Source organism: Notolepis coatsorum, assembly GCF_963971535.1.
Source record: "Notolepis coatsorum genome assembly, chromosome: 2".
Taxonomy (NCBI): domain Eukaryota; kingdom Metazoa; phylum Chordata; class Actinopteri; order Aulopiformes; family Paralepididae; genus Notolepis; species Notolepis coatsorum.
In genome coordinates this window covers 72303129-72375217 of record NC_140166.1, presented here as the reverse complement: position 1 = coordinate 72375217, position 72089 = coordinate 72303129, and the positions used below count along the sequence as shown (strand labels likewise).

The 72089-nt window shown below is 39.5% G+C and overlaps 2 protein-coding genes across 2 annotated transcripts in view; both read right to left on the bottom strand.

Annotated features, from left to right (window-relative positions):
* LOC311222913 (isocitrate dehydrogenase [NADP], mitochondrial) overlaps window positions 1-15119 on the bottom strand; it is a gene marked incomplete at its 5' end in the record, with an annotated part of 21224 nt that extends 6105 nt beyond the window's left edge. Inside the window, 7 exons of the mRNA XM_084307575.1 lie at window positions 1302-1453; window positions 2138-2274; window positions 2771-2914; window positions 5076-5236; window positions 5521-5686; window positions 6652-6743; window positions 15011-15119. Of these exons, the coding sequence (XP_084163701.1) occupies window positions 1302-1453; window positions 2138-2274; window positions 2771-2914; window positions 5076-5236; window positions 5521-5686; window positions 6652-6743; window positions 15011-15119 (961 nt within the window). The remainder of the gene's footprint in view (window positions 1-1301; window positions 1454-2137; window positions 2275-2770; window positions 2915-5075; window positions 5237-5520; window positions 5687-6651; window positions 6744-15010) is intronic.
* An 18164-nt stretch (window positions 15120-33283) lies between these two features.
* On the bottom strand, window positions 33284-54643 carry tmed3 (transmembrane p24 trafficking protein 3). Its single transcript, XM_084307991.1, has 3 exons — window positions 54416-54643; window positions 34697-34942; window positions 33284-33872 (listed from the first exon to the last, which is right to left on the bottom strand). The coding sequence occupies exons 1-3, from the start codon at window positions 54557-54559 to the stop codon at window positions 33645-33647; spliced, it is 618 nt and encodes a 205-aa protein (XP_084164117.1). The 5' UTR covers window positions 54560-54643; the 3' UTR covers window positions 33284-33644.
* Between the last annotated feature and the right edge of the window lie 17446 nt (window positions 54644-72089).

Here is a 72089-nt window from a genome sequence, read left to right as displayed (position 1 = left end):
AAGTCAAGAAGAAACACAATAAATCAAGAACAAAAACCACCATAAAATCCAAAATAAATGCAACACTCCCAGCGAAGGAAAGGAAAGACTCACTAAAAACCTAGCAATAGGAAAAAGCACCACAGGCGACATGGAGGAGAGAAACCCTAGAAGGGCCGTTCAAAGGGGGATGCCCCAACTTGGATGTCGGTGATAATATAGTGTTGCTATGGATGATCGATGGGTGGAGAATAAAACAGGCGAATAGTTGGTATGTATGTACACATACGTGTAATAAGTAAGATGGACTTTGATCAGCAACGAAGGTGTTAGATCCACTGAAGTCAGAAGGAACTAGACAGAAATGCTTACACCTGGCTGCCTCCTCGTGGCTGTTGAATACGACCGCATGATCGTAAACAAGGACACAGTGTCATGTAGTCTAAGCACATTTCCTGTGAGCCACCACTAGGGGCAGAGCAGCTAAACATGAGTGAGTTACTGAAGTTACTGAGTGAGTTAGTGACATTGCCAGTCATATGCACTTTGCATCTAAGAACAGCTTTGCTTATATACACAGACTGTATATCTTAGCCGTTTAGCAGTTGCAATTGTCTGGATATATGTTCATTAAGCCTTTTTTTGTAGCTACATAAATTCTCATGCTAAAATAGCCTGTTAGCGTTCTAAGCGCTGGCAGGGCTAGTTGAAAGAGTTCTTGACAGCATGGTAAAGTTGTGTGATGTCACAGCCTGTGATGGTAGATGTCAAACTGCAGAGGTTTGACAATCACGACAAGTTTACTTAGTAGTTTACGGTTTACTGAAACTGCAATTGTACAGTAGTAGCGATAGAAGCCACAGTGACGATGCTAATGAGCTAACATTATGCTAGGAAGCCTGTCTATCAGGTTGACAAACATAGTGAATATGATCTGACGGTATGTTTCACAACACGGTATAGGTTAGCTATCTACACACAAACCTCATTCATCGTGTGAACGTGCCGCCATCTCTAAGTGTCAATCAAAGATAGATTTCCATCATCATGGCAACTGTGCGTATTAGTTTCCTAAGAAGCTATGGTGTGGGTCATGTGTTTCTTGTTTGTTTAGCTCAATTAAGTATCCGCTATTCAACAAAGCAGACTCATCCTACATTGTTTTTATGGAATAGCATCTAAGTTATAATTGAAAATATTAAAAGAAAATTCATTTTTGATACTGTATCACACTTCCCCTCATCCTGCAGTCCAATATGACAACCATCAATTCCATACCTTTCTTGACATTTATCATTATTGAATAATGTCCGATCTCTCACCCTGAGCCAGAATGTCAGACTGCACGTCTCCATCGTAGTTCTTGCAGGCCCAGACGAAAGCTCCGGAAGACTTCAGCACCTGGGCGACCATGTCATCGATCAGGCGGTGCTCGTACCAGATCTTTAGCCGGTCATACTCTGGCTTGTAGTGCCTGGGGAAGTTAAGCGTACAATGAATGTGTCAATGTCAACTTTGTGGTGAACAGACAGCTATATAGCACAGTGTAACAAACAAGTATGTCTTTTGCAGGGCTGTCCTGCTCACTATAGCACTTAGGGCCCCGCCTTCCTTAATAGGGCCCAAGAATTATTTTGAAAGATGAGACCAAGTAAAATCTCTGCAGAATTAGTAGTGGAATTATTAACTAAGGCCCTCTTAGTTATGTAATTGGTTGTAGGGAGGACAGTCAGCCAATCAGAGCGCCCCTCCAAACATCAATCACCATGTCAAATATAATTTTAACCGAACGGCAACATTTCTAAATGGCTCTGTTTCGGATATCTCATTTAAGCAGAGATGCACCTGTAGAGCATTATCTCCTGTCCTGTGGTGTTGCATGTAATTCTTATATATTTGTAATCAAACAATCACCACTGCGTATTAGACAAACATTGGTATTAACCCACATAGACCAATTTTCTTCATTTTTAGGGGGACAGGGAGAGATACCAGGAGATAGTAGATGCCACATAGAAGTGGTCTACATCATCTGGAGGCTGCGAACCTGAAGATTCATGTGTGTCAAGTACTTCTAGTCATAAATCTGTAATAGACATTGTGTTTTGGTTAAGCTCTTTTTTTAAGTAGTCTCTTTCTGCGTTCAGAGTTCCCTTACTTCTCAAAGACGTCCTGGAAGATGTCCTTGAAGCGCCCGTCGTAGGCCTTGAGGATGGTGTTCTTGGTGCTCATGTACAGAGGCCACTTCTTCTGGATGGCATACTGGAAGCAGCTGTGAGCAAACCCAGTGATGGACTGTTGAAAAAACATAAAAGAGCACATTCTGATTTGCGGATTTGATGTTGTGAACAAGCAATTGTGTTGTAATTTTAGGCACAATCAGTGATTGCAGTTTGGCACCCTCTATTGAAACACTATCACCCACACTATTGGTAATCTATTGGATTGGAGGTTATTGATTTTTGGTGTCAATTTGAAATTCAGTTTTTGAGCCTTTGATACAAGGACTGACTTACTTTGATAAAAGGAATTTGTGTGTGACAGCAGAACATGAATTGTATATGACTTTCGAGGCTATAAACGCTGTAAATGCTAGTGTATAAAAACACAATAGTATTTTGAGTTATGATGGGCTAAGAAGAACGTTTTTAAAAGCTTGTTCTCCCATCTCCGAGTCAAACTCCACAAGGTAATTTGTGAATAATACCCAATGTTTGGATGGTCAAATAAAGCCTGCATTGTGACGTTCAAACTCAAGTAAATAAATACAATCCCAGTGCCTGGCTCTCACCTCGTCAGTATTGTACATGCCCATCCCGCAGCCGCCAGAGGGGAAGTCGTACACCTCCCACTCCTTGCCCTGGCTTCCATCGGTGGGGGAAAACACCATCTTGAATTTGCCGGGTTGGTCAATGACAAAGTCTGTTGCCCGGTACTGTGAGGTGAAGGAGGACACATTTACATGTTACACATCTAGCTAGGGTTGGGTACCGTTCACATTTGAACCGATACTGGTACCTAGTACCAGTTCCTGGAATTCGCTATCGATACTTAACTCTCTCTGTAATAACGAAAACATTCAACTTCAACATTGTTATTTATTTAGAACATTTTGTTATTTATTGTAACACACCACACAAAAAGAAATCACATTATCATGTATTGTGTTTGTAAATGTTTGAATATCAACATTCCGTTCCCCGTACCTGGCTAACTGAGTTAGCCGGATAATTTCCAGCATAGCCTGACTTAAGCCGGACCTTTCTGTTCCCCGACGCTCGATTGTCTAAATCACCATGACAACAGATCAAAAAGTTTGAGCCTGGTCGAGAGCAGGGTTAAATTCAGTTAGCTGGATGAACCATGGCCACGCCCCCGCAAAGAAATGCCAGCTCGCTTCCTGAAATGATTCTCACAGTCTAGATCTGCATTATACCATTCTGAATTATGTTTCTGTGCTTCGTTTTCCTAGAGGGGGCTTTTGAAATGTATAATAATAGAACTAAATGCTGATAATAAATCATATTCAGCCTATAGATTTACTTTGTCCTAAATAAAATAATGCACGTCATATACGGCGCTCGGAGTGCGATACACGCTGCATGTGGTTATTTTAATAATTGCAAATGTGAATCCCGCGGGGATATTTTTAATGAATGAAACCGGCCGTTTGGCTCTGATTAGTTTCATATATTCTCCGCTGTTGATGGATACACAATGGATATATCCCGTCTGGCACAGTGGTGCAACGGCCAGTGTTCGCTCCTGGCAAGCGGGCGACCCGAGTTCGAGACCCCGCGTTTCCAATATAATTTTTTTGGAATATAATATTAATGATTATACGCAAAAGTAGCCTAGTTTTAAGTTAAAATATTATAAATCTACATGCATTGAGGATGTCATTCTTTATATAGCTCTCAACGTGCACCAAATTGAATTATTCCTACATTGCAAAAAGAAGAAAAAGACTAGAAGAAGTGGGATTCGAACGCGGGTCGTCTGCGTGAAAGTCAAAACAACCAACCGTCACACCACAGTGCAGATAAGTAAAACATCCACCATACATCAATCAATGGGTAAGAGAGCCGTATCCTTATTCTGAAACAGTTGAACTAATTATTTTCGCTAGCAAGATCTCATTTGATTATCCATTCCATAAACCTACTGCCAGCAGGCAAGTTTAAAGAAATATAATCTGATTGATTGGGGTAATGAGGGACTTAAAATTAGCCTATAGATTATGCATTTAACTTGTCGGCGAGGCTATTGAGCCGTACTGCAATCTGTTAATAAAGTTTTAAATCAATTAATCAATCAATGCCGTTAGAAAATCAGGATTTCTGCTATCGATACTTGCTGGCTTTTCAACTGAAGCGGCCGCGCGCACTTATCCTGGGTCTCAAGTCTGGTTCGAGTTAACGAGACTGAATCCACCTTCGAGGAACAGGAAAATCCCGGCTTCAAACATCGGGTTAATTGAATCTGGATAATGGGACTCTTGATCGACTTAGTTGAACCAGATACGGGGAATAGGGCCCTGGCCATCCTCAGTAAATATTATCAAACTCCTCTGACCTTGTCTGGACGTTCGAAAGACCCAAGAGACGGGACAGTAATATATATATGTATATATATATAGAGCATGGATCAATTCTAGGGATGTCCGATATTATCGGCTGATATCTGCATTAAAATGTGATATCGGAAGATATCGGTATCGGGTTTTCATTTTAATTTTTTTTTAACATTTCTATAACCTTTATTTACCCAGGCAAGCAAGTAAGAACAAATTTTGATTTTATTTATTGTCAAAAGTATGCATAATGTTGTGTTAATTCCACAACAAGAGATATGTAACGTTAATTACCTGAAATTATTCAATTTTGGGGGGGGGGGGGGGGGGAACCCTGCATATATCGGTATCGGTTGATATCGGTATCGGAAATTAAGAGTTGGACAATATCGGTATATCGGTATCGGTAAAAAAGCCAATATCGAGCATCCCTAATCAATTCTAACAAGTTTTTGGGAATTTCATGCACATCCCACATCTATTGTCAGCATGACAGTAGAAGCATATTCAGCAGCATCTATACCTGATCACCAAAGGCATGTCTGCCAATGGTTATGGGCTGCGTCCAACCAGGGACAAGACGGGGAATGTTCTTGCAGATGATTGGCTCACGGAACACTGTCCCACCCAGGATGTTCCTGATGGTGCCGTTGGGACTCCTCCACATCTTCTTCAGCTTAAACTCTGGAGGACATTATTGCGTTTATTATACTATATTATTATTTCTCCAGACCTCTCTTAGCAAAGCCTGTGGTGTGGCCAGCAATAGCAACCCATAGCAATAGCATAGAGGTCGCTGTTTGACAGCATTTAAAATACCTTTAAAATAATAATAATAATAAACATTTTCTTCATTTCAGTTTTGTTAAGAAATATTGAATAGCGATTGAATAGCGAAGCCAGTATCATGTATGGAATAGAGTTCTGAGTGTATCGTTGGCAGTTGAGGTCAAATAAGTCAACTATACCTTCCACTCTGTCCTCGTCGGGGGTGATGGTGGCACACTTGACGGCCACGTTGTATTTCAAGGTGGCATGGGCGGAGTCGATGGTGACCTGGTCGTCCGTCTGGTCTCGGTAGGGCAGGCCCAGGTCGTAGTACTTCAGCTCCACGTCCACGTTGGTCAGGATAAGCTGTTACAACGGGTCACATTGATTTGTGTTTATTGAGTTTATGTGCATTATGTATAAGGATTGTTGTACACAATGTAATGCTTGAGTATGTTCATAGTTTATCATTATATTGTATAGTATTTTATGTTTCTCTTTTATTACTTGTGTGATTTTATACTTGCTTCCACTCTACTGCACCTTAAGTTTGAGTCCCACATCTCGTTGTATGCAAATATAATGACAATAAAGTACAATCTAATCTAATCTCATTTAAGTAATGTTATGCTACCGTATGTTGTTATGTTATGTTGGGTGGGGTTATGTTGTGTTATGTTATGTGTAATTCTATCTTACGTTTCTTAAGGTGTTGCATGGCGTCTGAACTATAATACACATATAAATCATTTTAATGCAAACACCATGAATTTATTAGTTGAGCTTTTGGTACAAGACCTTATTCAGAACATGTGGAGTGAATGAAATTAATGAAAATCCAAATACACTCCAGAGTGGAGGTGTTTCATGGTTTCATGTCATGACTTGTTTGATATTCCCATTTGTAGCCTATGCAAGTATATTTGGATCGCGTCATTCCATGGGCCGAAAGCGCAACTAATAAATGTATGTTGTTTGCATTATACGGTGTTGCACGGAGTCTCTACTGTAATACGTTCATATGTTTTCTCCTTTTGCACCCGTTCTACAAATCTTTGGTGTGGGGATTTCCTTTTTTGTTACTAACCATGGCCATGGTAAATAAGATCTGCATTTATTTGAGTATTATAGATATGCATGTTACTATATACAGTATGTGAAACAACAAATGATAAATCTATCTGCTTCATAATAAGTACCTCAGGGGGCTCTCCATTTTCCCTGACCCAAGGCTAAAACAGGCAAGCACTCTTGTCATGAGGGGACCCACACAGCACGTTCCCATGACCCACTTTGGGTCCGAAGCCATACTTTAAGAAGTATCGGAGTACCTTCTCTTTGATGAACTCCCAGATGATGCGGGTCATCTCATCTCCATCCATCTCCACCACAGGATTGGCCACCTTGATACGTCTGGTAGCATCTGCAGCAAGGTAAATCATGAAGTCAATTGTTATCCCCGAAGACGACAGTGTCAGGGATATCATGGCCACAGACTTTGGGTAGGAATGTGATAACTCCAATAGCTTTCATTCAAACCTTTTTAAATTTGCAGTGCACATTCATGAGAAATAACCTTTTTTCGTCTCACACCATAAGGCCAAACTCTTGATCCCTCTATTGTAGGCTACAGTCCTGATGTACACTTCACAATAAGGAACTATGAAGCCCACCATATTTAGCTTTAATAACTTTGAGTATGGAATAAAGTCTTCATCATCATCATCATCATCATCAATGTACCAATACTGGAATATGATATCAGTATACCAATACCAGGCTAATGCAGGGTTGGGGTCAGGGGTTATCTATGAATTAACTCAATACTGGAATCTGATCCCAAGAGCCATGTGGAGAACAATTTATGTTTTTCCATCAAGGAAAAATGGTATCACTGCATCCCTATTTTTAAACAATGGTTATTATTACTGAATGTATGGTGTTATCCAGTGGTCAACATGTTCATATTTAATGTTATGGTGGGGAGGTGGTTTCAGATATAGCCTACCTCATTTCTACAGGTAATACGGGGGGGGCATTTGTTCTACCAACATCACCCCTCAAATAGACCCCTGGTGTAAAAAAGAATAGTGCTGTCAGGCGATTAAAAAAATTAATCAAATTAATTACAGGATTTGTAATTCATTAATCTAATAAATTGCATTTTAATCGCATAACACTTTTTTTACTACGATCTTGTCAGTCAAGCATCTGACTTCTGGATTTACTTTTTTATTTATTTTTATTTAATTTCCCCCCCCCCCCCGTTTTTCTCCCATCCCAATGTCGTTATGCCAATTCCCAATCCCCTTCCTGGTCGTTGCGCACTCTACCCCCTACCGTCGGTCCGGGAGGGCGGAGACTATCACATGCTTCCTCCGACACATGTGTACCCAGCCCATCGCTTCTTTTCACCTGGCAGCGCGGACTCTCACACTCTCACTGGGAGAGTGTAATGTGTGGAAGGTCACACTACCTCTCCTAGATCCTTCCCTTGTGTGCAGGCGCCCCGACCGAACTGTAGGAGTCGCTGTTTACAACGACCCGGACCCACCCTCGCCGGGTTTCCCACCCGCTAACACTGCCAATTGTGTTAGTATGGACGGTCGGCCAACCCGGAAGCACCACAGCTGGATTCGATCCCACTGTCTCTGTGGTGGTAGACAGACGCTTAGTCCGCTGCGCTACCCGGCCGCCCTGGATTTACTTTTTTTATTTCTCTTATTTTTCAGGATTATCTCCCACAAACCTGAACGTTATTGCCATAAAACAGAACACAGTTAGTTGATCTACCTTTCTGTGAACGTCTAGCAAAAAGCGGCGTTGCAATCTGATGAAAAATGGTGGAGAAATCTACATTATAAGAAAGTGTACTTACAGTAGATTTCATTCACGGTTCGTGAATCACGCCTGGTGATACTAAATCCAGATTGAACTCTGCCATTGGAAAGGGGAGATTTGGCCCGATTCATAGATGTGCGACTCAGCCATAATAAGGTAATTTATAGGCCTGATATTCTATATTCTATAATCATATTTCAAATTGCATGTGTCCGGATGGCAGAATTCAGTACTGTATCTACAAAACCTTCTGTTTAATCATCTTCCCTTTATTCATTTGCTTAGATTTTTCAGGTCTGGTCAATTTTAGCATGGTGTTATTCACAGTCAAAGATAAAAAAAAAAATAAACAAATATTTAAAATAATATAACAAATGTAAAAAACTTATTTGGTTCATTACAATTTACTCAAGCCTAGTAACAGACACAGTATTTCTGACACTGGGAATACATTCCCTGAGATCCATAGATGTCCCTAGAATCAGATACCAAGAACATGCAAATGGACCATTTTAAAAAGAAGTCTGTAAATGTTTATTCTACGTTCTTATGGAATGAATGAGATAAAAAAAATTATAATAATAATACTTTTTTTTTTATTAATTTTGTGTTAATTTTCATAACACTGTAATTTGCTAGTTAATTAATTAATTTAACGCGATAAACTGACAGCCCTAAAAAAAACACTAACCTTCTTACTGTCCTATACTACCATTAACCACCGTTAATTATGCACAGCCCACTACCTACATACAGTATGTTACATTTTGGCCCTTGGCCATCCATGTCAAAAGGTTTTCCCATTTCCATTTAGGTGTGCCCAAACTGCCCATGCCCATGCCAGGGTCCTGGTATCATGTATGCTGGCTCACGGGAATAGCTTGGACTTAATGGAACCATAATTAATGTTAATAGTTACACCTGTGTTGACCCTAGGTTTGATCCCACAGGTTCAATCCCCTGATAAAGCTAAGTTGGTTAGAGGGTTATGTGAAAACACATTGTAATAATGGTGACAGGATCTAAATCTAAATTGATCTCTAAAATCAATAATGCCCATATAGTGGGGCGGTTAAGCAAACTAATTGTGCATTTTATGAAAGAAGCATGAAACTTTCAGCATATCATCTACATACCACACGGTTTGATTTCAGACGTGGAAAACACTTTCAGACTGACCTCTGGTGACCTTGAGGGGTCATTGACCTCAGCATTGCATTTTTCCACTTTTCGTCCCATTATTCTCCTTTATAATAATATATATGTTTGTTAAAATGGCAGTTCTGTTCTAATAAAGACATTATAGCTCAGCCATGGCCTTGTGTCCATGTGTCAGTTTGTTGCATGATTTTACTGCAGTAGACCAGCAGAGGGCAGTAGCCTGAAAAGAGTGCACATGAGAGAAGAGATTTTGATCATGTTCTTATTGATCAAATACTATTTCTAGCTGTTGATGATGAATGAAATGTTGATGATGATGAATAAAATGAAATGAAATACAGTTAGCTATCTAGCTAGCAACTAGCTAGCTAGCTAGCCATTGTGTAATGTTAGCCAATCCACCTCCAACCTCTTCACCATTAATTCCTCCAAAGAGGGTGTTAATGAAATTTTTCTCACTAAATATGTACAAAAATAAATACGTAAAATAATACCAATATATAATTACATCTACAATATGGTATGTTAATGTTCACTACAGGATTTTTGTATGTGTCAGCTAGCTACTGGCAAGGCAGCCTACGACACTCTTCAGCAATTTGATGCAACACTGTGCCTGCATCATGTCAAAACGCCATATCCTGATTGATCCAGCCCAGCCTTCTACATCTAAGAAGCTGGATTGCCCCACTAACTGGGAACTCTGTGCTCTCTGCCAAGTGGAAACAAGGGAAGCTTTGCAATGCCCTGCCCGCTCAAGCAAGCCACCACTAGGCAGTGGTTATGTGTCATTGGCCAGGCATCTTCTTGAATTTCAAGAATTTGGACAGATACCCGCTGAGCTGGACCTAAACAGGCCCACCAAGTTACTGCTGCTAGCCTGTACAAGCTACTGCCCCTGGCCTACAATCAGCACTGCATACCTGAAGCGGCCCCTGCAACATTTGAAGAATGGTGCCTACAGTGAGTCAGGGAAAGTGCGCATTTCGACTACTGGTTGAAAACCTTATCACTTGAGGTCCTCATGCTCATATACGTCAGATCACTGCGGGAGGGCAACTTTCAGCTCTATGTGGAAACCCTCACACAGCTACTACCCTGGATGTTTGCTCTGGACCACACTCACTACTCCAGGTGGCTATCAGTGCATGTCCGTGACATGATGGTCCTCTCTGATAAACATCCAGCCATTGGGGCGGCTAAGTGGCGCAGTGGGTAAGGCGCTCGCCACTAACGCAGGGGATGCTGGGTTCGAGCCCAGCTCTCGACGTTGCTACCAGCTTGGCTGGTCGTTCATACTAACACAATTGGCAGTGTTAAGGGTGGGAAATCTGGTGGGTGGGGATCGGACGTTGTGGACAGCGACTCCTACAGGTCGGTTGGTGCGCCTGTACAGCAGAATCAGGAAGCAACGGGGGCAACGGGGGCAGCGTGAGCCTCCCACGCGTTACTCCTCACCACTGAGAGATCGCGCTGTACAGGTGAAAAGATGCGACGGCTGCCTCCTCGTGTACCGGAGGGGACACGTGATACAAGGCTTCGTCCACATTGCAGCCGACCAGTGGGAGGCATGGTCTAGCAACGTTCGAGACAGGGGAGGGGAGAATTGAAGGGGGAATTGGCGAGGCGAAATTGGGATGGGAGAAAAAATAGAAAAGGGAGGAGAAAAAGTGGATAAAAAAAAAAAACATCCAGCCATCCTGGAGGAGTTCCGTGTTGGAAAGTTTGTTGTGCATAAAACAAGTCACAAATTCTCTGATATTGCAATTGACCACTGCCACAAACAGAACAACGCACTCATCAAAGGATCTGGTGGAGAAGTTGGCCTGACAGAGAATCCTGGGGCACTGCATCGCTGGATGGTGGCAGGTCCAGAAATTGCCAGAATGACTACAGATTTCGAGAATGAAAGTGAAAATCGAGCAGCAGCCAGCAGTGCAAGAAACCTTCATAAAACATGTTAGGTCCCTCACAGCAGTGATCGAAGAGATGGGGAACCCATTTCTTGAAGAGAGTCAGGATCTCCTGGTGCTTGACTCTAAAGACATCATGAGTTCATCAGTTGCAGACACAGTAAGGAAAGTGGAGTCCCTTGGTGCAAGACCTTTGTGGAAGAACGCCTGGAGCAGCAAACAAAGCCACTCTCCAACCCATTCTGTCCCCACTTCTTCTCTCCAACTCTGTGACTCCGCCTCTCACTCCGCTCTAATCACAGACGTCATCTACCCAGCCTCTTCTTGGTCTTCCACTTCCTCTCTTTCCATCCACCTTCCCCATCACCACCTTCTTGAACATCTCCCCGCTGGATCCTCTCAGAACATGCCCGCACAACTCCATCTTTCTCTTTTTCTTTTTTTTTAAAACTTTTACCAGTCAGCTGGTTCTTTTAGCGTTTATCGCTTTTTCTGGTCAAGCATGACCGACAGAAACAGGTTGAATGGGGTATAGATCGGGGGAAAGACACTCTGAGAAAATACGGCGAGTCCGGGAGTCGAACTCGTGTACCCCAGATCCGTGACGCGCACGGTTGTCCCTGACGCCGAAATAGCGTCCGAGGTACGCGGTGAGCTACTGGAGCTCCCCATCTTTCTCTTTTTCAACCTCTCCAGCAGCTGTCCTCCTTGCAATCTGTTATCCTTCCATGTTATCTTCAGCATCTTCCTCAGCGTCCACACAGGACAAGCGAAACCACAGAGGTCAATTAAGCTAGAAAACAGCTCTTCACTCAGAAATCCAGCGCTCTGGAGAACATGCCCCCAACGAAGGATGCGCTAGAGCAGGGGTCAGCAACCTTTTTGACATGGAGTGCCTGTTTGAAATATAGTTGTAACTAGTGTGCCTCAACAATATTCCATGCATCGTAATTTTTTTTTCTCATAATCAGGTATTTTTAATGATAATTTTTACATTATTACATCATTATTGTTATTGTTATTATTAACAATATTATTATGATGGTTGTATCAACCCTAAATCTGAGTTGGGGGGGGGGGGGAATGCAATGCAGACAAACAGCTGCATACAGTGCGACCATTTCACTCACATTTGCCCATTCATTTTTGGACACATCACACACCATCGGTGTGTGTACTGTACGTGTGCTGTCATAGCTCCACCTACAGGCCTAATGAAGAACACCAGGAGAACACCAGGATGTGAATGGAGGGTGAATGTGAGGTATATCGTGTAAATAAGTTTTGATTGATCGCAAGACTACACTGTAAAAAAAAGATTATTAGTTACCAGAACTTAAAAATATTGAGTTCAGTTACTGTGCATTAAGGTTTTCAGTTTTCAATCCATAATAAGTTAACAGAAAAATAAGTACACAACCACATTATTTCGACCTAATAAAACTATGTTTATTGTCATTGTTTTAAGAACACAAGTTGACTTGGTAATACTCACATTTTGAGTAAAAAAATGGCTTTTAACATGTGCAATGTTCAATGAAATAGAAAAATAAATAATACAATTTGTTGATTAATCCCACTGGTCACAATGGTGACCGTAATAATGTTTTTGTTATAAGGCTCTGCAAATGTTACTGAATGATGTAGCAATGTATTTCCAGCTAAATTGAAATAATAAACAAATAAAGGGTCTCAATTAAATATGTGGAAGTAAAAAGAACCTGTGGGAGGATTTCAACAAGATAAATGCGACAACAGTGCAAAATAGTTCACTATAATATTTCAAAAAAAAAAAAAAAATTAAAAAAAAAATTAAATAATTTTTTTTTTTTTTTTTTTTTTTTTTTAGTGCTGCCCCCTGTGCCTATGCAAATGCCCCCGCGTGCCTATGCAGGCACGCGTGCCTAGGGTTGCCTACCCCTGCGCTAGAGCAACACATGAAGCGTGCCATCTATCAGGCCAATGTTTGGAGCAACGCCTTGGAACCTGACCCTCAGCTGCCAAGCCCTGCTGATTGGGGCTGGGTGAAAGAAGAAATGGGATGGCAGCCACTGTGGTCCACCCTTCCAGAAGCATCACAGAGCTGCTATGAACTGATCCATTGTGGTTGCAAGAAAGGGTGTACAACATGCTGCAAGTGCAAAAAGGCTGCCCTCAAGTGTACTGCCCTTTGCTCATGCTCAGGAGACTGTTGGGCCTCACTAATAATGTCATTGTAGGGCAGGTACTACTTACTACAACTAGGGTAGGTTAAAAGATGTCAACTGTTCAATCAAATTTAACACGCATATTGTTGAAAGTCCTTTTTTGAGTCTTTGTGTTTGTGTGAGGTGTGTTTGTATGACATGAAACCCAATTGCCATATCCTATACAGCTGCTTTTATCTATTAAAGCACTTTTATGATGACCAGTGGGTTCCACAACTCTTCTTTTTGATATAATACCTTTGTGCCTGGAAAAAAAAGTTTAAAATAACATGTTTTTGAGAGCCGAAAATGTGTACAGCCTCTGACAAGTTCCAGAGGTCAATTCAGAAGTGTTTCCACGTCTGAAAACAAACGTCATGGTAGAAACACTGTATAAAGTTTCATGCTTCTTTCATAAAATGCACAATACCTTCCATATATGAGCTTATCTGCCCCAATAATGTCTCAAAACCACATTGAACTGAACAAGCTGACACCTTTCCATAGATTACATGTTCATAAATCCCTTTTCAAAATGAATACAGTATAGGCCTTGTAATTAAGTATTTATTACGATTGCCACGTCCATATTAAGCCAGACATCGTAAACAACACCTCGGCCCAACTGCTTGTCGACAGTCTGTCCTCGGGATTATAGTTCAACTGTCCTGGATAAGAGCCAGACCTGTCCAACCCATGCTGCCCTTTCGGGAATGACTGGCATGATCGAGAGACTGAATGATATCAAGATAGTGTTCTTATTTTCACGGTATAAGGATATTTAATTATCCGTATTTTTTATTTTTTTTTCAGTGCAAATTACAGATTTTCTTTTTATTAGCAATATATCTATTATATAAATGGCGGTATATAGTTAAAATCCACACCTTTGCATGGATCCATGATGGTATACTTTATCTCAATATGTATATACCTTGCAGCGATAACATCATCTTTGGAATGATTGATACACACAGCCAAACTTCAAAGGCTTTTATACAAAAACGACCAACATATGGGCAAATAAATACCCAAGCAAAGAACAGCATCATTAGACCATATAATTCACTATAGTTTACCCAATTTTAAAAACCGAATTTATATTTCTCACATCATATTGCCCACCATAGTGTTGCTCATCATCATCACAGACGCAACTTTTGTTTTTAAAACAAGGAATCTTCAGAAAATCGATGGAATAGTTATAGTACTTAAGTTCAGCCTGTGTCAGTGTATTGAGAAGCCGAGCGCTCACTGTACAGCCGGTACAGCCAGGTACTGTAACTGTAGTCCCTGTGTCCCGTGATCCCGTTTCGATTCACTGTAGTAGCCTACCGTTACGTCGTCAGCCACTCTCCCGTTCATACATCATACAGTCATCAAACACCTGCAGTCACACTGTTGTTGCTGTTGTTGTTACATTGTCGGTAGGTACATCATTTAGTATTCACTGAACATTTTAGTATTTCGAACCTCCAAATTGCATAACCATGTGACTCGATTAGAACAAATACACGCCGTTGAATCGTAAATATATGACGGCGGTAAAAAAAGACATTACTAGGATGATTTTTTATTCGACGACTTACAGTTTCTCTGTTGAACTTGCGAGCTGCGGTGATGACAGCAGACGGCGGCCGGCGCGACAGCAGCGCCCCTGGAGATGGAAGACGTGAGAGCCCTCAAGTAACCTGCCATGATGTTGACGGTGGTGGTGGGCTTCAGTACAGCGTGTCCACGGGAACGAGGCTACAGGGAGCGCTTATTTATGAATGAATGGCAGATGAGATAATAACGCCCACGTCAGTGTCGAAATAAACGGAAACTGAGCACGACCAATCAGAGTGAAGTGCGCTCATAATAATAATAATAAGTGCCGTTTGTGAGGGGACAGAGGGCACAACAATACAACAGGCCCCTGGCTGAAAGTTAATACAAAGGGACCCTAATTGGGATTATTGTTGTGGCAACAATGATCAAAGGACAGAACGTGGAAAAAGTCAACGCCCAACAGTTATTCACATACTGCCTGATTGGTAAGCTTTGGCTTTTACAACAATAATAAGGCTTGATTGATTGAATCAAGGCCCACTAAACACATTGTTGTAGGTCTAATCTGGATGGTAAACCCGCTAAATTCAGTATACCCACCTTTTTCATTTGTGAAATAGTTTACCCGCCTTCTTAACAACTTAAAACAGCTGACACTCAACAAACTAAACTGTGGGGGAGCAGTGCTCAGCTCTCCAGAGACTATGACCAGAGGACATGCAAAGAAAGCAGATAAAATCACAAGAGGGACTCAACTCATAACCCCATCACCTGCTTTCAGATTCTGCCCTCTGGTAGGATATTCTGCTCCTATATTCAAAACAAACAGAGGCAGGACCAGTTTCATCCCCTCTGCTTTTAGGCTCCTTAACAAATAGAACCCCCTTGCTCCTCAGCCTGGAAGAACTGGACCATGGTTTGCACATTCCCAAAATGAGTAGAGGGCATGTTATTTCATTTTTTTAAATATTTTATTTTAGAAGTGCACCTCCTGATTTTTTTGTACTGTGTTTTACTGTGGCCTTTCGTTTTACAGTGGTGTTGACTTAATTTATTGTCTATCTATTGATATCTATCTATCTATCTATCTATCTATCTATCTATCTATCTATCTATCTATCTATCTATCTATCTATCTATCTATCTATCTATCTATCTATCTATCTATCTATCTATCTATCTATCTATCTATCTATCTATCTATCTATCTATCTATCTATCTATCTATCTATCTATCTATCTATCTATCTATCTATCTATCTATCTATCTATCTATCTATCTATCTATCTATCTATCTATCTATCTATCTACCTGTATCTATCTATCTATCTCTCTCTCTATATATATATCTTCACTCAAGTAGTGTACTTAGGAAGAGTTTTGAGGTACTTGTACGCATTTGCCAACCAGTTTTGATACAACCTTGTTCCAATAACCATACCGTCCGCATGGTCATGCGTTTCAAAAGATTAGCAGCCATGAGCTGCAGTAACAGGCTGATGGATTACTGTAACACAGTAAATCACGTTTTGATAGAGATGTACACCTCCATAATGTCAGCATGGTCTGGTAATCACAGTGCATGGTAACCACTCAGTACTCCCAATAACAAACACGTAAGACAAACTGATTTGAAGACAAGTAATAGTATATAATAGTATATAGATAAGGTAAAACACAGCCAGACCATTGTGTTACAATACAAATTCTTCACAAATGTATCTTTCTAGTCTACTGCAGACTTCCCTGACCTATAATAGACTTCCTCCCCCCCAAATGTATATTGTTCTCTTTTATAAACTCTGTCTGTAAATAAACAGTCCTAAATGTTATGAATTGAAAATGGGGGACCCTGATGTAAACAAGACGAAAGTCTTTCTCTGGTCTGCATCCCCTTAACAATTGTGTGTATTGAGCCGTACTGTATTGTACCCATTCTGCAATCTGTTAATAAAATGTTCAATCAATCAATCAATAAATGATCAACTGTCTCTATAAAACGTGTCTTTCAATGGAATGTGAAACGTTTCCCATAGATCAATGGAGGCATAGGCAACATTGTGAATACATTTGGCCAGCAAGAACCATATTACAGTATGGAAAAAACATTCAACATTTAAACTGATGCACTGTGGATATAAAATAATAATAGAATCACGTCATCACTCTATGGCAGTATTTACATCTCTTTTCACATTCCTTCCAAAATACTTTTCAATGCTGAAAAGTCAAAGACGCTTTGTAATGTTTTTCGATAGCCCAAAATATGAATACAATGGAAATAGAGTATGATGTGCTGACATTTGGTTGTACTTCTGTAAGGCATTCAGTGCAACAAACTGTACAAAATAAACAATATAAATTAATTGTACATCATGGTGGAACTTCATGAACATTCATTCATTCATTCATCCATTCATTCATTCAGAGTCACAAACCGATGCAAAGTCAATGGGGTCAAGTTTCCATCTGTACAAGCAGACTGAAGCTCTGTAATTAATGTATGTGGAGTAACTTTCAGTGAGCTTCAGTCTGCTTGTACAGACCATAGGTATAGTCTTATAGGGATGCTAGGGACATATCCCGACCAAAGCCACAGTAACTAATTGTCCCTACCAAATAAATGCAGAATGAAAACTAGATTTCATGATGGTTTTTTTGTTCTTGATTTATTGTGATGTTTCTTCTTGACCTGTTAAAGAAGATTTGTCAAGCCCATGGGGACATTAACGTGTGATTGCAGGCTTTAGAAATACATTTGATTTGATTTAGTTTTAGTATTATAATTCACAACATTGTGGTCTTGCTAAACAAAGCCTTTTATCTGGTGTTCAACAGCAGGCCTTGCTCACACCTCACCTTCCCTCCCTGCTAAACCAGGTGTGTTATTTTTACGCAGATGTAGACTAATTATGTAGGCTGCCCATAAGATGTTGTTATTCTCCGACAATAAAGTTTTATCTAATCTAATATCTGTGTGATCTGAAAACAAAATCAGCTTTATAGAGCAGAAAACGTTTATGCATGATACTTATTATGGGTGTCGGAAACACACACACACACACACACACACACACACACACACACACACACACACACACACACACACACACACACACACACACACACACACACACACACACACACACACACACACACACGCACACACACAAAAATGCATCTGTCCTACAAATGCAAATTGGCCCAAGATTTTGTTTCTAAAGTCAGTCAAAAAGTACTCATAAGGATGATAAATAGCCTAACTATGATATTCGTGGGCTGTTTAGCATATAGCAGAGAAATGAGGAACAGATACCGCTCCGGTTCCAATGACATACGTTATCATATCTGATCCTTAAACTGACACAACCATCATGTCCACCGTCAAAAGATACATGTAGTCATTCATTTTCTTCTTGATTTGGTGTGAAAATATTCTAAATAATTTTTGGAACAGTGTGTCTAGAGAACAAAAGCATCGCAATGAACGTTTTTATTCAACATCTCCGTTACAACTGTATTTCTATTCTTGCTTAACCATCTCACATCTCATAAGCACACCAAACTTGTTGCAAATCTCACATCCTAATGTGTCAGTGACCATATAGAAAAGTCATAGACACACTTGTAGGCTAGTTTAATCTATTTTTTCTTTTGGAAATGTTTTTTAGACCCAATTTACTATCAATTCGTATGCAGCACGTTCACTTGTAAACCAAATGCATCCCTTCAGGAAGTGACTTTACAGTATTCACACTTGAATTTGTGCAAAATAGATTTGAGTGTTTAAATGTCCCTACCACCATAGCTCAAATCAAACCTATGCCCCAGATACAGACTAATAATGCTCCACTGGGTATCATTGTTATAATCTAACAGTAGTGGGTGATAGGAGAGTTGTATTGCTGTACTGACCTCTTCTGTCAGGTCACTGTGACTGCTACCCTCCCCCTCCTCACTGCCATGTTGCACACGTTCATAACCCTGAGGGGAAGGACTCCAACACAATGGACTGGTACATTATAATCAGAGAGCACACACATTTAGAGATATACACACCTACTGTAAAACTTCAATTAACAGCCCCGGCTTTTATTTGCTTCAATCATTGAACACAACCGGCTTATATTTGGGACAAGCATCTATATGGGACAGGCCTTTAATTCCTTTAGCACAAAACTGGCTATCAAATTACATTGATTGATTGATTGATTGAAAACTTTATGAATGGGTACAATACAGTACAGCTCAATACACACAATTGTTAAGGGAATGCAGACCAGAGAAAGACTTTCGTCTTGTTTACATCAGGGTCCCCCATTTTCAATTCATCATAACATATATGACATACATGACATACAGATATACAGTACAGAGAGAGAGAGAGAGAGAGAGAGAGAGAGAGAGAGAGAGAGAGAGAGAGAGAGAGAGAGAGAGAGAGAGAGAGAGAGAGAGAGAGAGAGAGAGAGAGAGAGAGAGAGAGAGAGAGAGAGAGAGAGAGAGAGAGAGAGAGAGAGAGAGAGAGAGAGAACATTCAGGTACCATCACTGTCACATTCTAAAAAATATATAATCTACTCAGTTGGGAAAACCTGACTCTTTATCAAAACGTCTGTCTAGTTTTTAAAATAAAGTGTGGATTGGCTCCTCCTCCTTTGTCCGGTTTCATCAACCTCAAGTCTGCCTCAACCAGGAACACTAGAGGTGTGGCAAGGGGGGGGGGGGGGCTGTACGATCCCTTTAAAAAAAAAAGTGTATTTGGCCAGGCCGTCTTTTCATATGGAGCATCCCACCAATGGAACTCAATACCTCAAACAATTAGAGTGTCCACATCATATCATCAGAGAGAGGGGGGGGGGGCAAACAAAATCCAAACCATAACAAGAAACATGTTTTCTTTATTTGCCCATAATGGTCAATTGCAGGGACATAACAACTGTATACAATACGTTACGCTTCATTTGGGGGTTTGGCTCATTTCTTTACTTTGATTTAAGACTTGAAAATATCTCTTCACTTTGTAGGCTTGATTTTCAAATAGTAATTGAATTATAAAAAATTGAATAGTTTATGCCAGTGTTTCTCAACTGGTGGGTCGCGACTCGCGACCCAAAAGTGGGTCGCGGGGCCATTTTGAGTGGGTCGCGGATGTGTGTGAAAACCCCCCCTCCCCCTTTTTTTTTTTTTTTTTTTACTACCTATCTTTGTGAAAGTGGCTTCTCAGCTCTGGTCCAGCTGAAGACAGAGCAGAGGAACAGATTGGACATTGAGCATGACCTCAGAGTTGCTTTGTCTACCAGACTCTTGTCAGGAGCAAACAACATATCCAGTTATCCCATTAGTTCCCTGGGATGTTAAGCTAAGAAGTCTGCTAAGAAGCATATATTATTTATTATTATTATTATTATTATTATTATTATTATTATTATTATTATTATTATTATTATTATTATTATTATTATTATTATTATTATTATTATTATTATTATTATTATTATTATTATTATTATTATTATTATTATTATTATTATTATTATTATTATTATTATTATTATTATTATTATTATTATTATTATTATTATTATTATTATTTTATTTCATTGTGTTTTTAGCCCTAGTTGCACTTTTTTGCAACCCCAGTTATCCCATTAGTTTCCCCAAACTTAGGTCTGTTATGTTAAGCTAAGAAATCTGCTAAGAAGCATATATTATCTATTATTATTTAATTGCATTGGGTTTTTAGCCCTAGTTGCACTTTTGTTGCACTGTTTATTTCATGTTTTAACAGTACATGAAAGATTGTGTATCACTGCAATTTTTGTTGTTGAAATAAATCATAGTGGTTCAAAAATTCTGGTCGCGACTTAATGACTAAGGAAAATGTTGGGTCCCGAGGCTAGACCAGTTGAGAACCACTGGTTTATGCAACTATTGTTTTGTCTTCAAGAATATATATATTTCCGGTTTAGCTGCAATATGTAGCGCACGCAATTGGTTACAGCTCCGCTCCCGTTATCGTTAATTTCATTTAAAAACCTTATTTGGACAATACCTAAAGAGATTAGACCACATCGTATGTATTGATAAGACCCTCTACTAACTATATCAAAAAGACAACATGGATAAGGATAAGAGAAAGGGTGGAAGGAAACAAGACACAGCAATTCTAACGGCGCCGATTGAAACACGCTCAAGGAAAATAACAGGCGACGCTGTGGCAGATCCGTTGGGGACAAGCCCCGACGCGGGGAATATAGAGGAGAATACACAGGGACCAAGGACAACTGGCCCCGAGATGGAGACAATAGATGACAACATAACAGGAACATCAGAAAAAAGTACTGTGAAGGAAAAAGCAGGCGATTTTGAGAAGATAATAGCAAAAACATCCATCGGATCCCTCACTGCTCCAATAACATCAACTGACACAAGCAGTTCAGTTGCACAGCCCGACTTCAACTCTCTGACTATCCTGATCAAAGAACAGATGGTCGCTTTCAAAGCACACGTAGAAGAACAGATGGTCGCTTTCAAAGCACACGTAGAAGAACACTTGGTCGCACACGCTAAACACATCGATACTAAATTCGAAGAGGTTATGAGAGCGGTCGTTTTGCAGTCCGTGCGAATCACGACAGTGGAGATTTCGGTGACAGAAAACACAAAAGCAGTCAAAGCGAACGAAGGTGGCTTGACAGAGATGGGAGAAGAGATGGAAAGAGCTAAAGAGGAATATCGGAGGGAAATAAAATTGCTTAAAAACGAAGTGATGGAGAGGCAACTAGAAACCCATCGTTACCACAGGCGGAATAACATCCGCATTGTGGGGCTTGATGAAGCAGTGAACTGCGAAGACATCAACTTTCCAAAAGAGTTATCAACGATTTTGGAAAACTCCGATCCAAACAAAGTGCCAGAAGTGGAACAAGTTTACAGAATTGGTTCCCAGGGGCAAAGTATCAACGGGCCGAGAGTCATCATTGTCACTCTGCGGAAAACTACAACAAGGGATGACATCATCAAATATGCTCGCAACCAACGTGGGAAGCTGAAGTATGGTGATAAACCAATATTTATCTACGAAGATTTGAGCAGAGAGGCCATCATCCGACGTCAACCATACAAAGATGTGATGCAAAAGCTGTACAAAGCCGGCTACAAGCCAAGGCTAGCATATCCGGCGCTGTTATCATTCTTGGGCAATAACGGCCGCAGGTCAGGTCCATTTACACCCTTTGAAGCTGAGGATTTCCTGAATCAAAATGCAGCAAATAACCCAAAGCATGACGAAAATGCCGGAATCAGTTAAGCCTCTCTCTAAATATATACCAGTGTTGGAATGACTTTATTGTGTTCATCAATGAGGTCATTCCACCAGTGTTGGAATGACATTGTTGTGTTCATCAAAGTAGCAAACGATATGCAAGTCGTCTATAACAAAGTGTACTGTGTATAATACGATTCATAATACATTATAATTTCAGTCTCTGGTCTCTGAGGGGACAAATAAATATCAATGCAAAAAGATCTATCTGGAATATTCTGGGTTTATCGCTCAAATGCCCTGGGTCTCTTAGATCATTCTGGAATGTAAAATAGTCTAGGCACTAGTATATTCTACAACCTTCTAGAATATAAGGCACCATGACAACGAAGCATACAACTATAACAATAACATTCGGTGTGCATACACATAGCAGATAATAAATTAAATGAAGTGCAATCAGTCCTTAATAATACTTTAAAATTAACCACACATAAACGTATGAGCACAGCAAGGTTATTCTAACAATTTAAGTAATCACTCCATTAAAGGCACATTGAAGCGCTAAAAGGCGCTGCTTTTCTATCTTATCTAATCAGTTAAATCGGTTCTAGTGGCTTCTCCACGTTGATAATTATTTATCTCTTATTCCTTATCTATATCTTTCCATTGATTTTTATTTTATTTAATTTTTTCTTCTCATTACTCTATATTCTTTAAATATATTTTAACTTACATTGTTCTTTTCCAATGTTCTTCACATTAAGGTGTCAATATTACTCTATATTTTTTAAATATATTTTAACTTACATTATTCTTTTCCAATGTTCTTCACATTAAGGTGTCAATATTGCTCTACAATCTTTTCCTTTTTTTTCCCCCCACACGTTGGTGGAGGGTTCAAAGGAATATGTCGATAAAGGTTTATTCTCTTTTTTTTATTTTATTTTTTATTTTTATCTTTAGGTTATTTATCACAATACTTCATTACAGTAAGGGAAGGTGCAAGACCAAAAGCGACATTCTATTGCAATAGAATGGAAATGTTAGATCCTATGGCAATGAGCATAGGAAAATTAGGATTACAATGCTCAGTTTGGGCAATCCGGTGGACCATGGGAGAAAGTCAATCGCGGAGGATGTGTTCTTGGAACACAGGCATGTTCGACTTTCTGGGTGAGGGGAAAATAGGGGATTTTTATTTGTATATATATATGTTTTTAAGCTCAGCTCTCAACGGGACCTCATTAATTGGATGTGCATCTATTGTAGCTTCATACTCCAGAAACATTACCAAAAACTACACGAAAACATGCATAGACTATGGCTAGTTTGAATATAATGGTATGGAACACCGGTGGGATAAACAAACAACACAAGCGCAAAAGCGTGCTTACACTGATGAAAAAAGAACATGTGGACGTGGCTCTATTAAGCGAAACGCACATTTTAGAGGGAGACATAAATACGTTAGCGGATAACATATACCATAATATTAGTCACTCTTCTTTTGCTACGAGAACTAGAGGGGTAGCCATAGTCGTCAGACGCAAATTAAATATCGAATTGAAAGGGGTATGGTCGGATGCTGAGGGGCGCATAACTATAGCTAGGATTATACACAATAACAGGAAAATTGCATTGGCAGCGGTATATGCCCCGAATTTGTACGAAGTGGGTTTCTTCACTTCACTAACAGGAGAAATGTTAAACCATCCCGAGTACTCATATATAATAGGTGCGGATTTTAATGCCATTTGGAACCCAAGGATGGACAAAACTTACCTTTCCTTCTCCAGCGAACAAAAGAATTCATCTAAAGCATTAAAAGATTGGTCGAAATCAACAGGAGTAACTGATTTATGGCGTTCACTTAACCCCATGACCCGCAAGTACTCCTGTCGTTCGGCGAGACACAACACACTATCCAGAATTGATTACGTCTTTGCATCCCCGAGAATATTTGATAAATATGAAGTGGAAATGACACCCAATGCGCTATCAGATCACTGCTACTTAATCCTGAAAGCAACATTTGGTACACTATCTACCCGGGCCCCAAGATGGCGTTTTAATTCGATGCTGCTTAACAACAAGGAATTCATTACACAAATTAAAGAAGCTCTCACAGTATTCCTACAAGATAATGCTAACTCGGTGCAAGATCCCAGAATATTATGGATGTCGGTAAAGAATATGATCAAGGATTTCTCGGATAGATTTACCTCCATATTGCGCAAAAATCAAAACACAAAACTGTCTGAAATGGAAACGCTTTACTCAACGCTTTTTAATTCTTTAAAATACAACAACTCTACTAGACTAGATAACCAAGTTAACATTCTAAAGACAGAGATCAAAGCAATGTACAGACAAAAATCGGAATTGCAAATACGCAGCACTAGACAACAGCAGTACTTCCAAGGTTCTAAACCTAGTCACCTATTAGCCATGCGACTAAGAATTAATGCAAAATTTGCAGATATAACTGCCATTAGGAAACAACAAGCTCTAGTAACAGAACCCAAAATAATAAACGATACATTCAAAGAATTCTACTCCGATTTATATAACTCAGAAACGACCTTTGATCAAGACAAATTAGACACATATCTTAATCAAATTACTCTCCCTAAACTTACGGATGAAGACGCTAAACAGTTAGAAGTACCGATCACATTAGAAGAACTCAAGAAGGCCATATCCGGAATGAAAAACGGCAAAGCTCCGGGAATTGACGGTATCCCATCAGAAATGTACATTTCTTGCTGGGACATATTTGGACCCTTATTACTAAATATGATCTTATACTCAGTCAAAGAGGGAAGCTTCATTGAACACCAAAATACCGCACTCATTTCAGTTCTTCACAAAAAAGACAAAGACCCCACTGAATGCGGTAGTTACCGTCCTTTAAGCCTCCTCGGAACCGATGTCAAACTGTACTCTAAGATATTAGCCATCAGATTGCAAAAGCATATGACGTCTTTAGTTCATCCGGACCAAACAGGCTTCATAAAAGGTCGCCTGATCAATGATAACATAAGGCGAATACTGCACGTACTAGATACAGACAAAGAGGACATCACACCTAAGGCGATACTATCCCTGGATGCTATGAAAGCATTTGACAGGTTGGAATGGCCGTTTCTATGGGCAGTATTGGAAAGGATGGGGTTAGGAAAAGGTTTCATTGATATGATTAAAGTACTATACAAGGACCCATCGGCCAGGATTACAACAGGCACATTCATCTCCGATATCTTTCCGGTATCACGCTCAGCCAGACAAGGTTGCCCTCTTAGTCCCGGACTATTCGATCTATCATTAGAACCTTTAGCACAATTTATAAGACAATCCCAACACATAGAACCAATAGTAATCAAGGGCACACATCATAAAATTAGTTTATATGCGGACGACGTAATATTGTTCATGCAAAACCCCAACAACACATTGCCGCTTATACTCAAGTTGATAGAGAACTTTGGTGATTTATCGGGATTTAAAATAAATTGGCCTAAGTCGGCTTTTCTTCCTCTTAACACCAGTGCAAAAAAAGAGACAACCCTCCCAGGTGCGATACCCATGGTCAAACATTTCAGATGCTTGGGTGTGGAAATATTTCCCACCATAAGACAAACGGTGAAGCACAATTACACAAAAATACAGAACAAAATCAAGGACGACCTGGACAGGTGGGCAAAACTTAAAAACTCAGTACAGGCAAGGGTATCAATAGTTAAGATGGATGTATTACCAAGAATCAATTTCTTCAGCTCAATGCTTCCGTTACCTCCTCCAGAGGGCTACTGGAAAAGATTACAAACCTCCACATACAAATTTATTTGGAATAACAAACCACCTCGCATAAAAAGATCCACCGCACAGAGAAATAAAGCAGACGGTGGCATGGCAGTCCCAGATTTTTTACAATATTTTAATGCCTACTCCAGGGAATGTGCACCATCAAGACCCCTACGCTCTGCATCTTCTGGCCGTCTCAGACCCACTCCTATCCGAGCTCCGGGAGGGTCATCAAGGAGAAGCCGCCTATTCTCAGTCCTTGCCCCACAATGGTGGAACGAACTGCCCGTGCCCACCACAGTTAGGACAGCCGAAACCCGTCCAATCTTTCGCCGTCAACTAAAGACGCACTTCTTCAACCATTATCTGAAATGAAAAAATTTCAAATAAAAAAATTCGAACCCTAACTAACCTTACTGTCATGCACTTGTCCTAATATACTAACACTGTGCACTCAACACTTTGATGAACATTGTTACTCAGCTGATAGAGTTGTGCCCTTCCTGATGACTTGTTGTACAGAACTTGTAAGTCGCTTTGGATAAAAGCGTCAGCTAAATGACTAAATGTAAATGTAAATGTGCATAGATGAAGCTTCCTCACCTAGAGGGTTCTAAACCCTAGGTTTGGGTGGCTGGCTGCTGGGAGAAGTAGCTGACTGTGCCCTCCCTGCCTAGTGCTCTTGGGTCCCTTCTTGGTTTGGCTCCGATATTTAAGGTTAAAGGAACACGCCAACATTTTGGGAAATTAGCTTGAAGCTTACCGTCTTCTCCAGAGAGAGACAAGAAGATAGATACCAGTTTCCTCTCTGTGCGTTCAGTAGAAAGCTATCTGGCTGCATGTTAGCCTATAGCTTAGCACAATGAATGGAAGTGGACATGGCCAGTTGGACAATGCCTAGGCTAACCGGCCATGTCCGCTTCCATTCATTGTGCTAAGCTAGGCTAATGTGCAGCCAGATAGCTTTCTACTGAACCAGTATTGAGGGAGATCGCTTCAGCCGGCAGCCACAAAATGGGCTGCAATGTAATCCCACAGGCAGGGTTTGAGTTATGGGGGGCCAATGGGGGCTCGGCCCTCATAGATAGAGTCTGGGCCCCCATAGTCAACAACACCTGTGGGGGTCTCTTTCTATTTAAAAAAATATATAATGTTTTGAATATATATATTATTTTTTCAATGTACGAATTAGTATTATTTATGTTACCTAAATAAATTGTTAATAGATCATATTTTTCTTTTCAGTTTTTAGGTTTAGGGTTTGTCAAATTAAATTGTTGTATTTTATCGGATGCAAAATGCAAATAAGTAAATATGGCATTATATATCAGAGGTGAGTAAGAAAATGAACAAATATTGATGGTTAAGAATGAGACTGAATAATGACATCACACAATAGTCTAATGATTAGACTGTTCTGTGATGTCATTACTCATTAGTATTAGACTCTAATCCTAAAGAGATATTCCCCTAAATATGACTTTTTAAAATGGCCACAATTTCAGGAAAAAAATAGTTTTTGGTTTCGGAGGGGCCCCCATAGCTCTCAGGTGATACCTCGAACCCTGCCACAGGGCAAATATGAACGTCAAATAATGTCCACTAAAAGAGCTTGTGTTTTGCCACTGGCTCAGATTGTCATTATATGTGTCTGACTGACAACATTATGTAAAGTATCCCTACAGCGATAGAACTTTGTGTTTACGCTTTCTCCGTTTATCCATCCACTATGTGTGGCCATGGGCGTGTTTTCTGATGTTTACAAAATAAGTTTATAATATAGATATTTTATTTTGTACATACTACTAGCTTATTGAGTGATTGTCTTTGCCGTTATCCTGTCAAGCTTTCGTGTGTACTGATGCCGGGTCTTTTGAAAAAGCCCTCATGAGTCTGTGAATTAGTTGACCTGATGTTCTCCGCGCTCCAGTTGAATCAGTTCATCACTCCGGGCTCTAATTTAAAGACCACGGCCACCGGGTATCACTACAGATCATAAGAAAACCTTTGGTGATGCTGCGTTGCTCTGACTGTTACATAATGGACGCCTAGTAGTTGTGCCCCTGTGGGGGAGCCCTCTGAAGAGTCTGTGTAGCTGCTCTCACAACATGAAATGTCTCCACCTAGTGTGTAACTACCTTTCTGCATTCACCTTGACACACATTCATTACTGGACATCACTACATTGTGAGTCAACAGTGTACATTAGATGGCCTAGAGCAGGGGTCAGCAACCTGTTTGATTCAAAGTGCCATTTTAAAATGTTCTTGTTAATCAGTGTGCCATATCAACATTAAAGGAACACGCCAACTTTTTGGGAAATTAGATTATTTGCCATCTACCCTGGAGTTAGACAAGCAGAGATACATACCCTTTTCTTCTCTGTGCATGCATTAGGCTTAGGGAACAGCCACACCGTTAGCCTAGCTTAGCATCATTCACTGGAAGTAGGTGTGCCAGTGTAGCCTAGTTCCCAACAGTCACGAAATGCACTCCATACATTTCCTGTAAACATTTTGTGACCTGTGTATTTACCACGTGGAGAAATAAAATAAATAATTAGACATTTTCGTTTTCTAAGCAGATATATACTTGGAACAATTTTTTGCCGAACCACTGCTGCCTGGGCGCAGTGATATCATCACCTCAAAAGCCCTGTTGTTTTTTGAAAAATGGTATGCCAGGAAATGTCAGACAGGCAGGCCGAGATCCACTCAGAGACTTGGATAATTTTACTAAACTAAAGGAACTTTGTCTACTACTTCTTCCACCATCAGATTGGGAGCGTGCCTATGTTCCCACAGCCCTATGTTCCCACATTTCCTTTTTTCATACATTTGTATCTGATTTGATCCCCCTTTCTCTTAATTTGGTAGCCAATTACACCCAACCTATTATCCAATATTCCTCTGGTAGTAGAGGGTTCGGCCGGGAACATAGGGCTGTGGGACCATTGGGCTGGCTGTGGGAACATAGAGCCTTTTGAGAAGAATCTTAGAAATGTGGGAACATAGGGCCTAATTTTTGGGAAAATCTTAGAAATGTGGGGAACATAGGGCTGTGGGAACAGTAGGGCCTAACTATTTTTTTAATCTTAGAAATGTGGGAACATAGGGCTGTGGGACCATTGGGCTGTGGGAACATAGGGCCAAATTTTTGGGGAAATCTTAGAGATGTGGGGAACATAGCTGTGGGAACAGTAGGGCCTAATAATTTTTTTAATCTTAGAAATGTGGGAACATAGGGCTGTGGGAACATAGGGCCTAATTTTGAGAAAAATCTTAGAAATGTGGGAACATAGGGCCTACTTTTTTGTGAAGAAAACATCTTAGAAATGTGGGAATATAGGGCTGTGGGAACATATGGCTGAACTGAACCCATCAGATTGATTGTTTACATGAATGGTGTTTTGGGGGAGATAAAAAAAAAATTATATTTTGGAGGAAAGGATGGCGACATCCTTGAACAATGTCTCTCACCTCTCTGTAGGCCGAACTGCACAGATGGAGAGCAACTCCAGCCACCAGCTCAAACCGACTGCAGCTTACGAAGGAGGAGTTTAGGTGTTCCTCTGTGCCAATTACCATGTATTAGGCTATTCATAGTATTCCATCGCAGACATCTTGGTCGCCAACAACAGGTGGTTGTAATCAAATAGCAGGTGATTCATCATTAAATGACAAACATGGCCAATGAGCTGTGCCATATTGTATGGCAAAACATGTCACGAGAATACTATGAATACCTCCACCTATGATTGATTGATTTATTGATTGATTGAAAACTTTATTAACAGATTGCAGAATGGGTACAATACAGTACGGCTCAATACATACATACAGATATACAGTACTGTTACATCCAGACATTTATGACATACAAGATATACAAATATACAGTACTGTTTAAGAGACAGACATGATATGGGACAACATAGTCAGCCTCACGACTGGAAGGGCGCTAGGAGCTGACTACTGTCTGCCATCTGTGTTGACAACGCAGTCAGCTTCAGGCCTGGAAGGCTGCTAGGAGCTGACTACTGTCTGCCATCTGTGTTGACAATGCAGTCAGCTTCAGGACTGGAAGGCTGCTAGGAGCTGACTACTGTCTGCCATCTGTGTTGACAACGCAGTCAGCTTCAGGCCTGGAAGGCTGCTAGGAGCTGACTACTGTCTGCCATCTGTGTTGACAACGCAGTCAGCTTCAGGCCTGGAAGGCTGCTAGGAGCTGACTACTGTCTGCCATCTGTGTCGACGCCGCCGTCAGCTTCAGGTTTCTGTCGTCTCTCTATGGTAACAAAACACACCACCAAGCTCCAGACTGTTTGTGTTTATTTCTGTCAATCTTTCCTCTGTCCTCCATGTATAAACATGTTAGCTGTAATTAAAACCTTTCCTCTGTCCTCCATGTATAAACATGTTAGCTGTAATTAAAACCTTTCCTCTGTCCTCCATGTATAAACATGTTAGCTGTAATTAAAACCTTTCCTCTGTCCTCCATGTATAAACATGTTAGCTGTAATTAAAACCTTTCCTCTGTCTTCCATGTATAAACATGTTAGCTATGAATAAAACGTTGAAGCTTGTAAAGGCAGGATGACAAGCCGACAGAACTAATTAACGCGCACTCTGCACTGGGCTGTTTCTCCCCTCCTCCTCTCCCTCTTACTACAGGTGTCACTGAAACAAAACCATGAATGAATGCTTATGTTTGTAACACAGCAGGGTCATTACAATAGGCTGAAAATGGTAATCGTTTTCTTGTTCGCCTAATAATGTTAACCAATGGAAAGACACACACACACCAACTTTCTTCCGCACTACTTTCCCCTCACAGCTGATCCGAGAAAAAAACTAAACACGCACATGGAACAAACTTCCCACCAGTTAGGACAGCCAAATTTATAAAATAACCTTCTTACCGTCCTATACTATGCACTCCTACTACTATACTATGTTTTATGTCTATACTCAATACTGCAACACCCAAGTTTCAGCACTGTTTGATAAACATTGTTACTGAAAGAGTTGTGCCCTTCCTGCTGACTTGTCGTACAGAAATTGTAAGTCGCTTTGGATAAAAGCGTCAGCTAAATGACAAAATGTAAAAGTGATGATGTCACACTCATCATATAAAGGCAGAGAGACAGGTTTCACTGAACAGATACTTTTATGCAGTGTCATTATTGACCTTTCATTACATTTCCAAAATTTGACCAGAATTTTGACCAAAACAAAGTTTATTTTGAACACAAAACTTTCTAGACTGGGAAATCAAACGATCCAGTCATATTTGTCATGAACTATAACAACAAATAAAAGTAAACTTTTCAAGTTGAATTTGAAAAAGAATATCTGAGTTAAACGTTCCACTAATGCAAAAGGCACATGTGTTTTTGAGAGATGGCGAGAAAGAAAGAAAGAAGGAAGGAAAGAAAGAGGGGATGGGACAAGGCTTGTGAATACATTTAAATTAACGTAACAACAAAATTAATATACACTAATAAGACAGACAAATAAAACTAACAACAACCATACCTCTTTGGTTGCTTCTCATAATGTGCCACAACAATGTTCACTGGAATTACTCTAAAAGTCACACAACTTTGTCAAGGCAGCAGAATGGAACTCAGCAACTTAATCTGTGTGATGAGAATCTAGAAGAATCCTAAATGCAAACAGTTTTTATTGACATATAGGTCTATATGTATTAAACCCATTCACTCAAGTACTTTAATAAAAATATATATTCTATCTAGACAGTGTTGCGATGTGACCGTCTTCTTTTACAAGGTCCTTTACATGCACAATAATATTCCCATGTAATTTAGGACAGTTGAGAATACGGTCTTTGTGTAAATGTATTGTAAGATCATATCCATACAATGAGAACCCAGAATATGATCACTGGGATAAGATCATATCCTGACAATGGGAAACCAGAATATGATCACTGGGATAAGATCGTATCCTGATTCCTGACAATGAGAAACAACAATATGATCACTGGGATATTCCCATATTAACACTTTCTTTGCCACGCTTATGTACATCCTTATACCATCCTCTGCCAGCTCTATTTGTCTATGGAGAAGTTCCCCTTCTTTGCAGGGCTATAACTTTTTAAATTGTATTGCTAAATTGACATTACTATGGCCCATTCAACGTCAATTATCTATCGTTCAGGATGTAGGAACGTTATACTTTTTCATTCACATATTCATACTAAAATACGGTCTAAAGTATAAATATGTTTTTATCGTTTTCTGCAGCATTCTGCAGAACGTGATTTATAGCCCTAAATGCATTATATTGATGATCAAATACAGTTTGATAGCGATCGGCGCCAGATAAAAAATTTCAAATGGACGTGCTTCTAGAAGTTACTACTTATCATCTGATGTTGACTGGATGGGGGGGGGGGGGGGGGGGGTCGTTTATAATTCCGTGGCCAACGTTAGATGATTCATGTAATGTGGGTGATATGATCATTAGAGCAGTTTGTATCGAACACGGTAAAAATAAACGCTGAAACTTACCCCAGTCTCCTCGGGCCGTTGGGCGATGAGCGTGGAGCAAAAATATTCCTATTATGGGATGTTGAAATATGCGATCCATCTCCAGGTTGTATAATAGTATATACGTCCAAATCATGTTGTTTATAGAGTTATTGGTAACGGATCGCTATCCATTGTGTCGAGCTCGAGTCCCGGGACCTATAGCGAGTGATCGGACCGAATTTGGATGAGCACCAGTTTCCGTTTCCGGTTTGGGCGATCCGCCGATCGGCCACCAGATGGCGCTCTTGAACCGTTGGAGAGTTGAGAGGGGATCAACAGTAGATCTCAAGTCTCCGCGGGAGAAATATGATTGCGATCACAGATTTTTGAAATATTGATCTCAATGACGTGTTACGGCGTCATTGGCAGAATTAGCATGGCGGGGAATGACGAGTTAAGGCGTGCTTGGCGATTAAAGTGTTAACAGGGACACCTTACCTTGTTTACGGTTTGGTTTTGTGTACGTTTTGATTCCATGGTAAAAACAGACCATAACATATACAGTTTCAACATACAGTTCTGTAGGGCTGAGCCGAATGCTTCAAAGCTGCCAATCGTTGCCATGGTAACCAACAACAGCAAAATCAGTATTTGAATGCTTTGGAAATGTTTTTCTTTTTACCACACCAAAGAATCAGCATAAGATCTTTTTTTTTTTTTTTTAGAAATTATAATCCAACACAAATCAAGGACATTTAATCATGAGACCTTTCGGAAAAATCTTCTCCATAGCTCTCATCTACCTTCTGCATTGAAACGTACAGTGTGTGGAAAGAAGAGGCTTTGGTTACAGCTAGGTTAGATATTACATTTATCATAGCTGCATACTCCTTACAGTGCCATTTTCATAATAATATACTTGCAATATTCCATTTACTTGCGCATGAGAGCTTATTCGCACACTGAATATAAACATCTTACCCCGTCTGACAACTGACCCAGGATACCGGCTGTTACCGTGTATCCAGGATTATTAATGTCCATGTAAACGCACTCAGTGATGTATTTAAAACGACACATCCTGCCTTCCTCCAGTGTCTCTCTAAGTCGCCACGGTGCCCTTCTTGTCGCTGAAGAAGCTCCTGAGCATGACGACCTGGCCCACGCTGACGACGAAGAGGATGATGGTCTCTCCCACGGACCAGTAGGACACGCGGTCGTGGAGGTCCTCCGCCCGAATGCGGTCGTGCGCCTCCCGCAGCCTGTACCATGTCTGGGACTCCGACACCACCTTCAGGATCTCATGCATGGAGAGGCACGACGACTCGATCTGAGAGTAGGGAAAGAGACGGGAGGCGTATAGGAATCAATTGAATGTTTTGGGTGATATATATTAGGGCAGCCTTGCGGTTAGAGAGTAGGACTAAAAGGTCTCTCGAAGGGTAACAGGGAAAGCGGACCAAATTATATATTTTTTCAATGAAATAGAAAAGAGACAGATGATACATCACAGAGGTATGGGAAATAATTAAAACACACATCCAACAAACAACTGACATTATGAATCTCTTATCGACCTAATTTTGCCTATGTGGGTATGTTAGGTCAATACATTCATTCTGTGCCCTTTTAATTAAACTGGATGAACAACCAATCACATGTTAAAAGACAAACATGTTGACAGAAAAACATTACTAACATGTTGACAGAGGGCCAATATGATGGAGAATGTGGTATACTGTATACTGTACTGTGCACTGGTGTTAATTATCCTTTAGTTTATCTGTAAATGTAATATATACCATGTATATACCAATATACAAGAAAGAAGCGGACATGACCGGTTAGCCTAGGCATTGTCCAACTAACACCCGAAGGCTAACCGGTCATGTCCGCTTCCATTCATTGTGCTAAGCTAGGCTAATGTGCAGCCAGATAGCTTTCTACTGAACGCACAGAGAGGAAACTGGTATCCATCTTCTCGTCTCGCTCTGGAGAAGACGATAAGCTGTTCTTTTAAGTGGAATAAATCGATCTGATGACTCAAACAATAGTCTAGGTTGAAACAACGGGCATTCATCCTTTAAGTGCCTTGCTCAGGGGCACCTGGACAGCAGCCACGTTGACATATAGTACGAATGTCTCCGACTTTACCTGTGTCAGCGCTGTGACTCGGTTCATGTCCGGGAGGAGGGGTCGCTCGTCACCGGCCCTGAAGTCCAAGTAGACGGTTTTGTGTGAAAAGGTGGAGAACTCGTTGCCGAAGCAGACCTGGTACACTCCCTGCATGGTGGTGGTGTGAGAGAAGCTGTCGTACTGCTTCTTCCGCTCCTGGTACAGGACGTTGTGCAGCGGGTCGGTGACAAAACAGTCCACGTCGTAGTTCCCTCCCGCAATCACCTGAGAGAAGAAAAGATAGAGTTGTTAAGTTAATCGAGGAGGACACAAAGACCATGCCTGTGCGGTGCGCCAACCACTAAAAGGGCAGAGTGATTGACTGGACAACTGGATAACTGGACTGAGTGAGTGAGTCAGGAACATTGCTGATGTATGAGGTGCTGCTTTGCATAAAAGAAAATACAGCAAATATCTTCAAAAGAGCACTTCACCGAAAAAACAATGACAATTTACTTTTGTCTGTCTGCCAGTGGTTGAGTCTGTCTAGAGACCAGTGGTTGTGTCTGTCTAGAGACCAGTGGTTGAGTCTGTCTAGACCAGTGGTTGAGTCTGTCTAGAGACCAGTGGTTGAGTCTGTCTAGACCAGTGGTTGAGTCTGTCTAGAGAACAGTGGTTGAGTCTGTCTAGACCAGTGGTTGAGTCTGTCTAGACCAGTGGTTGAGTCTGTCTAGAGCCCAGTGGTTGAGTCTGTCTAGACCAGTGGTTGAGTCTGTCTAGAGAACAGTGGTTGAGTCTGTCTAGACCAGTGGTTGTGTGTCTGTCTGCCAGTGGTTGACTTGAGTCTGTGTGTATAGGCTAGATATATATATTATAAGGCTATTTATTTTTGCTTAATGATCAAGCACACCCGGTTGTCCCACCAGAACCACCTCTTCTGTTCTTCAGACGACTTCTTTAAGGATGGCCCATGGTCAATTTTCTTCAGACCAGTAGCCTACAGGGTATTGTAATTCTACCAGAGTGCTATTCCAGCAGGGTATTGTAATTCTACCAGAGTGCTATTCCAGCAGGGTATTGTAATTCTACCAGAGTGCTATTCCAGCTATTCCTAACTGGACTGAGTGAGTGAGTCAGGGACATTGCTGATGTATGAGGTGCTTTGCATAAAAGAAAATACAGCAGATATCTTAAAGGAGCACTTCACAGAAAAACAATGACAATTTACTTTTGTCTGTCTGCCAGTGGTTGTGTCTGTCTAGACCAGTGGTTGAGTCTGTCTAGACCAGTGGTTGAGTCTGTCTAGACCAGTGGTTGTGTCCGTCTAGACCAGTGGTTGAGTCTGTCTAGACCAGTGGCTGAGTCTGTCTAGAACAGTGGTTGAGTCTGTCTAGAGACCAGTGGTTGTGTCTGTCTAGACCAGTGGTTGAGTCTGTCTAGAGACCAGTGGTTGAGTCTGTCTAGAGACCAGTGGTTGTGTCTGTCTAGACCAGTGGTTGTGTCTGTCTAGAGACCAGTGGTTGAGTCTGTCTAGAGACCAGTGGTTGAGTCTGTCTAGAGACCAGTGGTTGTGTCTGTCTAGAGACCAGTGGTTGTGTCTGTCTAGAGACCAGTGGTTGAGTCTGTCTAGAGACCAGTGGTTGAGTCTGTCTAGACCAGTGGTTGAGTCTGTCTAGACCAGTGGTTGTGTCGGTCTAGAGACCAGTGGTTGAGTCTGTCTAGAGACCAGCGGTTGAGTCTGTCTAGAGACCAGTGGTTGAGTCTGTCTAGACCAGTGGTTGAGTCTGTCTAGAGACCAGTGGTTGTGTCTGTCTAGAGACCAGTGGTTGAGTCTGTCTAGACCAGTGGTTGTGTCTGTCTGCCAGTGGTTGACTTGAGTCTGTGTGTATAGGCTAGCTAGATATATATATATATTACGTAACACAAGGCTATTTATTTTTGCTTAATGATCAAGCACACCCGGTTGTCCCACCAGAACCACCTCTTCTGTTCTTCAGACGACTTCTTTAAGGATGGCCCATGGTCAATTCAGTTCTTAAAGGAGCACTTCACAGAAAAACAATGACAATTTACTTTTGTCTGTCTGCCAGTGGTTGTGTCTGTCTAGACCAGTGGTTGAGTCTGTCTAGACCAGTGGTTGAGTCTGTCTAGACCAGTGGTTGTGTCCGTCTAGACCAGTGGTTGAGTCTGTCTAGACCAGTGGCTGAGTCTGTCTAGAACAGTGGTTGAGTCTGTCTAGAGACCAGTGGTTGTGTCTGTCTAGACCAGTGGTTGAGTCTGTCTAGAGACCAGTGGTTGAGTCTGTCTAGAGACCAGTGGTTGTGTCTGTCTAGAGACCAGTGGTTGTGTCTGTCTAGAGACCAGTGGTTGAGTCTGTCTAGAGACCAGTGGTTGTGTCTGTCTAGAGACCAGTGGTTGAGTCTGTCTAGAGACCAGTGGTTGAGTCTGTCTAGACCAGTGGTTGTGTCGGTCTAGAGACCAGTGGTTGAGTCTGTCTAGAGACCAGTGGTTGAGTCTGTCTAGAGACCAGTGGTTGAGTCTGTCTAGACCAGTGGTTGAGTCTGTCTAGAGACCAGTGGTTGTGTCTGTCTAGAGACCAGTGGTTGAGTCTGTCTAGACCAGTGGTTGTGTCTGTCTGCCAGTGGTTGACTTGAGTCTGTGTGTATAGGCTAGCTAGATATATATATATATTACACAAGGCTATTTATTTTTGCTTAATGATCAAGCACACCCGGTTGTCCCACCAGAACCACCTCTTCTGTTCTTCAGACGACTTCTTTAAGGATGGCCCATGGTCAATTCAGTTCTTCAGACCAGTAGCCTACAGGGTATTGTAATTCTACCAGAGTGCTATTCCAGCAGGGTATTGTAATTCTACCAGAGTGCTATTCCAGCAGGGTATTGTAATTCTACCAGAGTGCTACTACTATTTTTACTTTGTATATTAATATAATATCCCAGGTTATTTCTACTTCCCAAATAAAACGTGTGTTTACTGACTTTGCTCACCAGCAACTTTTGTATTTTCCATTTTCTTCCATTCAGGATGTATTATACATTTAGTGACATCACTCACTGATTATGCATGATATTATTTACACAAGTGACAGATTGAGCACAACCACACCTTTCCACCAAGTACACATCAGTGTTTCCATGACGATCCCAGGCATCGCTACTAGAAAATAGTACAGTAGTCATCATAGATTTTCATTTTGATACATCCACTTATAGTTTTGTGATGTTTATAGGTTATATATATCAAGGTTTTCAGTTTGTTATTGTGAGTAGAGTAACACGTTAATATGTTTCTCAACTCTTTTTATTTTATTATGTGGGATGTGTGGCTGTAATGGAGCTATACATGTAATCACTTTCGCAGCAGGCCTACAATTTGTTTTACACAGGAATCCATTTCATACGTATAATATGGGTTAGGTCTGTGTTTTGTTCTCCAGCTCTGGTATCTCAAACACCATGACTAAAGGTTTTTTCTGTAATTTGTTCACTGGGCAGATTATGGATCAAATGGAAATGCAGCTATGAGATATCATATGACATAGTCATAGACTAGTCTATTATCACAGCCTTGAAACTGCGGTCAAGTGAGCCGTCTTTTGCTTTTGCGTGGTCAAGTGAGCCGCTCTTGTTTTTCGAGTGCGCGATTAGTTCCAGGTTTACGGTAATGCATTCAAACAACCCTGGGAGGCTGTTGTAATGAACCGACGTGACTTTTGAACACAGTCTCGCAAGTAGATCTTACAGAAATACTTAATATGACATTGAATGCGCATCGAATCAATAGGACGTTTAGTCTAATCAATAGGACGTTTCGTATGTGCAGTATTATTGAACATCGAATCAATAGGACGCGCAGTATATTCGACCACTAAACAAAAGCTACAGACAATTCCACAGAGGAACACTTCCGGTGAGGATTTCAAAGTAAAGGATGGCATGTGGTTCATTTCTATTATTTCATAAGTAGTTTATTACACTGCCATGTTTGTACTTAATACTTCTCAAGACTACTTGCACAAATAATATTAACTACTTTTACTGTGTACTTTGAGTAATTTGAGTTTCAAAGTCCTTTTTATAGAACAATGAGTATTTTCGACTAACTTTGATGTGGGATAAAAAAAAGATTTTCCCATAAGCACTTTATGAAACTGCCATGGTTGTACTTAGTACCCCTTAGACTACTTGTACAAATTATATGAAATATTCTTACTGTGTACTTTTTGAGTAATTTCAGTTTTAAAGTCCTCAGAATCAGCATTTTCGACTAACTTTGATGTGGGATAAAAAAAGATTTTCCCATAAGCACTTTATGAAACTGCCATGGTTGTACTTAGTACCTCTTAGACTACTTGTACAAATTATATGAAATATTTTTACTGTGTACTTTTTGAGTAATTTCAGTTTTAAAGTCCTCAGAATCAGCATTTTCGACTAACTTTGATGTGGGATAAAAAAAGATTTTCCCATAAGCACTTGATGAAACTGCCATGGTTGTACTTAGTACCTCTTAGACTACCTGTACAAATTATATGAAATATTTTTACTGTGTACTTTTTGAGTAATTTCAGTTTCAAAGTCCCCAGAATCAGCATTTTCGACTAACTTTGATGTGGGATAAAAAAAGATTTTCCCATAAGCACCTTATGAAACTGCCATGGTTGTACTTAGTACCTCTTAGACTACGTGTACAAATTATATGAAATATTTTTACTGTGTACTTTTTGAGTAATTTGAGTTTCAAAGTCCCCAGAATCAGCATTTTCGACTAACTTTGATGTGGGATAAAAAAAGATTTTCCCATAAGCACCTTATGAAACTGCCATGGTTGTACTTAGTACCTCTTAGACTACTTGTACAAATTATATGAAATATTTTTACTGTGTACTTTTTGAGTAATTTCAGTTTTAAAGTCCTCAGAATCAGCATTTTCGACTAACTTTGATGTGGGATAAAAAAAGATTTTCCCATAAGCACTTTATGAAACTGCCATGGTTGTACTTAGTACCTCTTAGACTACTTGTACAAATTATATGAAATATTTTTACTGTGTACTTTTTGAGTAATTTGAGTTTCAAAGTCCTTTTTATAGAACAATGAGTATTTTCGACTAACTTTGATGTGGGATAAAAAAAAGATTTTCCCATAAGCACCTTATGAAACTGCCATGGTTGTACTTAGTACCTCTTAGACTACGTGTACAAATTATATGAAATATTTTTACTGTGTACTTTTTGAGTAATTTGAGTTTCAAAGTCCCCAGAATCAGCATTTTCGACTAACTTTGATGTGGGATAAAAAAAGATTTTCCCATAAGCACCTTATGAAACTGCCATGGTTGTACTTAGTACCTCTTAGACTACGTGTACAAATTATATGAAATATTTTTACTGTGTACTTTTTGAGTAATTTGAGTTTCAAAGTCCCCAGAATCAGCATTTTCGACTAACTTTGATGTGGGATAAAAAAAGATTTCCCCATAAGCACCTTATGAAACTGCCATGGTTGTACTTAGTACCTCTTAGACTACTTGTACAAATTATATGAAATATTTTTACTGTGTACTTTTTGAGTAATTTCAGTTTTAAAGTCCTCAGAATCAGCATTTTCGACTAACTTTGATGTGGGATAAAAAAAGATTTTCCCATAAGCACTTTATGAAACTTCCATGGTTGTACTTAGTACCTCTTAGACTACTTGTACAAATTATATGAAATATTTTTACTGTGTACTTTTTGAGTAATTTGAGTTTCAAAGTCCCCAGAATCAGCATTTTCGACTAACTTTGATGTGGGATAAAAAAAGATTTTCCCATAAGCACCTTATGAAACTGCCATGGTTGTACTTAGTACCTCTTAGACTACCTGTACAAATTATATGAAATATTTTTACTGTGTACTTTTTGAGTAATTTCAGTTTCAAAGTCCCCAGAATCAGCATTTTCGACTAACTTTGATGTGGGATAAAAAAAGATTTTCCCATAAGCACCTTATGAAACTGCCATGGTTGTACTTAGTACCTCTTAGACTACGTGTACAAATTATATGAAATATTTTTACTGTGTACTTTTTGAGTAATTTGAGTTTCAAAGTCCCCAGAATCAGCATTTTCGACTAACTTTGATGTGGTATAAAAAAAGATTTTCCCATAAGCACTTTATGAAACTTCCATGGTTGTACTTAGTACCTCTTAGACTACTTGTACAAATTATATGAAATATTTTTACTGTGTACTTTTTGAGTAATTTGAGTTTCAAAGTCCCCAGAATCAGCATTTTCGACTAACTTTGATGTGGGATAAAAAAAGATTTTCCCATAAGCACCTTATGAAACTGCCATGGTTGTACTTAGTACCTCTTAGACTACTTGTACAAATTATATGAAATATTTTTACTGTGTACTTTTTGAGTAATTTCAGTTTTAAAGTCCTCAGAATCAGCATTTTCGACTAACTTTGATGTTGGATAAAAACAATTCTTCCCATAAGCACTTTATGAAACTGCCATGGTTGTACTTAGTACCTCTTAGACTACTTGTACAAATTATATGAAATATTTTTACTGTGTACTTTTTGAGTAATTTCAGTTTTAAAGTCCTCAGAATCAGCATTTTCGACTAACTTTGATGTGGGATAAAAAAAGATTTTCCCATAAGCACTTGATGAAACTGCCATGGTTGTACTTAGTACCTCTTAGACTACCTGTACAAATTATATGAAATATTTTTACTGTGTACTTTTTGAGTAATTTCAGTTTCAAAGTCCCCAGAATCAGCATTTTCGACTAACTTTGATGTGGGATAAAAAAAGATTTTCCCATAAGCACCTTATGAAACTGCCATGGTTGTACTTAGTACCTCTTAGACTACGTGTACAAATTATATGAAATATTTTTACTGTGTACTTTTTGAGTAATTTGAGTTTCAAAGTCCCCAGAATCAGCATTTTCGACTAACTTTGATGTGGGATAAAAAAAGATTTTCCCATAAGCACCTTATGAAACTGCCATGGTTGTACTTAGTACCTCTTAGACTACCTGTACAAATTATATGAAATATTTTTACTGTGTACTTTTTGAGTAATTTCAGTTTCAAAGTCCCCAGAATCAGCATTTTCGACTAACTTTGATGTGGGATAAAAAAAGATTTTCCCATAAGCACCTTATGAAACTGCCATGGTTGTACTTAGTACCTCTTAGACTACTTGTACAAATTATATGAAATATTTTTACTGTGTACTTTTTGAGTAATTTCAGTTTTAAAGTCCTCAGAATCAGCATTTTCGACTAACTTTGATGTGGGATAAAAAAAGATTTTCCCATAAGCACTTTATGAAACTTCCATGGTTGTACTTAGTACCTCTTAGACTACTTGTACAAATTATATGAAATATTTTTACTGTGTACTTTTTGAGTAATTTGAGTTTCAAAGTCCCCAGAATCAGCATTTTCGACTAACTTTGATGTGGGATAAAAAAATATTTTCCCATAAGCACCTTATGAAACTGCCATGGTTGTACTTAGTACCTCTTAGACTACCTGTACAAATTATATGAAATATTTTTACTGTGTACTTTTTGAGTAATTTCAGTTTCAAAGTCCCCAGAATCAGCATTTTCGACTAACTTTGATGTGGGATAAAAAAAGATTTTCCCATAAGCACCTTATGAAACTGCCATGGTTGTACTTAGTACTTGGGTTTAGATTTTTCCTTTTTCCTTTTAATTAACATTTCTATTTCGAGGTCGATTCCATGCCGTATGAGTAAAATTTTAACATTTGGTTATTACTCTGGATATAAAATTAACATAGACAAAACAGAGGCACTGGCTATTGGGGGGAACATTTCTCAACAGGCCATATCCCTCTTCCCTTTTAAATGGCCAAGTACTGGTATTAAATATTTAGGCATACCATAACACCCACATTTGACCAATTTGTATAAAGCCAAGTACACGAGGCTTATCAATAAGATCAGAGAGGACGTGGATAGATGGACTGTTCTGCCTCTTTCCTTGATAGGGAGGGTGGAAATAATCAGAATGAACATACTCCCTAGACTACTGTATCCGTTTCTAATGCTGGCCATCCCAATTGGTAACCACACTTTTACTAAATTTACTAAATCAATTACTCTCACGTTTAATATGGCAGGGGAAATTACCTAGTGCGTTTTAAAACATTACAGCTGGCCAAGCATGGTCGAGATTTACGATACAAATATGGAGAGCGGTCCAGAAAGAGTTCAGTTTGCCTTTAACATCGGGCCTGACCTCAATTGGTTTCATTGGGGACTTTACACCATCAACTCTGGATGCAGGATTCAGTGGATGGAGGACAAAGGGTCTGAAATTTGTTTACCAATTTATTCACTCCGGCCAGCTTAAATCCTTCCAACAACTCAGAGTGGAGTTTAGCCTTCCTAGTACTGACTTTTTCAGATGTCTCCAATTAAGGCATTTTTTTGAAAACCAGGAAGATTGGGACAAAAAATTCGACACCCTTCTCCAATAGAACGCTTTATAGCTAATATACAAATTGATGCTTCAAAACAAAAAATTCATTCTAAATTATATCAAAACCTAATATCAATGAACCCCAACGACTCGCTATACATTAAGTTGAAGTGGGAGGCTGAGCTCCAACAGGAGATCTCACAAGAAGAGGAGTGGTTCGATGTTTGTACTGAATTACATAAGGTGACTAATTCTAACTCCTGGAGAGAATATATATGGAAGGTCATTAGTATGTTTTTCAAGACCCCCTTATTGACTGCTAAAGCAGGTACAACTCCCACAAGCCAATGCTGGAGGGGATGTGGTGAACAAATTAACCATACATTTTCTGGACATGCCCAAAATTATGTCACTTCTGGGTACGGTGACCAGGTGTCCCCTTTTGGTTGTACTGTTTCCACCATTTGAGACCGCGTCCCACGTATTGAGAGGATGTCCCTCTTTTCGAAGCAAAAATCGAACACAAGACATTCCTGTCAAGTGATAAAGTTTGAATATTTAAAACAGATGGTTAGGTGGTAACAAGCCGGCTGCCAGTGCCAAGATGAATGTGGAGAGATATAATTCTGTATTTAATTTGTATTTATTTTGATTTAACCTTAATCTATTCGGTGAAGACGAGTTATTCTAATACAAAAATTTACATTATCTATCTGTCCCACTTTGTCCCACCAAAATCTTACTGTTGTCCTGCTTTTGGACTTTTGCATTCAGGGATGTAAAAAAAAGTATTCGACATGGACATCCCACAAGATTTCAAAACTGCCATCCTCGGAGTCATAACGGAGGGCATTGAGGGAAGGAAAAGTGTGTATCTTCTTCAAATACTGTTAACTGCTGCCAAGAAAATTATCACACAGTCCCCCAACACATAACCAATGGCTAAACAAAGTTAAAGAAATTCAGGACATGGAGTGGATGACTCATCTGATCAGGTTGCAAGGTGAACAGTTCGATATAAAGTGGGCTTGTATAGAGCGTATAGGGCTATAAAGGCACTGCATTATATTTATTTTCATCTTATTTCCCATTTGATTGTCATTTTCTTTTAAAAATGTGTTTGATTTATCTCACCAGTAATACTTACCAATGTACAGTTTTGCTTGTAGTGTTCCCCACCCACCCCGCCTAACCAAACCCCCCCCCCCCCCCCCCCCCCCCCCCCACGACTCCACCCCACCTACCCAACCTCCTCCAATGTACGTCTTTTTTACGTCAAATGTATATACTCTCTTTTCTGGACTCAACAGTACTGTATTTTTTTATCTGCAAATTCTGGTGTACCTGTTTTTCTTTTTCTTTTTATGTTTCCCCCACGCCCCTTCCCCAAGCATAGCAGTCTCGGTACAGACATGATGTTAAACGTGTTGTAAAGTATATCTGCATATCTGTACTGTCTTGATTTTGTGCTGAATAAAAAAATATGATGAACATTTCTATTTCACAATGACATTGCAATTCTAAATGATTGAATCAATACAATAGTTTTAGCAAAAAGTCATGAACATGTAGTTGTGGAATGACTGTTTTTGATTATCTAGCACAAATGAACAGGGTTGGTTCATTATACTTTTAGACTGCATTGTCAAAATTTCACGAAACACAGTGAAAATTATTTTTGGATGTATTGCAAGAAGATATTTTAACTTTTACCTTTAAAACAGTATAACTGTAGTAGCACGTGCCAATATTAGAGTTTTTATAGTTTGTTTTTTAACTTTTGTTTTGGCTTTTGATGTTCAACTTACCTAGGTTGCTTTGATGTTGCAATAAAAACACACATACAAGCATCTTTGAAATTAGCATGATGTATTTGAAATACAAAATTACTATTTACACATATAATATCAATAAACGTAGATACTTATAACATATATTTGAAAATAAAATGAATATGAACACCTTTAACTATATATATACATTCTACTAAAAGTAAGTAGTCATGCCAATAATAAAAATATGAATATCCAACTAAACTACATAGATAAGCATAGGAGATGAGCAAATATTAAAAACAAAAAATGAAAGCTTATCAACTGAAACAGTCATTCAGTGATTGTGTCTATGTATGACAAAAACAGGCAAACAGATTGTTAAGTGTAAGTACAGTATTAATGTTTGCATGTAACTGCACTTTAACTGTTCCACAGTAAGAGGGCGCTATAGGCGTAAGGAGACGCAGCTATTGTAACTGACGTCAGGTATCAGGTATAAGGGATTGTTCCCTGCCCCTCTGTCTCTCTCTCTCTCTAGCTCTCATGGAGAGCAGGTCTAGTGGCGCAAATGTACATATTAAATAAACCACGCCAGTTAAGGCTAAAGGAGAAAATATTAAAAACAAAAAATGAAAGCTTATCAACTGAAACACTGTCATTCAGTGATTGTGTTTATGTATGACAAAAACAGGCAAACAGATTGTTAAGTGTAAGTACAGTATTAATGTTTGCATGTAACTGCACTTTAACTGTTCCACAGTAAGAGGGCGCTATAGGCGTAAGGAGACGCAGCTATTGTAACTGACGTCAGGTATCAGGTATAAGGGATTGTTCCCTGCCCCTCTGTCTCTCTCTCTCTCTAGCTCTCATGGAGAGCAGGTCTAGTGGCGCAAATGTACATATTAAATAAACCACGCCAGTTAAGGCTAAAGGAGACCTCGTCGTCATGACCAGTTATTGCTCCCCATGTGACTCTGTCAACACAGATTTTCCCCCCTTTTTCTTAATTATTATGTGTTGGGGGACTGTGTGATAATTTTCTTGGCAGCAGTTAACAGTATTTGAAGAAGATACACACTTTTCCTTCCCTCAATGCCCTCCGTTATGACTCCGAGGATGGCAGTTTTGAAATCTTGTGGGATGTCCATGTCGAATACTTTTTTTTACATCCCTGAATGCAAAAAGTCCAAAAGCAGGACAACAGTAAGATTTTGGTGGGACAAAGTGGGACAGATAGATAATGTAAATGTTTGTATTAGAATAACTCGTCTTCACCGAATAGATTAAGGTTAAATCAAAATAAATACAAATTAAATACAGAATTATATCTCTCCACATTCATCTTGGCACTGGCAGCCGGCTTGTTACCACCTAACCATCTGTTTTAAATATTCAAACTTTATCACTTGACAGGAATGTCTTGTGTTCGATTTTTGCTTCGAAAAGAGGGACATCCTCTCAATACGTGGGACGCGGTCTCAAATGGTGGAAACAGTACAACCAAAAGGGGGACACCTGGTCACCGTACCCAGAAGTGACATAATTTTGGGCATGTCCAGAAAATGTATGGTTAATTTGTTCACCACATCCCCTCCAGCATTGGCTTGTGGGAGTTGTACCTGCTTTAGCAGTCAATAAGGGGGTCTTGAAAAACATACTAATGACCTTCCATATATATTCTCTCCAGGAGTTAGAATTAGTCACCTTATGTAATTCAGTACAAACATCGAACCACTCCTCTTCTTGTGAGATCTCCTGTTGGAGCTCAGCCTCCCACTTCAACTTAATGTATAGCGAGTCGTTGGGGTTCATTGATATTAGGTTTTGATATAATTTAGAATGAATTTTTTGTTTTGAAGCATCAATTTGTATATTAGCTATAAAGCGTTCTATTGGAGAAGGGTGTCGAATTTTTTGTCCCAATCTTCCTGGTTTTCAAAAAAATGCCTTAATTGGAGACATCTGAAAAAGTCAGTACTAGGAAGGCTAAACTCCACTCTGAGTTGTTGGAAGGATTTAAGCTGGCCGGAGTGAATAAATTGGTAAACAAATTTCAGACCCTTTGTCCTCCATCCACTGAATCCTGCATCCAGAGTTGATGGTGTAAAGTCCCCAATGAAACCAATTGAGGTCAGGCCCGATGTTAAAGGCAAACTGAACTCTTTCTGGACCGCTCTCCATATTTGTATCGTAAATCTCGACCATGCTTGGCCAGCTGTAATGTTTTAAAACGCACTAGGTAATTTCCCCTGCCATATTAAACGTGAGAGTAATTGATTTAGTAAATTTAGTAAAAGTGTGGTTACCAATTGGGATGGCCAGCATTAGAAACGGATACAGTAGTCTAGGGAGTATGTTCATTCTGATTATTTCCACCCTCCCTATCAAGGAAAGAGGCAGAACAGTCCATCTATCCACGTCCTCTCTGATCTTATTGATAAGCCTCGTGTACTTGGCTTTATACAAATTGGTCAAATGTGGGTGTTATGGTATGCCTAAATATTTAATACCAGTACTTGGCCATTTAAAAGGGAAGAGGGATATGGCCTGTTGAGAAATGTTCCCCCCAATAGCCAGTGCCTCTGTTTTGTCTATGTTAATTTTATATCCAGAGTAATAACCAAATGTTAAAATTTTACTCATACGGCATGGAATCGACCTCGAAATAGAAATGTTAATTAAAAGGAAAAAGGAAAAATCTAAACCCAAGTACTAAGTACAACCATGGCAGTTTCATAAGGTGCTTATGGGAAAATCTTTTTTTATCCCACATCAAAGTTAGTCGAAAATGCTGATTCTGGGGACTTTGAAACTGAAATTACTCAAAAAGTACACAGTAAAAATATTTCATATAATTTGTACAGGTAGTCTAAGAGGTACTAAGTACAACCATGGCAGTTTCATAAGGTGCTTATGGGAAAATCTTTTTTTATCCCACATCAAAGTTAGTCGAAAATGCTGATTCTGGGGACTTTGAAACTCAAATTACTCAAAAAGTACACAGTAAAAATATTTCATATAATTTGTACAAGTAGTCTAAGAGGTACTAAGTACAACCATGGAAGTTTCATAAAGTGCTTATGGGAAAATCTTTTTTTATACCACATCAAAGTTAGTCGAAAATGCTGATTCTGAGGACTTTGAAACTGAAATTACTCAAAAAGTACACAGTAAAAATATTTCATATAATTTGTACAGGTAGTCTAAGAGGTACTAAGTACAACCATGGCAGTTTCATCAAGTGCTTATGGGAAAATCTTTTTTTATCCCGCATCAAAGTTAGTCGAAAATGCTGATTCTGAGGACTTTAAAACTGAAATTACTCAAAAAGTACACAGTAAAAATATTTCATATAATTTGTACAAGTAGTCTAAGAGGTACTAAGTACAACCATGGCAGTTTCATAAGGTGCTTATGGGAAAATCTTTTTTTATCCCACATCAAAGTTAGTCGAAAATGCTGATTCTGGGGACTTTGAAACTCAAATTACTCAAAAAGTACACAGTAAAAATATTTCATATAATTTGTACACGTAGTCTAAGAGGTACTAAGTACAACCATGGCAGTTTCATAAGGTGCTTATGGGAAAATCTTTTTTTATCCCACATCAAAGTTAGTCGAAAATGCTGATTCTGGGGACTTTGAAACTCAAATTACTCAAAAAGTACACAGTAAAAATATTTCATATAATTTGTACAAGTAGTCTAAGAGGTACTAAGTACAACCATGGAAGTTTCATAAAGTGCTTATGGGAAAATCTTTTTTTATACCACATCAAAGTTAGTCGAAAATGCTGATTCTGAGGACTTTGAAACTCAAATTACTCAAAAAGTACACAGTAAAAATATTTCATATAATTTGTACAAGTAGTCTAAGAGGTACTAAGTACAACCATGGAAGTTTCATAAAGTGCTTATGGGAAAATCTTTTTTTATACCACATCAAAGTTAGTCGAAAATGCTGATTCTGAGGACTTTGAAACTCAAATTACTCAAAAAGTACACAGTAAAAATATTTCATATAATTTGTACACGTAGTCTAAGAGGTACTAAGTACAACCATGGCAGTTTCATAAGGTGCTTATGGGAAAATCTTTTTTTATCCCACATCAAAGTTAGTCGAAAATGCTGATTCTGGGGACTTTGAAACTGAAATTACTCAAAAAGTACACAGTAAAAATATTTCATATAATTTGTACAGGTAGTCTAAGAGGTACTAAGTACAACCATGGCAGTTTCATCAAGTGCTTATGGGAAAATCTTTTTTTATCCCACATCAAAGTTAGTCGAAAATGCTGATTCTGAGGACTTTAAAACTGAAATTACTCAAAAAGTACACAGTAAAAATATTTCATATAATTTGTACAAGTAGTCTAAGAGGTACTAAGTACAACCATGGCAGTTTCATAAAGTGCTTATGGGAAGAATTGTTTTTATCCAACATCAAAGTTAGTCGAAAATGCTGATTCTGAGGACTTTAAAACTGAAATTACTCAAAAAGTACACAGTAAAAATATTTCATATAATTTGTACAAGTAGTCTAAGAGGTACTAAGTACAACCATGGCAGTTTCATAAGGTGCTTATGGGAAAATCTTTTTTTATCCCACATCAAAGTTAGTCGAAAATGCTGATTCTGGGGACTTTGAAACTGAAATTACTCAAAAAGTACACAGTAAAAATATTTCATATAATTTGTACAAGTAGTCTAAGAGGTACTAAGTACAACCATGGAAGTTTCATAAAGTGCTTATGGGAAAATCTTTTTTTATCCCACATCAAAGTTAGTCGAAAATGCTGATTCTGAGGACTTTGAAACTCAAATTACTCAAAAAGTACACAGTAAAAATATTTCATATAATTTGTACACGTAGTCTAAGAGGTACTAAGTACAACCATGGCAGTTTCATAAGGTGCTTATGGGAAAATCTTTTTTTATCCCACATCAAAGTTAGTCGAAAATGCTGATTCTGGGGACTTTGAAACTGAAATTACTCAAAAAGTACACAGTAAAAATATTTCATATAATTTGTACAGGTAGTCTAAGAGGTACTAAGTACAACCATGGCAGTTTCATCAAGTGCTTATGGGAAAATCTTTTTTTATCCCACATCAAAGTTAGTCGAAAATGCTGATTCTGAGGACTTTAAAACTGAAATTACTCAAAAAGTACACAGTAAAAATATTTCATATAATTTGTACAAGTAGTCTAAGAGGTACTAAGTACAACCATGGCAGTTTCATAAAGTGCTTATGGGAAGAATTGTTTTTATCCAACATCAAAGTTAGTCGAAAATGCTGATTCTGAGGACTTTAAAACTGAAATTACTCAAAAAGTACACAGTAAAAATATTTCATATAATTTGTACAAGTAGTCTAAGAGGTACTAAGTACAACCATGGCAGTTTCATAAGGTGCTTATGGGAAAATCTTTTTTTATCCCACATCAAAGTTAGTCGAAAATGCTGATTCTGGGGACTTTGAAACTCAAATTACTCAAAAAGTACACAGTAAAAATATTTCATATAATTTGTACAGGTAGTCTAAGAGGTACTAAGTACAACCATGGCAGTTTCATAAGGTGCTTATGGGAAAATCTTTTTTTATCCCACATCAAAGTTAGTCGAAAATGCTGATTCTGGGGACTTTGAAACTCAAATTACTCAAAAAGTACACAGTAAAAATATTTCATATAATTTGTACAAGTAGTCTAAGAGGTACTAAGTACAACCATGGAAGTTTCATAAAGTGCTTATGGGAAAATCTTTTTTTATCCCACATCAAAGTTAGTCGAAAATGCTGATTCTGAGGACTTTAAAACTGAAATTACTCAAAAAGTACACAGTAAAAATATTTCATATAATTTGTACAAGTAGTCTAAGAGGTACTAAGTACAACCATGGCAGTTTCATAAGGTGCTTATGGGAAAATCTTTTTTTATCCCACATCAAAGTTAGTCGAAAATGCTGATTCTGGGGACTTTGAAACTGAAATTACTCAAAAAGTACACAGTAAAAATATTTCATATAATTTGTACACGTAGTCTAAGAGGTACTAAGTACAACCATGGCAGTTTCATAAGGTGCTTATGGGAAAATCTTTTTTTATCCCACATCAAAGTTAGTCGAAAATGCTGATTCTGAGGACTTTGAAACTCAAATTACTCAAAAAGTACACAGTAAAAATATTTCATATAATTTGTACACGTAGTCTAAGAGGTACTAAGTACAACCATGGCAGTTTCATAAGGTGCTTATGGGAAAATCTTTTTTTATCCCACATCAAAGTTAGTCGAAAATGCTGATTCTGGGGACTTTGAAACTGAAATTACTCAAAAAGTACACAGTAAAAATATTTCATATAATTTGTACAGGTAGTCTAAGAGGTACTAAGTACAACCATGGCAGTTTCATCAAGTGCTTATGGGAAAATCTTTTTTTATCCCACATCAAAGTTAGTCGAAAATGCTGATTCTGAGGACTTTAAAACTGAAATTACTCAAAAAGTACACAGTAAAAATATTTCATATAATTTGTACAAGTAGTCTAAGAGGTACTAAGTACAACCATGGCAGTTTCATAAAGTGCTTATGGGAAGAATTGTTTTTATCCAACATCAAAGTTAGTCGAAAATGCTGATTCTGAGGACTTTAAAACTGAAATTACTCAAAAAGTACACAGTAAAAATATTTCATATAATTTGTACAAGTAGTCTAAGAGGTACTAAGTACAACCATGGCAGTTTCATAAAGTGCTTATGGGAAAATCTTTTTTTATCCCACATCAAAGTTAGTCGAAAATGCTGATTCTGGGGACTTTAAAACTGAAATTACTCAAAAAGTACACAGTAAAAATATTTCATATAATTTGTACACGTAGTCTAAGAGGTACTAAGTACAACCATGGCAGTTTCATAAGGTGCTTATGGGAAAATCTTTTTTTATCCCACATCAAAGTTAGTCGAAAATGCTGATTCTGGGGACTTTGAAACTCAAATTACTCAAAAAGTACACAGTAAAAATATTTCATATAATTTGTACACGTAGTCTAAGAGGTACTAAGTACAACCATGGCAGTTTCATAAGGTGCTTATGGGAAAATCTTTTTTTATCCCACATCAAAGTTAGTCGAAAATGCTGATTCTGGGGACTTTGAAACTGAAATTACTCAAAAAGTACACAGTAAAAATATTTCATATAATTTGTACAGGTAGTCTAAGAGGTACTAAGTACAACCATGGCAGTTTCATAAAGTGCTTATGGGAAGAATTGTTTTTATCCAACATCAAAGTTAGTCGAAAATGCTGATTCTGAGGACTTTAAAACTGAAATTACTCAAAAAGTACACAGTAAAAATATTTCATATAATTTGTACAAGTAGTCTAAGAGGTACTAAGTACAACCATGGCAGTTTCATAAAGTGCTTATGGGAAAATCTTTTTTTATCCCACATCAAAGTTAGTCGAAAATGCTGATTCTGGGGACTTTAAAACTGAAATTACTCAAAAAGTACACAGTAAAAATATTTCATATAATTTGTACACGTAGTCTAAGAGGTACTAAGTACAACCATGGCAGTTTCATAAGGTGCTTATGGGAAAATCTTTTTTTATCCCACATCAAAGTTAGTCGAAAATGCTGATTCTGGGGACTTTGAAACTCAAATTACTCAAAAAGTACACAGTAAAAATATTTCATATAATTTGTACACGTAGTCTAAGAGGTACTAAGTACAACCACGGCAGTTTCATAAGGTGCTTATGGGAAAATCTTTTTTTATCCCACATCAAAGTTAGTCGAAAATGCTGATTCTGAGGACTTTGAAACTCAAATTACTCAAAAAGTACACAGTAAAAATATTTCATATAATTTGTACAGGTAGTCTAAGAGGTACTAAGTACAACCATGGCAGTTTCATAAGGTGCTTATGGGAAAATCTTTTTTTATCCCACATCAAAGTTAGTCGAAAATGCTGATTCTGGGGACTTTGAAACTGAAATTACTCAAAAAGTACACAGTAAAAATATTTCATATAATTTGTACACGTAGTCTAAGAGGTACTAAGTACAACCATGGCAGTTTCATAAAGTGCTTATGGGAAGAATTGTTTTTATCCAACATCAAAGTTAGTCGAAAATGCTGATTCTGAGGACTTTAAAACTGAAATTACTCAAAAAGTACACAGTAAAAATATTTCATATAATTTGTACAAGTAGTCTAAGAGGTACTAAGTACAACCATGGCAGTTTCATAAAGTGCTTATGGGAAAATCTTTTTTTATCCCACATCAAAGTTAGTCGAAAATGCTGATTCTGGGGACTTTAAAACTGAAATTACTCAAAAAGTACACAGTAAAAATATTTCATATAATTTGTACACGTAGTCTAAGAGGTACTAAGTACAACCATGGCAGTTTCATAAGGTGCTTATGGGAAAATCTTTTTTTATCCCACATCAAAGTTAGTCGAAAATGCTGATTCTGGGGACTTTGAAACTCAAATTACTCAAAAAGTACACAGTAAAAATATTTCATATAATTTGTACAAGTAGTCTAAGAGGTACTAAGTACAACCATGGAAGTTTCATAAAGTGCTTATGGGAAAATCTTTTTTTATACCACATCAAAGTTAGTCGAAAATGCTGATTCTGAGGACTTTGAAACTCAAATTACTCAAAAAGTACACAGTAAAAATATTTCATATAATTTGTACAAGTAGTCTAAGAGGTACTAAGTACAACCATGGCAGTTTCATAAAGTGCTTATGGGGAAATCTTTTTTTATCCCACATCAAAGTTAGTCGAAAATACTCATTGTTCTATAAAAAGGACTTTGAAACTCAAATTACTCAAAGTACACAGTAAAAGTAGTTAATATTATTTGTGCAAGTAGTCTTGAGAAGTATTAAGTACAAACATGGCAGTGTAATAAACTACTTATGAAATAATAGAAATGAACCACATGCCATCCTTTACTTTGAAATCCTCACCGGAAGTGTTCCTCTGTGGAATTGTCTGTAGCTTTAGTTTAGTGATCGAATATACTGCGCGTCCTATTGATTCGATGTTCAATAATACTGCACATACGAAACGTCCTATTGATTAGACTAAACGTCCTATTGATTCGATGCGCATTCAATGTCATATTAAGTATTTCTGTAAGATCTACTTGTGAGACTGTGTTCAAAAGTCACGTCGGTTCATTACAACAGCGTCCCAGGCTTGTTTTAATGCATTACCGTAAACCTGGAACTAATCGCGCACTCGAAAAACAAGAGCGGCTCACTTGACCACGCAAAAGCAAAAGACGGCTCACTTGACCGCAGTGCCTTGAAACATGTTGCATGATAAAAATAGATGCACTTTTTGCAATACATGCACTAAAATAAATAGGCCTTCGCAATAAACCTTTTAAGTAACAGTGTAAACTGTAGAGGGAGGGGGATATCTAGAATTCCATGGTGACACCTTACATAAGCGACATAGTTGCAGAATAGCCCAATAAATAAATAACTTACTTGGAAGTCTATGTCAAACTTTACACCATTATCCAGCTCCTCGTAGAAACATTGCTTTTCGTTGTCGGGTAACTCAAATGTCAACTCCGTGCCGAAAACAAAAGCCGCGTGTAACAATAAGCAGCACAGTCCGATGTAATACATGCTGAAGGCTTGGAAATGCAAAGTATAATATAAAATAGTAAAGGCTCTAATTGTAACTGTGCGGATACAGGCTGGATTCTGAAGGCAGCTAATGACAGCTACACTGACGTGGCACGACCGAAGCACTTCCGGGGCGCCTTTGTTTTTATTTTTTGTTTATTATACCAAAATACCAAGTGTAAAATGTATTTTCATACCTACAGTAGGCATAGCACTGTCTAAATAGCGCAATTTGTCTGGCGTGGGGAAAGAGAGTAATCTTTATACTGTACAAATACAATGATTTTGTTACTCAAGAAGGAGACGTTATGTACTCGTCCTAAACTGCTCGCTTGGGAATAGTTGAATAGATTATGATTATGAGTTCACTGATTCTTGAGAGTCGGGACAAAACACTTTTTAAATATTATATTTTGAGAATGCACACTATATTAATTAGAGTTATATATTCATGTAGAGAAAGGTCTGAGCTATTTAACCATGTAAAGGTGCAGGCTCTACATAGAAAAACATTTTCAACAAATTCACATGTTTCCCTTTGAAACTTGATTTGTGTTAACTCCGTCAGACACACAAAAAAGTATATAATTCTAATTATTCCAGTCCAACAAGAATCTGAAGTTCTGAAGTATGTTGTAATAGTGTTTAGTTACTCTGGTATGCAATAAAATATAATATATAAACCTCAGGTGTAATTTCACACTATTCTGAAAACCCAGAGTTAGAAATATTAGCATTTTCAAACTTTCTTTTTAATTTTGATATGATAAAAAAAATATCATTAAGTAAATAAGACACAAGAGGATGAAGATCTAATGCTCCTTTATTACTTAAACAACATAAACTGAAGAAGGAATTTGTATTTTCCCCAAGATTAACAAAAATAAATATCTGACAGTGTTGACAATGATCTGACGGTGTTGACGAGAAACTGACGGAGTTGCCAAAACTGGATTTGCATCTCTGCTCAATTTTTTAAACAGATGGAAGTGACAATAATAAGAACTAATAACTCCTTGTCTTATACTGAACATTTTGTTAACTCAATTGTAATAAACAACAAACTTTACATACACTGTTTCCAACTATTACAAAATGCACCGTTTCCAACAACAAAAACAGTAATGGAGAACAGGACCCCTTCTTCTCGTCCCTGTTTTCATCTACCTCCTCTACACCACTTCCTGATCTCCACTTTCTCACCCACTTCTCCTCTTCCTTTCCTTCTGCATTTCTGATTAGTTTCACTATGATGTCTTGAACTGGGCAGAAACAGACATCCTTCTTGCCACATTTGGGCTGAACCACATTTTTGTTGGACCATGGGGTTGCAGAAATTCCACTTTCACATCTTGTTGCTCATTATCCACATCGATGGTCTTGGCTAGCCACCAGTGGTCATCATATACTACTGCTAACCAGTCTCCATTACTAAGGCTGCTAACAGTCTTTACTGTCACCGTACCCTCAGGACCTTTCAAAGGTTCTTCGTCCAACTCCTCCATTACATCCTCCATCTCCATACCCTCTTCCATCTCATTTTCCATCTCCTCCCACAACATGGCCAGAGGTCTCTTCTTCCTTGCCCTCAGTGTATCACTCTGCTGTTCTCATGGGTTGCCATGGTAATAGGAGGTAGCTGGGCAGAAGCACTGGCAATCCAACATCTCGCTGCTAAAGCAGGATAGTTGTCTGTTGTGGATCCTGTCCTTATGTGCGATGATCTGGTGTATTTGTCTTGTTGAGGGAACCGGTTTGAGAGGATTCATGAGAAGTGTGTCGTATCTTTGCATGTCTTCTTCCACAATATGATACAGCTGAACACCATTCAGACTGTTTGAGACCTTTTTGAAGAATATGTGTCCATCAGTCACATAATTTCCTCTCAGGACCAGGTTGTCAGCTGTTCTTTTTACTGTTCCGCCAATGCCGTCTGGTGCGCCCTTACCATGAGAAGTGGGGAAGAAGTTCCACGTTGTCCTTTCAAACCCCAGTGTAGGTGGGATACCAGACAGAAGAAAAAAGTTCTTCTTGTTCTTGTTTGCTTGGACCATCAGACCAAAAGTGCACGGTGGTAACCTGTGGATATTTTGTCTTGATATCTTTTAGGACTGGATCCATTTGTGTCCAGATTGCTGCAGCATCTTGTCTCTTTGACTCTGACAGTGTGCAAAACCCTGCCTTTCCACCCTTAGTGTAATAGATTCTGGTATGGAGTGTTATCTGTGGCAGATTTTGTCCGAAATGGCAGGCCTGAACTTCAGCTTTATATTTGAATTTCCAGGATTCTGAAAAGTCAACATGGACGATTGCTGTACTCTCATCACAGGACTCAATTGTGTTGCTGTATTCTTTTGACTGGTTTCGCAATGAACACACATGTGTTGTGGTTTCCTATCTGAGTTTTTGCTCATAGAGTTTGATGAGCAATGAAAGGCTGCCTCTGTGTTCGACAAGCTTAGTGTTCATGTCGATTCCATTGCATGTGTCTTCTTGAACTCTCTCCCACTGCCTCCATTGAACATCGATTTTGTCTTGCTCTTGGGTTGTAACTGTACCTTTGTTTAGACATTGTGAGCAGGCGTGAAGAAGGCAGGCCTCACTTGCTGGAGAGCAACAAACTAATTGAAAACTGTCATCCAGTTTGTTTGACTTCACAACACCAGACATTTAAGGACCTCGAGCATTAAGCATGCATTTTCATGTATTTGACACAGACATGTCTTCCGATCAGATGCTTTTGGTGCTGTGACATAGAAGGGCCTCAGAGCACAGAATGAAGAATAGCTCAGCTTTACAGTGGGGTTCTTAATCTGGAATTCAGTGTGGAGGTTGAGCATGGAGTCTAGCAGGATCATTATTTGCCGCTTGATCTTGTTCCTGGTGATTGTGTCAGTCTTATCCGTTGTCACACGTGAAGAAATCCTGAACAGTCTGTGTTATACCCTGTATTAATGTTGGCTTTTTCTGAGGCTGCTCCTTTTCTCTCATTAACTTGTAGGTTAACCCAAACTCTTTCATTTGTTGAAGAAGACGATACTTTTTAAGAATCGTGCCTGATGACACACTCAGTGCTGGTTTTTGGCGCCGTGGGCCAGGAGTTTGTTTGTCTTCAGCTCTCTTCTGGGGATGTTGTGGAATAGAAGGGTCTTTTGGATTTTCGGATTCCTTACTTTGCTTCCTGATAGCATCTTCTTTGTTTCTGTGCCTGGAGAGTCCAGTGGTGATGTATTTGTAGCCTTTTTTCTGCGCATTATTGTTTTTATCAGGTTGTTTCGTTGCTTTGTTACATTTGTAATATTCTCTTTCATAGTTTTTATTTCTCTTGAATGCCTTTTTCGCATTTTACTTTGTTGCTTTTCCTGTCTGAGAGACTCCCTGCACTGTCTGGCATTGTTATCTATAGAATATCCTGATCTGATCTTTATCTGATCCTGATTTTTCTTGAACTCTACACTTGTGACAACTGATAAGATTGAGACAACTGACTAGCAAAATATTATCCTGTTGATCACACCATACCATAATGTATTACACTATGGATGGAAAGAGTCAGATAAAGGATGATGTAGCAATCTACAGTAGACACACATGGACCAGTCCTATATTAAGAATTATTATAAAGATATTAAGATGAAATATCCACAGTTTACCACCGTTCACCTTTGCTCTGATGATCTAAGTAAACAGTATAAGAACAAGAATAACTGTTTTCTTCTGTCTTGTATCCCTACTGGGTTATGAAATTCAATCAATCAACCACGTAGACAAGTGATATATTTATATTTATGTATTAACACATGTGCTGGGAAAGTAAGACAATTATTCAATAAGCAGACCACAGCCTGCCCATGCTCTAAAAGTCAGAAGTGTATTGTAATGCATGTTATTATATGCACACTTCTGTGCAGATACAACTCTGAAATAACATTTAAATCCTTTACCATGTTCAAAAATAGTATAATAATAGCATATTATGAGGTTATTGATGGATTTGTCAACTCCGTCAGCTTACACGTCAACTCCGTCAGACACAAAATCTGACGGAGTTGATGTCTGACGGAGTTGACAAAAAGGCACACATTTTCCCTCCAAGCCTGTATTGTGCACTGCAGCTAGCTAGTTTTTTGGCAGTTGCTAGCTGTCTTAATAATCTCACTGAAACACTTGAATTCAATCCACTATTGTTTTTTAAAAGTATAATAACGGAGAGATGGTGTTGACATGTTCCAGCTGTGACCATAGGAATATTGACATTGTTTGTCTAAAATATCAAAACGTATCAAATTTACCAGACCATGTGTGGTAGTGTTGCATTCACCACAGGCAGGGAAAGGAAAAGGGGTCCTCAGGGATAGAGCTGGCCATGCTATTGCCTGATTTAATTAGGTTTATGAAAAAGTCTGACGGAGTTGACATAAACTGAGGACACAACTTTGATAGGCAGATTTCTATGGAAAATATTATTTGAGTTTCATGGCATGCATTGTTTTATACATTTATAACCCTTATCCTTGATTTGATATGTATGTTTTCACAAGTGGAGAGGTTTTTCAAGCTTTTTTGGGCTGGTCAATAATGTGACCCTTGCTGAGGACAAGGAAATTAACATGGGAGCTTCTAACCACAGATTATACATTTAAAGAAATATCCCCCAAAAAACAAATATATGTGCTAAAACATAACATCAGTATACACAATACCTTTAGATTGAACTTTGTGAGTATGTCAATCATTATTAATTTCTTTATTTTTTATATAAATTTGACTTTTCTATGTAGGACATGTTTTGTCCCGACTCTCAAGAATCAGTGAGTTATGTGTCGCCTACTGTATGGCTCAACTACGTAGGTTACCGTATCTGTAATCAATGGCATATTTCCCCATTCTTTGCAGGCGAAAGCAACACTGGGTTACGCTTGCGTTTTATCTATCTATCTATCTATCTATCTATCTATCTATCTATCTATCTATCTATCTATCTATCTATCTATCTATCTATCTATCTATCTATCTATCTATCTATCTATCTATCTATCTATCTATCTATCTATCTATCTATCTATCTATCTATCTATCTATCTATCTATCTATCTATCTATCTATCTATCTATCTATCTATCTATCTATCTATCTATCTATCTATCTATCTATCTATCTATCTATCTATCTATCTATCTATCTATCTATCTATCTATCTATCTATCTATCTATCTATCTATCTATCTATCTATCTATCTATCTATCTATCTATCTGTCTGTCTGTCTGTCTGTCTGTCTGTCTGTCTGTCTGTCTGTCTGTCTGTCTGTCTGTCTGTCTGTCTGTCTGTCTGTCTGTCTGTCTGTTTTGTTTGTATGTATGATCTTTTAGCTGGTCCACACAATAATTATTGCAATAATATAATGGCTGTAGTACAGAACACCGGCGGCCTGATTACTTTTGATTGATTGATTGAATTTGATTGAAAAGTTTATTAACAGATTGCAGAATGGGTACAGTACAGTACAGCTCAGTATACAATTGTTAAGAGGATGCAGACCTGAGAAAGACTTTCGTCTTGTTTCCATCAGGGTCCTCCATTTTCAATTCATCATATGACACACACGACATACAGATAGACAGTACTGCTACATCTATACATTTATGACATACCAGATTTTCAAATACAGTACTGTTTGTGATACTAAAAAAATCCAGAAAAAGAGTGTATATACATTTGACATAGAAACTGTGCATTGGGGGAGTTTGGGTAGGTGGGGTGGGGCTGTACATTGGAGGTGGGGGGGGGGGGGGGGGGGTTGGGTAGGGGGGGCACACACTGTACATTGGAATACTGACCTACATTTGACATAGAAACTGTACATTGGAGGAAGTTGGGTAGGTGGGGTTGGGTGGGGCTGTACATTGGAGGTGTGTGTGGGGGGGGGGGGGGGGTTGGGTACATTGAAATACTGACAAAGCCATGCTTGGTCTTTATTGTACAACTGGGTTAGGACATTTGTAGGGGCCAGTTTTGAATTGCAGTCTCCCGTAGGTGTTCTTTGAGAGTGTTTTTGAAGGTGGGTAGTGATTCACATTCCTTTACAGCTTTGGGTAGGGCGTTCCACATTGTTGTGGCATAATTGCGAAACGTGTTTAGTCCCTTGTTTGAGCCGAATCTGGGTTTTACATGATTTGTGGAGCTCCCTCTGGTGTTGTGATCGTGGTATTCACTGACCTTTGGGAAGTATTTTGACATGTACATGGGTACCTTGGTCGTGTAGTGTATCTTGTAGACCAGGCCCATTGCAAGTTGCTGTACTCTGTCGTCTACTCTAAGCCATCCTAGGTTGGCAAAGTGTGCAGGGGTGAGGTGGGTTCTAGGAGTCAGGTCAAGCAGTAGTCTGACTAGTTTGTTTTGAGATGTTTGTAATTTGGTTTTTAGTGCCTTTGAGGTGCTTTGGTACCATGAGGTGCAAGCATAGTCGTAGTACCCTTGAATGAGTGCTCCTGCCAGAGTCTTCAGGGTATTCTTGTTTACCAGGGAGGAGATCCGGTACAAGAATCGAGTTCGTTGATAGACTTTTTTTATTACATTGGATGCCATTTTGTCACAGGAAAGATTAGCCTCTAGGATGGAACCCAGGTAGGTAATTTCATCTTTCCTTGTGACAATATTGTCACCCACTGTAAGTGCGAAGCCGTCGGTCTTGCTGAGTTTGTTATTTGAACCGAAGAGAATGGACTGTTTTGCCCATGTGTAATGATAGTTTGTTGTCGGCGAGCCAATATTATGCAGATTTTGCCTAGTTCCGAGCTGAGGGTTTTTTCAACCTGTAACTTGTTCTTGTCAGAGACCAGCAGGGCTGAGTCGTCCGCAAACAGGAACAAGTTGCAGTCACAAGCTGACGACATGTCATTTGCATAAATTAGGAACAGTAGTGGTCCTAGTATGCTTCCTTGTGGAACACCACAGTTCACTGTGAGGGGGGGGGATAGGGTACCGTTTACCTCCACCATCTGTTCTCTCCCCTCCAGGTAGGATTGTATCCAGCTCACTGATAAACTATCAAAACCAATTGCTTTTAGCTTGTCAATCAGAATGGTGTGATTGACAGTGTCGAAGGCCTTTTGTAGGTCTAGCATGACCATGCCGCAGTATTTGCCCGCGTCCACCTCTTGCTTGACGTGGTCGTTCAAATAGAGAAGGCATGTGTCAGTGGAGTGGGATGTTCTGAAGCCAGATTGGAATTCGTAGATTAGATTTTTATCCGTAAGGTACTTTTCGACCTGTTCGTATACTATTTTTTCCATGACTTTCGAGATGGATGTAAGGATAGAAACAGGGCGGTAGTTGCCTGGGTCTAATTTGCTGCCCTTTTTGTGCAGGGGTGTTACTCTCGCTATTTTGAAGTCCTTGGGGACGTGTCCCTGTTTTATGGAGAGGTTTATTATGTGTGTGATGACTGGGGTGATGGCGGCTGCTGAGTCTCTAAGGAATTTGGAGGGGATGTTTTCATGGCCAGTGGCCTTGTTCGGTTGGAGGGCGCTCAGTTTATTGAGTACCTCATCTGTAGTTACCATTTCCAGTTTGAAATCGTCTTTGTGGACGCCTAGGTTCTTGTAGTATGCTGCTATGTGTTCTACCCCATACTGCCCTGAGTGGGAGTTTTACCAACGGATTTCCAGTTCCGCGTTCGCGTTCTGCGCTCTGATTGGCCACTGACGTTTCTGGTCGCGCCAATCGTGTGACGGCAAGTTGTGCCACCGGTTAAGCTTAGGCACTCTTTCGAAGTTGGTTAAGGTTGGAGTTTGTCTTAGAGCAGGGCGATAGAACACCAGCCCTGATTCCAAACTCTAACCGTAACCAACTTCAAAAGAGTCGCCTAAGCTTAACCAGTGATAAACTAGGCGTTAGGTAGTTTGCTGCTGTTCGATTCGGAAATGGGCGCGTCACGCGATTGGGCGCACATGTCACATGACCAGAAACGTCAGTGGCCAATCAGATCGCACCAGAAACATCAGTGGCCAATCAGATCGCAGAACGCGAACACGGAACTGGAAATCCGTTGGTAAAAGAATAGACGCGACCCGGCGGCATACGTGGGCAGGCATTAGGGGTCCGGGGCCGGGCCCGCCCACTGAGTCAGCTGTGCCCGCCATGGTGATAAAAAAAATTACTTTTTATTCTTTTCATAGTCGACTAATAGACTATCGGCTAATTTCGGCCAATCAAAGTTGACTATCCAAATCCTTAGTCGGGGACAGCCCTAGTGGGCACTGATGTCAACAACAACACTACTGAAGCTAGCACGGCACTCTGTGAGAATTCGTTTTCTACCCTCAAGAACGTCTTTACAGAACATCGCCTTAGTATGCTTCATCGACGCAAGGCCAATTTAATTCAGTTGGCATTTGAGAAGGACTTAACAAAAAAGTTCAGGAATGAGTGGAGGGACAGTGTTTTAAGAAGATTTCACTCTGTCCCCAAACGCCGCTTGCCGCTCTACTAATGATGGTGAGTAGCCTGTGGAGGAATTTTGTTTGCTTTTTTATGCACCTTATTTTTGTCAGTTCAGTTCAGTTTGTCAGTGAATTCAGAAGTGTTGAATAAATGGAGACTTTTCAAAGATATAGAATAGAATAGAAATGTATTATCCTGAGGGAAATTTGACACTGCGAATCACTCAACATTAAACATTTAGACAGAACAAGTCACGAATAAGAATAACAAAACAAATGGCCTAAGAATAGAATAAAATGAAATAGAATAAAAATAGAATAAAAGATACAGTAAATAAATACAGTAAAAATATACTGAAGTCTACAGTAGGTGTAATATTGCACAGTGCTGTTTAAAAAGTAAGAGTCCAGGAAGATGGTAACTGTCACTCTGTGCTCAGTGATGCAGTGAGGCACAGTGATGCATTGTATAGTCTGATGGCTGTCGGAATGAAGGACTTCCTGTGCCGTTCAGTGCTGCATTTAGGGAGTGTGAGCCTGGCACTGAACATGCTCCTCCTGTCAGCCAAGTCTGTGTATAGTGGGTGGGAGGGGTTTTCCCTGATGGCCTGGAGCTTAGCAAGGTTCCTCCTCTCCGCCACCCTCGCTAGAGTCCAGCTCCACCCCAACCACGCTACTGGCCTTCCTGACCATCTTATCCAGCCTGTTTGTGTCCCCTGCTCTCAGTCCGCTGCCCCAGCAGGTCTGTTATATATATCCGTTCAGTCTGTTTTTGTATAAGTGAATGTTCTTAAGAGAGAGAAATTTGATTGTTCAATTGCCTCTCTGCTGTTTAGTTCAGCACCGTGGGCAGCGCCAAGCAAGCCACAGCGCCGCTGTCCCAGCTGAAACGTATAAAAGGGAACCTGTGTTGAAAAACCATTGTGCCCCCCTGAGAACATTTTATGCCCCCCCACTAATTTGTTTCTGCAGCCTGGTCTGCTGTAGTAGTAGGCTAATCCTTGCAGTACTATTAAAAAAGCTCAATGACAATTGTAGTCCAAGATAGAGACATAAAGAAACATTTCATATCACATTGTAATCTGTACTGGAAAACTATACCATAATACCATCAAAACTATGATAGATATTTTGGCCATATTGCCCAGCCCTAACTACTAATAAATAATAATAATAATCAAATGATTTGCTACCACCCCTACCACTGTTGCTGCTGCTACTAATACTAGTGGTGCTACTACCACCAATTATATCTGTATAACAAATTACATACATTAAGAACCTCAAAGTGTTTGGTATGATTTGTTTGTCTATGTGTTAAAGTCAAGGTAGACCGCGCTCTCAGTATCTGACATTGGGTGCTGAAATCCCAAACATTATGAAGAAGAAAGCCGAAGGCCGGACCAGCACTCTCAGATTTTAAAAATTGTTTTTAATGGCAGCCTATAGTACAGACATGTTTCGGAACAGGTGTTCCATCTTCAGTGTAATAGGCTAGCAGTGATAGCTTGTAAAAATGGGAGCTATATACCATGTGGGCAGGAAGTGACATCATAGAGGTGAGCTTGGGAATGCTAGTCAACTTTGACCTCCAGAGTAAGGACTTGATAATGTAGCATGTTGAAAACAAATATATACCAGAAACTTAAATAAGCCAATAGCAAACACAAAATTCTATAAGCAAAGAACAACAACAACAGAAGGAAAACTTTTCACCATTTGTAAAATAATAGTAATGATAATATACTCATGATAATAAAAGTAATAAAAGTCACTTGTAGGAAACAGGATAACAACATTTTTTCATTCATTCCCTTTGGTACAGTGCCATTAATCAAATGAATATAGTAACCTGTCTCCCCCAGTCTAGAGGGCATTGTAGACTAACGAGTCCCATAAACAATAAGATTACATTAGGAGAAATAGAGAGATACGGTACACCCTTAAGAAAGGACATAGTGGTGCTAATCACTCAAATATACACTTGCAATGTCAGTAATGGTGTATATCTCCGGGACCGATGAACTTTTCTTGCTTACTCCTCCGTGTCTTCCTTTGGCCCATCTCACCGGTCGTGGTGGAAGGGGGCCGTCCGGAAACATCGTCTACGGAGGGAGCACAGCGGAGACATCTCCTTCTTAGGTCGGTCTCTGGGCTGCCTGGTAGGCCTGCAGGAGGCACCAAGTGTGTAGACAGTCATTTAGTCACAAGTATTTGGACAGTCATTTAGTCACAAGTATTTGGAACTGAAAATAGTATTATTAGTAGTATTTGCCTTTAGAAAAATTTACTTCTCTAGATCTAAAAAAAATAAAAATAATAACATTTTAAATGTACTAACATTTCCACATCTGATGTAGTTATCTGTCCACCTGAACTGACTCACCACAAAATACACACAAACAAATGTGGGAGCTATAAAGTAAGAATTTTGGGTTACCCCCCATGCCTTGTAAATATCGAGTTGAAAAAACGTTGTGCAGTGCATAAACCACAGTGTTCCACCAAACCAAACTCTTTTGTACTGAAGCTGCTGATTGACATTATATTGTCATTGTTTTATACAGTCTATCTATGCTCTTACGAATACAGTGAGACCCCCAGTGAATGAATGAATGTAAACTTTATTTAACAGATTGCAGAATGGGTACAATACAGTACGGCTCAATACATACAATTGTTAAGGGGATGCAGACCTGAGAAAGACGTTTGTCTTGTTTCCATCAGGGTCCCCCATTTTCAATTCATATAGACATTTATGACATACACAACATACATGACATTTATGGCATAGGGACATATAGGTATTTAGTACTGATACATTTGTGACATAACGGTATTCAAATATACAGTACTGTTACCCCTAGATCCTGACAGAGTATATACATATGATGGGGAGGGAACTGTACATTAGGAGGGGGTGGGTGGGTGGGAGGGAAATATACATACGGCGGGGAGGGAATATATACATGCGGTGGTGAGGAGACTGTCTATTAGGAGGTGGTGGGGGTTTTGGGCATTTACGGTGGCCAGTTTCGAATTGCAGCCTCCCGTAGGTGCTCTTTAAGAGCGGTTTTGAATGTGGGCAGGGATTCACATTCCTTTACAGCTTTGGGTAGGGCGTTCCACATTGTTGTGGCATAATTGCGAAACGTGTTTAGTCCCTTGTTTGAGCCGAATCTGGGTTTAACATGATTTGTTGAGCTTCCTCTGGTGTACATTTACATTTACATTTAGTCATTTAGCTGACGCTTTTATCCAAAGCGACTTACAAGTTCTGTACGACAAGCCATCAGGAAGAGCACAACTCTATCAGCTGAGTAACAATGTTCATCAAAGTGTTGAGGGCTACAGTGTAGGTTAGTTTATTAGGACAAGTGCATGACAGTATGGTTAGTTAGGGTTAGTTTTTTTTTTTTTTTTTTTTTTTTTTTTTTTTTTTAATTCAGATAATGGTTGAAGAAGTGAGTCTTTAGTCGACGGCGAAAGATTGGACGTGTTTCGGCTGTCCTAACTGGGGTGGGTAGTTAATTCCACCATTGTGGGGCAAGGACTGAGAATAGGCGACTTCTCTTTGATGACCCTCCCGGAGCTTGGATAGGAGTAGGTCTGAGGCGGCCAGAAGATGCAGAGCGTAGGGGTCTTGAGGGTGTGTAGTTAGAGACCATTGACCGGAGGTAGGCGGGAGCAGTTCCCTTTGCCGCACGGTATGCTAGGTCAAGGGCCTTGAAGCGGATTCGTGCAGCAATGGGGAGCCAGTGCAGGTCCCTAAGAAGTGGGGTGACATGGGCCGACTTCGGTAGGTTTGAGATCAGGCGGGCCGCTGCGTTCTGAATGAGTTGAAGAGGCTTAGTGGCAGTGGCCGGGAGGCCAGCGAGCAGTGCGTTGCAGTAGTCGAGGCGGGAGATGACTGTTGATTGGACGAGGAGTTGGGTGGCTTCTTTTGTCAGGAAGGGGCGTATCCTTCTGACGTTGCTCAGGAGGAATCGGCAGGTTCTGGTTGTCGCTGCGATGTGAGCAGAGAAGTTCAACTGGTCGTCGAGGACAACACCAAGGTTCTTGGCGGTCGGGGACGCGGTCACAGCTGCATTCTCGACTGTGATGGAAAGGTCGGTCAGGGGGGAGGATTTGGCCGGCAGGTGGAGCAATTCTGTTTTGCTTAGGTTCAGTTTGAGGTGGTTGGTCGTCATCCAGGCGGAGATGTCGGACAGACAGGCCGAGATCCGCTCAGAGACGTGGATATCTGAGGGAGGGAAGGAGAGGAAGAGTTGAGTATCGTCGGCATAACAGTGGTAGGAGAAGCCATGAGACGTGATAATGTTACCCAGTGATTTAGTGTAGAGGGAGAAGAGAAGGGGTCCTAAAACCGAGCCCTGGGGGACACCCGTCCGCAGGGGGCGGGTGGCCGACAGGGTCCCTCTCCATGACACTTGGTAGGAGCGGTCATTGAGGTATGATGACAACCATGTCAGCGCAGAGCCAGCCACTCCCATTCCTGCGAGGGCCGCGAGGAGGATCTGGTGGTTGACTGTGTCGAAGGCTGCAGATAGATCTAGGAGAATCAGGACAGAGGAGAGGCCTTTCGCTTTTGCTAAGTGAAGTGCCTCTGTGACCGCAATGAGGGCTGTCTCTGTGGAGTGACCAGTCCTGAAGCCTGACTGATTAGGGTCTAGGAGGTCATTCTGTAAGAGATAAGCAGTAAGTTGGTTGGATACAGCACGTTCAAGTGTTTTAGAAAGGAAGGAGAGAAGAGAGACAGGACGGTAGTTGCCTATGACGGTAGGGTTCAGGGATGGTTTTTTTATGAGGGGCGTGACTCTGGCTTGTTTTAGGGAGGTGGGGACCACCCCCGAGTTGAGTGAGGAGTTGATGGTTGCAGTTAGGAATGGGAGGATGTCTGGTGCTATGGACTGGAGGAGTGGGGAAGGTAGCTGGTGTAGTGGTTGTGGTATTCACTGACCTTTGGGAAGTATTTTGACATGTACATGGGCACCCCGGTCGTATAGTGTATCTTGTAGACCAGGCCCATTGCAAGTTGCTGTACTCTGTCGTCTACTCTAAGCCATCCTAGGTTGGCAAAGTGGGCAGGGGTGAGGTGGGTTCTGGGGTTCAGGTCAAGTAGTAGTCTGACCAGTTTGTTTTGTGATGTTTGTAATTTTGTTTTAAGCGCCTTTGAGGTGCTTTGGTACCATGAGGTGCACGCATAGTCATAGTACCCTTGAATGAGTGCTCCTGCCAGAGTCTTCAGGGTATTCTTGTTTACCAGAGAGGAGATCCGGTACAAGAATCTAGTTCGTTGGTTGACTTTTTTTATTACATTGGATGCCATTTTGTCACAGGAAAGATTTGCCTCTAGGATGGAACCCAGGTAGGTAATTTCGTCTTTCCTTGTGACAATATTGTCACCCACTGTAACTGAGAATCCGTCGGTCTTGCTGAGTTTGTTATTTGAACCGAAGAGAATGGACTCTGTTTTGCCCATGTGTAATGATAGTTTGTTATCAGCGAGCCATATGCAGATTTTGCCTAGTTCCGTGCTGAGGGTTTTTTCAACCTGCAATTTGTTCTTGTCAGAGACCAGCAGGGCTGAGTCGTCCGCAAACAGGAACAAGTTGCAGTCACAGGCTGACGACATGTCATTTGCATAAATTAGGAAGAGTAGCGGTCCTAGTATGCTTCCTTGTGGAACACCACAGCTCACTGTGAGGGGGGGGGATAGAGTACCGTTTACCTCTACCATCTGTTCTCTCCCCTCCAGGTAGGATTGCATCCAGCTCACTGATAAGCTATCAAAACCAATTGCTTTTAGCTTGTCCATTAGAATGGAGTGATTGACAGTGTCGAAGGCCTTTTGTAGGTCCAGCATGACCATGCCGCAGTATTTGCCCGCGTCCACCTCTTGTTTGATGTGGTCGTTCAAATAGAGGAGACATGTGTCAGTGGAGTGGGACGTTCTGAAGCCAGATTGGAATTCGTAGATTAGATTTTTTTCCGCCAAGTACTTTTCGACCTGTTCATAGACTATTTTCTCCATGACTTTCGAGATGGAGGTAAGAATAGAAACAGGGCGGTAGTTGCCTGGGTCTAATTTGCTGCCCTTTTTGTGTAGAGGGGTCACTCTCGCAATTTTGAAGTCCTTGGGGACGTGCCCCTGTTTTATAGAGAGGTTTATTATGTGTGTGATGACTGGGGTGATGGCGGCTGCTGCGTCTCTGAGGAATTTGGAGGGGATGTTGTCATGGCCAGTGGCCTTGTTAGGTTGGAGGGCGCTCAATTTTTTGAGTACCTCATCGGTTGTTACCATTTCAAGTTTGAAGTCGTCTTTGTGGACCCCTAGGTTTTTGTAGTATGCTACTATGTGTTCTACCCCATAATGCCCTGAGTGGGAGGGTAGTTTGTTTACCAGTGTTGTGGCTATGTTTGTGAAGAAGATGTTTAAGTAATTGGCTACATCCAGCTTGTCTGTGATGAGCGTGTTGTCCGTCTTTATGTTTATGTTTGAGAATCTGGTTTTAAGTTTTTTACTGCAGCCTAGTTGATTATTGAGTAATTTCCAAAGTTCGCGGGGTTTGTTTTTGTTTTCCTGTGGACTGATTAGGAATAGCAGTTACCTTTATAGAAATGTAAAACAAATTGTATGTCTTCCACACACCGGTGGGCCGAGCGGGACCCCCTAGCGGGCAGTGTGTTTGACATCCCTCAAAGTTGCTGTCAGATTTTCTTATTGTGATATTGTAACATAATTGTCACACCCCTATTCACACACCTCTTGCCCTAGTTTACAGACTAACCTCGAGTTGTGGACCATGAGGATCTTCCCAAGTCAGAAATATGTATATTATTCCATACTGAAAGTATGTTTTAGTATGTTAAAAAGTGTGTTAAAAGTATTAGGTCTACTCATTATGTATACATGCAGTGTATTTGGGTAGTATGCTGTATGAGTATAATCTACACTTATCATCATATTGTATTATATCATATTGTAGTCCATTTCAACAAGTTAATATAGGTCTTTGAGGTCCCCTAAACAAGTCTTTGAAGTATTTTGCTGAGAAAACCCCCACTCAGATTATGCCTTCTAGCAGCTTCTATACCTCTCTGTTTCAGTCATGTTCTTAACAGGCTGTTTCTGTGTCTGTATACCTTTAAATGCAGAAGAACTGCATGTGAACAATCAAATTAAATTCAGATCAAACTGTCAAACTAGGTGTTGTAGATCAAATATGACTCAAAATCCTGCAATTGCATATCCTACTTCCCACTTAAAATGTAAAAATGTTGTCAGAAATATATTTTAGGTTCAACATTAGTTAGAAAAGATAAAGTTTACGAGCAAGAGCGCCATCTTGTACTCGCATTACAATGAGCTTTTTTGTATGACAAAACAGCTAAAACGGCACAAAAAGGCACAGTTTCTGAATAAGAATAACACACTAAGTACAACTTAAGTGGTTTCAATTTAACACAACTGTAGAATACTTTCTGAACATGTAAAAAGTATACAAAGTGTACTTTCAGAAAATATACTTATACTTATTTTTTACTTTGGTTGTGAGCTCTTATTTTCACCTTACAAAGCAGATATGTTGTAACTCTATGAACAGTCGATGTCAGAGGGGCGTGTGCAGGATCTATGTCCTTCCAATGTCGCCTGTTTGTGGGGAAATTTAACAAGACCGATAATGTTACAATGTCCCATTTACGCTTTAGGCATATTCACAGTGACTTACAAGACGTGCAGACAGTGGAATGATTTGTCATTTGTCATCATCATCATCATTATCATTGTAAGTAGTAATAAGAATCAGAAACATTATTTTCCAAATAATAGATGTGCAATAATTTGTCTTGACTCTCCATATACTCCATGCACATTTAATACTATGTAACATATACATTTAATACTATGTAACATATACATTTAATACTATGTAACATATACATTTAATACTACATAACATATATTTAATACTACGTAACATACATTTAATACTATGTAACATATACATTTAATACTATGTAACATACATTTAATAGTATGTGTGGTATATAATGTATATGCAGTGTAGCTCAGTTAGTCAACTAAAGAATGAGAACTAATCACAGATTATTCAGCTATAGACTTGCACTTTATTACAATTCACATTGTATACTCTGGAGTATAACTAGATGATAATAATTAGCTCTATTCTATCCAAGATGATTTTGTTTGGCAATAAACTTGAACGTATTGTTAAACGTTGTTTGTACTGGACATGAAGTTATCAATGACTAACAACTAGTGTAAAGTTGCAAGGTGTCAAAGGTTGATTATGCATTTATGCATTTATAAAGTTATAAATGTGAATGTTTTTAGTGGCATGGATCCATTGGTTTAGTGTTGTTCCAACATTTCAGTGAGAGAGAGCAGTGGCATTTGAAAAGGTGTACAATACAACCCCAGGCCATAATATATAAACATAGCCCCATCTTGTGCCTCAACGTAGTAACTGCAACCTGAATCATGGAGTTCACTAAAAGAATCCTTTATTGATCCCCATGGAGAAATTCAGGCATCATAGCAGCATGTGGGAGGGGGGGATGGGAGGTAGTAGAAGCCATGATACAGGTCATAGAATTATAGTACAGTGGAGAAGTACAAATTAAAATAGGCAGTGTAAACAAAATAACAATATAATTAACTCTGGCCATGCGTATTATGGGCAAGTATAGGTAGGCAGTGTAAAAAGGTCAAGGTGCAAGATGAGGGTATGTATTCCCTCTCAGTTATATTTGCCCTACAATAAATATAGTTACAATATATATATATAATCTAATATATATAATCGAAAAATGCTAAATGCAAAAAAATGCCTTTTTATGCTTTTTGGGGGGTTTTGGTGATCAAATATTGAATATTGAACTATACTAATAAGTGCAGGAGCTCACTTATCCTTGAAAGACACTTTTATCACTGACTTAAAAGACCCATACATCTCCATAAATGTTCAGGGGGGAGGGAATAAGTGCTTACCCTACAGACCCCAAGAAGTGCTGTATATTCTGTATTGTTTAATATAAATGCATTTTTTATTCCAATCCCGA

Bases quoted from the DNA above. Each gene is read 5' to 3' on its own strand.
- tmed3 (XM_084307991.1), bottom strand. From the start codon at position 54,559: ATGTATTACATCGGACTGTGCTGCTTATTGTTACACGCGGCTTTTGTT. The intron at 34,943-54,415 runs GTAAGTTATTTA...TTCTTCTCTCAG, and splicing joins AGTTTGACATAGACTTCCAA to GTGATTGCGGGAGGGAACTA. The intron at 33,873-34,696 runs GTAAAGTCGGAG...CCCTACTCTCAG, and splicing joins GAGTCACAGCGCTGACACAG to ATCGAGTCGTCGTGCCTCTC.